This window comes from Marmota monax, unplaced genomic scaffold (genome assembly GCF_021218885.2).
Source record: "Marmota monax isolate L192 unplaced genomic scaffold, Marmota_monax_Labrador192_F-V1.1 WCK01_AAM20220418_F8-fsc00041, whole genome shotgun sequence".
Classification (NCBI taxonomy): Eukaryota; Metazoa; Chordata; class Mammalia; order Rodentia; family Sciuridae; genus Marmota; species Marmota monax.
This window is the reverse complement of record NW_026695238.1, coordinates 11,687,330-11,759,418: the sequence shown is the minus strand read 5'-3', so window position 1 is coordinate 11,759,418 and position 72,089 is coordinate 11,687,330.

Here is a 72,089-nt window from a genome sequence, read left to right as displayed (position 1 = left end):
TAAAATATGTTATATTGAAGTTACATGCATGGTTTTTACTTTGAATAAATATGATTTTAAAGGCTATGTAATATGTATTAATTATTCATAAAACAAACACTTTCATCTAAATGAGAAGATACTAAACAGTTTTCCCAAGAGCTCTTACACATTCAGAGGTAATTATTTATAGAAACGGAACCCCTACACTTTACCCATGGCTTTTCCAATTTTATGGCATGAGTAGGAATCAAGAACCTAAGTATGCTGAGCAGGATTCTAACCACTGTGGCCACAGCCCAGTTCTAATCAAGTGATACTTTCCCCCAACACTGAATTTCCTAACACACAGACAATGCCAGCTGCTTGAAGTTCCACAATATACAATGCCCTCCCTCTCCTTGTATTTCTATGTGCTTGAAACAACTGTTTTCCATTGCTATGCCATTATTTTTGTTTCTTTCAAGGGTCTACCTAATCAAAGCCCCATTTATGGAAGTTTCCCTTCTCTGTCTTAGGCATAGTGAGCACTTCCTCCAGCTGACGGTACTTACAGGGTTTGCCTCATTCATTATGAGCTCTGGCTTCCTCTCAGTACTGTGGCCTTAGAATTCAGGGTCTACGTGGTTTGTAATTCCAAGAAACAGACACATTACACGTTTGTTAACCGCTTATTGGATGAATGGGTGATTGGCAAAAGAAAAGAAAAGCTGGGGTCAGACCCTACTGGAGAAAAAGACACACTCATACACTGCTGGTGGGACTGCAAATTGGTGCAGCCAATATGGAAAGCAGTATGGAGATTCCTTGGAAAACCTGGAATGGAACCACCATTTGACCCAGCTGTCCCACTCCTTGATTTATACCCAAAGGACTTAAAAACATCATATTACAGAGACACAGCCATATCAATTTTTATAGCAGCACAATTCACAATAGCTGAACTGTGGAACCAACCCCAATGCCCTTCAGTAGATGAATGAATAGAGAAATTTTGATATATACGTATATACACACATACACAAAATGGAACATTATTCAGCATTAAAAGAGAATAAAATCATGGCATTTGCAGGTAAATGGATGGAGTTGGAGAAGATAATGCTAAGTGAAGTAAGCCAATCCCAGAAAACCAAAGGCCGAATATTTCCTTTGATATGAGGATGCTGACTCACAATGGCGATGGAGGGGGAGCATGGGAGGAATGGAGGAACTTTAGATAGAGTAAAGGGCAGGGAGGGGAAGGGAGGTGGTAAGGGGGTAGGAATGGTGATGGAATGAGTTTGACATCATTACCCTAAGTAAACGTATGAAGACGCGAATGGTGTGCAAATACTATGTGTAAATCAGTGGCTTGAAAAAATGTGCTCTATATGTGTAATATGAAATGAATTGCATTCTGCCATTGTGTATAACAAGTTAGAATAAATAAACACTAAAAAAAAAATCAAACAACCATATATTCTAACATGATAAGGGTGATGTGTTTATTTTAGGCTGTGATCCGTGCTTCCCTATGCAGGCATATATAAAATTACCAATAGAAGAGTTTAATCTAATATCAAATTTATTAACTTCCTTCCCTCCCCGCACCATGGGCCTGACATGTTTCAGGCAGATTTCTAATGACTACAACTATGATCATTTGACTTATTGCCAAACATATAATTTAGGGAATGGTGAGCTCTGAAAGATGAGCAATTACTTAAAGCTTCTTTTGGATTTTAGGGTTTAAACTCATCTGATCAGAGTTCCTTTCTAAATGTAGGTTCAGCACAAATGTTAAAGATGGCCCTCCTGCAGTTACATTCACTTTCTACTGAACCTGATCCTGCAACTGTCTGAAATGGTGAGAATCAAATGAAATCCATGGCCTCCCTTTTAAAGCTTCACTAGCAGAGAACGTGACAAATAGACCTCCTCAGAGATCATGACGCTCTTGATACATATAAACTGTTTTAGATTGCTTTCCTGCTTGAGAGTAATCAAGACCAACCTGCTAAAATTTATTGTGAAATTAGGAGTCAGTCAATAACTTCAAGGCCAAATTCACCTCAATTCATTTAATTGCTTTTCTTATAACTAGTTTAATGCTGTAAGGCATTTTAAGTAGTTTGGAAATTTAAGTGTTTCCACCAGAATATATTAACTAGAAATATTTCCCCTTGCTACCTTCCTTGTCAAGTCACAGACATCACATAAACATCTCACTAGAATTAAAACAATTGTATCAAGCACATTGTGCATTTGAGTGAGTCGGAGCACCCTGGTGCACATGGCTACCTCCTGCTGAACATGAAGCCCCTTTGCATTTTCCCTGAGTAAACCTTTGACTCCCTGGGAAGTGGCATGTGATATACTGTTCTTGTTGTATCCATGATACCTAGAACAGAGACAGGAACTTAATACATTATTTCATATGCAAGGAATATTATAAAATACCTATTTTAGCCAGACATAGTAGTGCATGCCTATAACCGCAACTATTTGGGAATAGAAAGGACTGGATTTGTAGCTCAGTAGAGTTCCACTGGATTCACTCCCCAGTACAGCAAAAATAAATAAATAAACAATAAAACATACTTTTGAGATAAAAAACCAAACATACAAAAAACCAAAGTCAAAGAAATTAAGTGACTTGTACAGTATCAAATACTGAAGGCACCCAGAAATCTGACTACAAATCTTCTTAACTATATTTTCTAATATATTCTTCTCCAGCAATGAAATTTGTTTTATTTACCCAAAAGCCTATATCTGGCAATTCTACAATCTTCTGGGGTCCTTTTCATAGCTCTTTGAGGAAGTAGGTATCATCCTAGGATAGTCTCTTTATTTTAAAGGAATGTATATTTTTATCATTTGGATAGAGAGAAGAGATGGCATTTACCTAAACCAAAGTGCCAACAAGTCAGCATGAGTGCACTCATTACTCAAAGTGACCATGGACAGTCTTGACACCCAGCGAAGACCAGAATCCACTCCTTCATATCCAGTGGTCTCTCCTCTGCTGCCCCCTCCCCTGTACTGGGAGTTCTTCCGGATGTGCCTCCTGTTCACTAATCCTTGAAAATGCTTTGCTGTTGTTATCTAATAATTCTGATCATACATTGATTTCCCCTAACTGAGAACCATACAATGTTGAATATTTGGAGTTTAATAAGCAAAACTCCTCAAATTACAAAATATAGGATTTCCTATTAGGAAAAAAAGAGACATGTAAACATTCTGATCCTTTTAACTTCACCCATTGAAACACTGAAGTTTGAAGGCAAGGTGATCCATTTGAGGCTAATAGGTATATTATGTAGTGTATGAAATATGTTATAGGAATTAACGAGTGTGTATTACATTAGGAGTTAATAAGATGGTAGTGTTTAAGAGAAGAGGAAGGACACTGGAAGATACAACTTGGGTAAAAACTTGAAAGTGAGGTGAAGCAATGCAGGCAGAGTTAGTTCAGGCAAGAGTAAGCCTAATGCTTTTTAGGAACAGCTAGGAGCACTATGTAGCCAAGAAGAGAATGTAAAATCCAATGTGGTGGAGGTCAGAAAAGTGGGAGTGGTGTGGTGAGAAGATCCCTAGAGCTTAAAAGCTTTAGGAGTTGGAAAGAACAAAGAACACATTCTAAGAGCCTGCAAGAAAGTATATAATAAATGTCAGGGAAAATCCATAAAAATGGGGGAGGGGAGGGGGGATAGTAGAGGATAGGAAAGGCAGCAGAATACAACAGACACTAGTATGGCAATATGTAAATCAGTGGATGTGTAACCAAAGTGATTCTGCAATCTGTATATGGGGTAAAAATGGGAGTTCATAACCCACTTGAATCAAAGTGTGAAATATGATTTGTCAAGAACTATGTAATGTTTTGAACAACCAACAATAAAATTTTTTTAAAAAAGTAAAAAAAAAGAAAATCCATAAAAATGGAAATTGAGAAGAATTAGGCAGGTCAACAATATTCAAAATTGATTCCTTTAACAGATTACCAATAATCAAACTTCTGGCCAAATTGATAATAAATAAAGGAAGAAATTACAGGTATGTAATATTTGAATAAAGCATAGTGATATGGATAAAGTTGGAATGTAAACAATAAGAAGAGGATGTCATCAACAATTTTTTACCAGTGAATATCTAACACAGACAGAATAGGTGAATTCAAAAAGAATACATGTTTTCAAAATGGGTACAATAAGAAATAGAAAGCCTAAATAATTTTATGAATATTAAAATAATTTAAACAATAGTATGGTATATCAAAATAAATACCAGACCTATATAGCTGGCTTTAGAGTTTTTGTATGGGCAGTTCCAAGTTCAGATGATTCTCCTCTGGAGGAGAAAAGAAGGAATTCTCCATTCCCCTTTTTCAGAATGACCTTGAATTGAAAGCCAGAGAGTGGAGACTGGCAATAGGAAATTTCAGCTTGCATAACTCAGAAATAAATATAAAATTCTTAAACAAAACATTAGCAAATTAAATCAAGCAATATACAAAAAATATAATCTCCTTAATCAAATCAGATATGAATCAGGAAAGCAAGAACAGTTTATAGAAAATCTAAAATTTCCATTTATCATATTAAAAAAAATCAGAAGAGAAAAATTCCTGGCTACATGTGAATAACTAAAAAATAAGAATTTGGTGCAGTTCACCATAAATATATGGGACAAAAACTGTCATTAAATTAAGCATAAAATCAAATTTGACTTGATAAATCAAATGAAGGCTATCAAAAATCACCTCCATGAGCTGCTTCCTACCTGGGGAAGCAGTAGGAGCATTCTGTTTGAAATCAGGACCACAAAACTGTCTTGAATCAAGGATTTTATGCACCTGACGAAAAGCAAAAACAATTCACCAAAGGAAATTCTGACACTGGGAATTCAGAGAGCACTGGATGGTGGATGCCTTTCAAAGCCAGTGCAGAGGCAGGAAATACGTTGCAAAGTAAACACAATCTTATTTTCAATTTGGTAAAGACCCAGTTACAGCTGCTTTACTAAAGTAATGATGTCTCTTTCCGTCTTCTCTCACTGCTGGGCTTTCAGAACCAAGCAATGATTTAGATGGTGGTTCTCTCCTCTGACACTGTGCAAACTCTAATTTCACAGAAGATGAATGTAGAATCAATGGACATGGGAATTAGCTTTAGATGTTATGCTCTCTTTAGATTTCCTTGAAGAGACTCCAAAATAGAAAGAAATGGGAGGGTGGATAGGAAGGATGAAGGGCCATTTAGCAGATCACATTCCAAGGGAAAAAAAGTGGGCAGTAGGTGGTACAAAATTAATGGTTAAATTAAGAAATATTAACCAGTTATCTTTCTTCCCTTAATGGACTACCCACTACTATCCTTCTTCCACATTGAATTTATGATGAAAAACTCTTTTATAGGGGTGGGACCCTGACAAGTTACTCAGGCTGTCAGTTTCCTGGGCTGCTTAATGAATTCCCATAAACTGGATGACTTATAACAACATAAATTTATTTTTTCAAGGTTCTGGGGGCCAGAAGACCAAATTCAATATCCCTGGACCAAAGGCAAAGTCTTGTTGGGGCCCCCTCCCTTCCTAATCTTTAGGGGAAAGTGTCTCTCTCCCAGGCTCTGGTGTCTGCAGTGATTCTTGGCTGAGGGTCCACCACATCAAAGCCAGGATCTCCAGATCTCTCCCTGCCCAATCTTCATGTGACACTCCCCTCTATATGTGGTCAGATCTCCCTCTGCCTCCCTCCTGTAAGGATACATGTGATTGCATTTGGGGCCCATCTAGTTAATCCAGGATAATCTTCATACCTGGAGATCCTGAACTTTGCATACCCAAGGTAACATTCATAGGTTCCAGGGATTAGGATATGGTATCTTTGGGGCCCCCACTCAGGTCCCCTCTGAGCTCCTCCAAGTTTCAGTTTTGTTACCTGTAATGCAAAGCCAAACACTGAGGTGAGGTGTTCTAGGGTTAAGTGGGAGATACATTGATCTGTACTCACACAAACATAAACACAATTTCAGCACACTCAACAACTGGAGCTTAAAAGACCATCATTGGGCTAGGCTTACTGCTTGGTGGTAGAGTATTTGCTTAGCATGCACAAGGCCCTGGATTCTGTCCCCAGCACCACAAAAACAGAAAATAATAACAGCAAAAAGGTCAGGATTGAGCTCCATAAAGCTTTGTGAACAATGGACATTTCTTAACTCTGTGACACTGAAGCTCTCACAGATATGACTAATTTTACATTCTGTTTCATTTCTATCTCAGTAATATCTCCTTTCAACTTCTTTTCCTGGTTGTTTGTGCCCAAATTCCAAGACAAGGACACAGTGGTGCATTGCACATTGCCTTTGCATGTAGAGTGTTCATTTAAGAGGAGACAGATAAGGTGATGGACATGACGTTATTTAATTAGTGAAGTGTGATGGGAGAACAGAGAAAGAGCATCCTTCCTACCTACATTTCCTGCAAATCATGCTTTGCCCATCTTTGCGAGGTGCACTACCAGGGAATTTTTATTCATATTGATATCATCTTTTCAAATTTTTACCTGAGTACAAAAGGCAGAAATAGTTGGAGTTGACGTCTCTCTCATGTGCTAGTTTCTTTGTTTGCTTTTACTTCCGCTGGTTTGATTGCACAGATCATATCTCCTGCTATACTGTTTTCTGCTTAGGACAGGAACAGCGGATGAGGCCTTTTTTACTTTGAGATAAGTGTAATTCAACCTCACCAAACAGGAGGTAAAAAAGCAAGAGTATATCTCCAGCATACAGGATTAATTCAATTTGTTAAGACTCTGCAAGATGACCCAAAATGTGCCCATGTGGAGAGCAGGCAGGTGCAGAGACTCATGGGCTGGTAACAGATGAAAGTACTACTAGGTCCCTCAAAAACTGAGCATTTGATCTCCCAGTTCAACCTCTTCTTCCCTATCTAAGTATTTTCCATTCTATGCTTCATGACCTTAGGATAAAGGAACACAGACACCCTGGATTATTCAATGGCTGACAAATGTGACCCTGCATCCTTCATTAACATCTCCCTGAGCCTCACTTTATCATGGAGTCCCTGAAATAGTGAGCAAAACTATTCTTCAGCCACCTATTTGTGTTGTAGGATTTGCAATCTGAATTCTATTGGTTTTACCAAAAGCAAAACCACTTCAAATAAATCACCCAATTAAATGACATCTCATGAATCCCTCGTCTTCAGTGTTCACCTATCTGTTAGGTTTTGTAAGGTTTTCTGCCCCTGACTTGGTCCCCCTACATTTCCCCATTCCTCGCTTCTATCTTCCAACACTACTCCAAGTCTATTCTAAGCTCTCTCACTTTTTAATTTTTTTCTTCCTTGTTCTAGAATGCTCCTTATGTTGTGACTTTAGTATTTCCTTCTTTTTACTCTTTACATTCTATCTTTCACATCTGCTCTGTTTCAGCCATGGAAGGCCTTTGGTAAAAGAGGAAATGGTAAGAAGACAGAAGTATTTTCTCCAGCATGGATCTCTTCCTCTAACTTCAGATGCCTCCTGCTCATCTTTACCTGCCTGCACATCTCCAGCTCAACAGGCTTAAAGCAAAGCTGGTTATCTTGACCTTCAAACCAACTCCTCCCCTTTTTCCATGTCTATTAATATCATCCTTTACTAACCTCTCAATAAACCCGACTTAATACCATCCATGCATTTGTAACTTCTCCTTCTACCTCCAGTCAGGAAATTCTGCAAAATCTTCTCCATTTGGTCACTGGCCAAGTGGCCAAATGTACTTCCCAGCTTTCTTTTCAGCAGCTTAAAGACAAAAACTAACATTCTTGAGTCTTATAATACTGAAGGGCATATGTTACTTGATTTATTCCTCTTAAAAAAAAAATTGAACTGAAACTTCTATTATCCTGAATTTTCAACTGTGCTAACATGCTAAGTAATTTGCCAAATGCCACTTCTGCTATGTGGTGAGACCAGGAGGGGACCCAGGTCATATCAAGCCAAGCACCTTGTTTTGTACACTGCAGCTTGACACTTTCTGGAAGTTTGCTAAGCTGGAGCCACAATTCTTAATGTTCCCTTACCAAGTTCTTACAAATAAACCTCCTAGTAAAAGCAAATAACATCTTAAAGTTTTCTGGGAATTGTTTGTACAGCCAATTATTTCCACAAAAATTTTTCTCATCCCCAGATCCCAGGTGAATTGACAACTGCGTCAGGCAGGACTTTCTCACTAGAAGAATCACTTCCTGCTGGATATCTGAGTCTTTGTGTTTGTGCTGCTTCCTAGACACAGAGGTCATCTGGCACCCAGAGTGTTCACGTGCAAATTTTGTGTCTCTTCATTTCCCGAAGAAATGTCAATCACAGAGCCTTAACCACAGCAGATGCACAATATGTCTTTGCAGAATAAATCATTAACCAATAGGCTTTGGTTTCTTATGTAAATAGTTTAAAAGTTTTTGATTCTTTAGAAATATTTTGGACATGTCCAGGGTGTGAAATGGTTCAGTTCATATCCCTTGACACCCAATTCAGCTTACAAAGACAATGCCAAACAGTTTCTCCCATATCTTTACTCTCCCACCCAAGCCCTCCTTCTGAATTTCATGTACCTCGTTCTCCTTCATTCAGGTTTAAGTTTATTTTTGAGTATGAACTAATCCCGGGATATTCTTCAAGCATGCCCCGCAGTGCAAGCAACTGCAGCAGGAGGCAGAATTGATATGGTGCTTATCAGAGCCTCTCCTAGACCTGCAGATGGGCTCCTTCAGGACTGCTGGAGTAACGTTCATTTGGAGCATGAAGTTAATAATTATTTTTAGTCTACAAAAACATATATGGTCAGCATCTCGGTTCCCAAGAGAAAAACACAGGAACATTTCTGTGACACCAACTGTTTCATTGAGCCTGAGAAGACTCAGCTAGACCTCCTTGTTCCTGTTTCTCACTGACATATTTTTATCCAGAAATGGAATATGTATCGTAATTTCCTCTCTAAGAGACATTCAGCCTGCTATGGAATAGCTTGGAAAAAAAAATTTTTCCCTTGCTTCTTTCAGGCAGTTTTTAAAATATGGGACATCAGGGGCAAGAAGTCCTGGTGTACTGTTGCACATAGGGGTATTGTAGGTGACAATAATGTACTGTATATTTTTAAAAGGTAGAAGAACCGACTTCCAGTGTTTTCAACACAAAGAAATGATAAATGTTTGAGGAGAAAGATTTGTTTGCTTAACCTGATTTGAACAAAGCATGATGTATGCATGTATCAAAACATGATAAGGTGTCCAGTACAATTTCTGTATTTCTAAGTACCAGTTTAAAAATAAATTTAACTAAAAAAAAATTGTAAACATCTTCCCTGGATCTTAAGACATTATTTATAACATAACTATGGTTATATTAAGATTTTTGTACTATAAATAATATGAGACAATTTACCTAATATAATATACACTCTTTAATAATATATTATAATATATAATATAATGTAATAAGAATTTCATATTTTGATATTTTTGTTATGTAATTGTGTATGGGTATGCATAATACTTTAAATATTTTTGTTATTTTTAAAAAATATATTTTATAAAGAAAAATAATACCTATGAACATACCACCCACTTAAGAAATAGTTACTAATAAAGCACATCAAATTATGATCTCCCTCTACATAAGGTCTCTGTCCTTATTCCCTGAGTTTTTTTCATTTGACTTCTGTAGTTTATTCCAAAATACTGCATTGTGATGTTTTGCTTATTTGAGGTTTTATATAGTAATGCTATGTACTATAGGAGGTCATCTACAACTTTCTTTTGTGACTAAATATTAAATACTGAAGCAGGTAGCCATAGTTCAATTTTTTTGATCTATAATATTTCATTTTTATGTAATAATTTATTGACTTATTTTATTGTCTGATTATTTTGATATAATAAAAGTTTTGATATATTATTTTGATATAATAAAAGTCACAGTTTTGATGCAACAGTTAATAAATAAAAATTCTTCTGTGTATGTTACCAAGTACACATGTATAAGTTTCTCATGAAAATGCAATGGAGCTAAGTTACTGGCTGTTAAAGTACACAAACATTTAAATCAATGAGACAATGTGTTGTATTCTACAGAAGTTGTACCATGTCATAACCTCAGCTGAAGTTTATGTGCTTTATTGATCTACACTGTCAACAATGCTTGGTATTACTAAATGTCTTGACAAGCTAATGAATGCAAATTAGTAGTTCAGCATGAACTAAACTTACAATTTCATGATTGCTGAGAATATAAGCCATAACTTCATTTATTTTTGAGAAATTCTTATTTCCTTTCCTGGGAAATATTTGTTCATTTCAGTTGATACTTTTTCTTCTAGATTGCCTGTTTTTTTTTTCCTCAGGGATTTGTAGGGATTCATTGTTTTGGTCAATACTTTAGCGAGGTTAAGGTGTTATGGGTTGCTTTTCCCACTCTTTACATTGTCATTTCACCTGTCTTTGGATGAATGGAAATTCTTAATCCTGATATAATAAAAATTTCCAAGTTGTGATTTAATGAATATGAAATCACCCATATCTCCTGTATTTTCTTCTAAGAGTTTTGACATTTCTCTTGTATTTCTAAGCATATATTCAGAATTATTATTATCTGTAGAGCAAGAATAATGCCATTTTCTATCTTCTATATTAATAACCAATGTTCCAGCAAAGTATACTGAATTTATTTTTTTCATTATTCTCTGGTGCTACTTCAGTTATATATCAGCTTTATATAATTTACTGATCCTGTGGTCCATCTCCTACATTTCTGACCTCTACTACAACTCCCAGCTAGATTTCTATTTGATATTTTTTTCCATAAATGAGGTTGATATTCCCTGTGTTTCTGTTCTTGGATTTGCTTTTTTGGTTGAGCCATAAAACACTGTTGGTACTTGGCTTGGCTACTTTTGACCCACAGAAATAAAAATATTACATTGTTCAAACTAAAATTGAATCTCTGAAACTTCTATTCTAATACCTCCAGCTGTAATATCAGTACTGCTCCATGAAATTCTCCCCTAATATCCCTCTGTGGCTTTAAACCTAAAATTTTTGTCTTTTTGCTAGAGGCTACCTTTGAGTGTCCTGCCAGCACCTCAAGCCCAATACGTTCAGACTTTAACTCCCCTCTCCTTGATCTGTCCTTCAGGCTTAGCCAGGAACCTGTTTACTTTTGAACACCCTTAAACCAAGCAACGTGAGCATTTGCTTTTTCACTGTGCAAACTACTAGCTTCAAGAGCATCTCTTAGTATTTCCACATTATATTTTGCCTCATCCAATTAATTCTGTATTCTTACGGTATTTCAAATTCATCCATTTTTGTGTTCCTTTTAAAATTGTTCCACTTTAATCCTTTCTCTCTTATCATGATTATTGCTACCTCTTAATATATGGTTCCAATTTTGTGCTACTCAATAGTACGGAAAGATAGAGGAGCTAAGCAGATGGAGATCAAAGTGTCAGTTGTTGTAAGGAGTTTTCTTTTCATATGGCCAATTAAGTTCTCATCTGACTGACCTTACCACAGACAGCAACCACCAACCAAAAAATAGGAACAGAAGGTCTAGTTAAAGACAATAGGGAGTGCCAGAAGAGTAGGCAACATGCAGAGGGAATCCATTATTTGAAAGAAGGGCATGGTATGGAATGTGTTTCCCATTTTATGGCTTTTTACTAGCATAAAGTCAGACCACAATCAGTGACAGATGGAGGTAAAAACGAAAAAAAAAAATTCTGAAAAAGCTAACATGTTTCCATCCCCCCAAACCAGAAGACATTTCAGAGTAGCAACAGATATTGGTCAGGGGCTAGGGTTGTAGCTCAGAGGTAGAGCACTTGCCTAGTACTTATGGGGCAACTGGGTTTGATCCTTAGCATTACATAAAAATAAATAAAACAAAGTTATTGTATCTATCTACAAGCTTAAAAAATTAAAATAGAGATATTGGTTGGTATAGTAGGAACATGACTAAGAAGCAAGCTAGACAGAGTCTCAAATGTGGTAGGGTATCCCTAGCAAAATTTGTTGGTGAAGTCTGAATCCCACAGGCATAGAGAAGACTCAAAGCAGCACAGTCACAAATGAAAGAATAGAACTGAGATTACTACTTAACCAAATGCCACATAGTTTTCATTTGATTCAAACAAAGCGATTTTCCTGGTAAGATAGACAAAATAAAAATCAACACTCTCTGGGCCATAACAGAATTAAATGGCTGGATAACATCCAAAAATCATATAATATGATTTGGATCTTATGATCTAAACCAAAATCATGTGCTATATGAACCAAGAAGATGTAAAACAATTTCAAAGAGATTCATCTGTTGGTATTAATATTCAAACATTTTACAGCAGTTATTAAAATTATGCTCAGTGAACTAAAAGAAATATGTTCATCGTGAATAAAAGCAAAATATCAATCAAGAAAAAAAATGGAAATTGGAAATTCTAGAAGAGAAAAATAACATTTGTTATAAAGACCCCTGGATAGGCTTATCAGTAGAATGGAGTCAAATAAGGAAAGATAAAATGAACCCAAAGTTGAGTCAACAGAAATGATCAAGTCATAGCTGCTCTGGTTTGGATAATTGTCCTGTAGAGGCCCACGTGTTAAGACTTGGTCCCCAGAGTGGAAGGAGGTGGTGAGGATGAGCCTTTATGAAGCGGGCCTTGTTGGAGATACTGAGGTAACTGGATCCTGTCCTCCAAGGGTCTCCCTCTTTTCCTTTCCTTTTGGCTTCACTTCCTAGCTAAGGAGGTGAATAGTTTGTGCTGCACAAATCCCTGCCATTGCTATTGGGCAACGCCAGCAAAGATCCAAAGCAATGGATCCACCCAGTGTTGGACTGAAACTTTCAAAAAGCCAAAATAAATCCTTCTCTTCTTAAGTTAATTGTCTCAAATATTTAGTTATAGTAATGTGAGGCTCATACAACAACAAGAAAGGAAAAATGAAAAAAAAAAAAGCTGCTAGATCTCCACAGATCCCTGGGACCATAGCAAGGTTTAACACACATGTATTATTGGAGTTCTAGACAGCATGATGCATAAAAGTTAAAATATAAAAGCAAAAAGGTTTCTCATACTTGGTGAAAGTAATAAATCTACAGAATCAAGAAACTCAAAAAACATTAAGCAAGATAAGGTGAAGAAAACCATGCCTAATCACACCATATTCGAATTTGAAAACACCAGAGATAAAATACTGAAAGAAGCCATAGGAAAATGATGCAGTGCTTACAAAGAAATAGTTTTAAATAAAGGCTGACTTTGCACAAAAAGTCAATACCTAATAGTGTGGACTTTTAAGTGCTGAAAGAACAAACTACCAACACAGATATTCTTTATTAAGCAAAAATGTCATTAAGAATGATGAATTAAAAACACTTTTATATAAAAAAGCTAAATGAAATATTCTTCAGATGACATTCACTATAAGAGACATGAAGGAAGTTCTTCAGACTGAAGGGAAATGACGCTAAATAGATAATGGATAAGCAGGAAGATTGGGTAGCATCTAAACTGGGGAAGTGTGGTGTGGACTATGCATATTTTAACAATTTTTTTGAAGCACATGATTGTTTTAAAGTAAAAATTATAATGCTGTCATACAGAATTTATATGGTATATATTTTAGTACACATAACAAATATAGCATAAGGTACATGGAGATACATGAGCTTTAACTGTTGCAAGAATTCTGCTTCAACGTGAAGTGATGTAGTAGTAAGTGTAAGCAGTTTATGCAAAGTAAAAGATTACACATCAAAAATAATGCAAAGGAGTATAACTGAAATGCAAGCAGATTAGTGTAGAATTCTAAAAGTGTTCATGGTGCTTAAACAGGAAAATCTATGAAAGGAGAGAAGATCAAGAAATGGAGAAATAAAGCAGAAAACAACATAGTGAAAGGCCTATATTCAATCATGTCAAAAATGACATGAATTGTTATGGGCAAAATATTCTAATTAAAAGGCCAAAGAGGCAGGAGTTGTCAGAACTATATGCTGCTTATACAAACACCTGTGTTTAAAGATAAACACAAAAATAAATGGGTGGCAAAAAAATGTAATATGCAAACAAATTAAGAAGGCTGCAAAGGCCCTATGAATATAAGATAAAAAAGACCCGAAGACAAAGCTTATTTCCAGAGACGAAGTGGCTTTCTTCACAGTGATAGAAAAAATTATTTTGGAACATATAATAATCATCGACATGTATGAATCTAATGACATTGTTCCAAAAGAATCTGAAGCAAAAGCTGACAGATTGTATGGAGAAATGGACAATATCACAAGAGACTTCAACTCCCCTAAGTTGGTAATCGACGGAACAAATGGAACCTGTCAGGAAAAAAAATAAGTAATCTGAATAATGCTACCAACCATCTTGCCCTTGGTATTTATAGAACATTACACCATTAAATGCAATAAATGGTATATATTTATATTTATGTAACTGTGTAAGACATGTTCACCAACATAGACCATATGCTCAACCATAACCATGCATATATTTGAGAATAACTGAAATCACACACTCTCAGAGTATCCCTTAGCAAGATGAAAGTATATAACAAATACATGTTAATAAGATATTTAGGAAACAACAATATGTATAAGCTCAATAATACATATAGGGTCATAGAAGAAATCAGAAGGGAAGTTAAAAATATTTATAACTGAATGATAGTGGACATGAATTTAAACATTTGGGGAAACCATTCAGATAGTGAGAAGATTTTATTTTTTTTTAAAAAGAAGAAAATAAAATCATTGATGAAAATTTGTCTTTAAAAGTTCATAAAAAATACATTAAAAAATAGACTAAAAGCACAGAAAGGGGAGGAAACGATACAACAATCATGATAGCAAAAGCTAGTGAAATAGAAAAGAGACCACAGAATAAGAAATCCAAGAAAAAGATTGTTTCTCTAAAATTAAAAAAAAAAGTTAAAATATAGAGATTGATCAGTTCCTAACCACACAAGGAAAAAAAGAATCACCCTTTCACTGAAGGAAGTCACAGGAGTGTGGAACAGGATTCCACAAAAACACTGAAGTTTTCAGTTATCACAGGAAACCAAAGCCATCCTTGATGATTTCTGTTTTTTTTGTTGTTGTTGTTGTTGTTTGTTTGTTTGTTTTGTTTTGTTTTTGAGACTACTCGCATCTGTATGGACACAGTGGCCTGAGCTCACCTACAATAAACCCCCACTGACTGGGGTCTTCACTGTTATGTGTGCACATCTTGAGTTCTCATTGCACATGAACCACACAGTTGAACACATGCACAAGCACACATGCTCACATGCCCCGTGGCATAGACTCTCAAAGTCCGTAGGCTCTTCAAATGCACAGCATAAGGTGTGTGGTTCTCAGGTTAAGAAAATGCTTTAAGTGAGTAGGTTCATGCTGCATTCCTGAGTGGCTCGTATTCACCCCAAATGAACCACCAATCTTGAATAGATCACAGAAAACTGATTTTTATCAAATAGGCTCTAGGTGGATATAGAATTAAAATTCAGCTATGTGGTAAATGTCCTATGATTGGAAACCCAGGAGAGTACATTTTTAGTAATAGAGTGATTATACCAAAATGAGGCCCCAGGGGATGCTTATTATTAGGTGCAATACGATGCGAATTAAGCCAGGCTATATGGGCAATGAGCAAACAGACTCTATTTTACCCTGAGACTCCATGTCATGTAAGAAATGCTTCTCCCATGGGAAAGCCCCGCCTCTATACCCACTAATAGTTACCTAGCAGAGCATCCTTAGCAACAGAAAATAGCAATTGCTGTGGTAAAACTACCTGATTGCTTGTAACAGTTACCCCCTTGCTGGAGTAGCAAGAGTGGAGTCACTATGGCTATACAAGCAAGCAGGTGTGGCCATAGGGACTCCATCTCAACTGTTCTAGACTCCACCTAAATTTTCCTGTTACTGCTCCCATGAAGAGACAGCTGCAGGACCCATTTCTGAGAAAATGAAATGAAAGCTGTTTTCTGCTAAATCAAAAAAAATACATATATATATATATATATATATATATATATATATATATATATATATATATATATATATACACACACACACACACACACACACACACACACACATACACACAAACACATTCCTCTGTACTTTGTACCTCACAAAATGTACTCAACCCAGGATGTGGTGGTCTTGGTGACCTAGATGACTTTGAAGTAGATTCTTGCCCCCACTGACCATCGGCTCAATGGTTGTCTAGCACCTGCTTGGGCCCAAGATGTGGTGACTGAGTTGTTCTGCTAACAGCTTTTTGAGCTTCTGTACCTGCTTGCTTGCAGCTACGTCAACCTGGATGTGGTTTTTGCAGTTTTTGCCTTTAAATATTCGAAAATGCTCAGGCTCCGAGCTGTTCCTTGCAGAGACAGTTATGGGTCCCACAGGGAGCAGTCACCTTCCAGCCGGCTAAATAAAGACTCTTCAATTTGGACAAAACTAGGACTTGGTGTGTTTTCTGAGCAATCTGCCCCACAACAGTGAACAGATTTAAGAACAAGGAGAAGCAAAGAGAATGTCAAATCAGAAAAGGTAGGGGAGATTTAGATCTACACGGGAGGAGAGAGAGATCATGAGAAAGGGTAGAGCAACTCCCTGGCTCAGGTCGGGAGGTGGGTCGGGCTCCTGGTCATTCCCACTTTCTGGCATGACAAACACCAAAGCAGAGTATAAAAGGAGGCTGGTGGAACACAGGAAGGCAGATGTCCATTCCCTGGGGGTTTTGCCCCATCAAGAAGGCCTGGCTCCTTTCCCAAGTACCCAATGGTGTCCTGCAGCTGCCCCACAGAGAGTGAGCAAACACAATTTTTACAAGGAAAATAACCTCCCATCACCATGAAGGAACTTTCTATTGAAAAATATTACACCAAGTTACCTTGTAATGGCCAGCCTACACAGGCTGGCCTCTTGTGAGAGGAAACCTCGGGGACTCCATGGGACTCCTCAGCCTGCTCAGGTTGAAGCAAGGGAGATGGGTCCCGCACCGTTTCAGCAAGTTGCCTTGAAAAAGAAATCAGCCCACACCTAATGTCTATTTATTGCAGCTGCCAAAAAGCATTACAGTAAATAATGGGAGCAGTAAGCTGCATTATATGTGAATCCCTTTCCTGGAAAGTGACACCCAGCACGGCCTGCCCAGAGACCTGCAGAGCCTTCCGGATGCCAAAGGAGGAATGACGAAGAGCAGGGGCCGTAAGTCCCATGTGAAGTAAGATCGCAGCAACTGTGTAGTTAACCTGAATCCACCCGGGACCTTGAATCTCGCAAACATGCCTAAGCAACTGAAATGTAGACTTTGGGGCTAAGATGTACGTATGCATACCTAGGTGCGTGGAGAATTGATGCTAATAAAAACAGAAGGCAGACAAAATGAATTCTGGAATAGAACCCATAAGAAAATTGAAGTCTGCAAACTTACTGAAGGGTTATTGCTATGATTTGGATCTTGAACATCCAGCAAAGATCCATATGCTAAAGGCTTGGTTGCCAGCCCTTGGTGACCTTTAAAAGATAGGCCTAGTGGAAGGAATTTAGGCCGCTGGGGGCAAACCCTTGAAGGAGATATTGGGACTATGTCTCTTTTCTCTGTCTCTTTCTGTCTCTCTCCCTTTTCAGGCTACCATGGCGGTAAGCTCATGCCATATGCTCTATGCTGCCATGGGCCCAAAGCAATGGTGCCATGCAACCATGCACTGGAGCCTCTGAAATCATGGGCCAAAATAAATCTTTCCTCCTTATAAGTTGATTAGCTCGGATCGTTTGTCACAGTTTTGGAAAGTTGACACATTGGTGTTGTGACAAATAGTGAACCAAAAAAATCAAAATTGAAGGAGGAAGAAGTAGAAGAAAAGAGCATGAATTGGTCTGAAATAAGGAATTTACTAGAGATGATTACAAACCTGCAAAATGCATACTGCTGGGTGAAAGAAGTCGGTCTAAAAAGGCAGCACAGTGTAGGATTCACATTCTGTGGCATTCTAGGAAATGAAAAAACCATAGAGACAGGAAAAAATATCAGTGGTTGCCAGGGGCTGGTCCTGAGAATGAATAGATGAAAGATGGAGAAGTTTTGGGACAGTAAGACTGTTCTGTACATCTCCATAACAGAGAATGCAGAACATTTTGCCTTTGGCAAAACACATAGACTTGCACAACAATGTGTCCAGGGCAAACTCTGGACATTAATACACCAACACCCGCTCATCAGTTCAAGGTGCTCAAGATAGACAAACAGAGGAGAACGGGAAGATATGACATCTCTACAGATTCTGCTCAGGTTTTTCTATAAATCTATGACTGTTTTTAAAGAGAGCATTTAAAAAAATTTCCTTAAAAAAAGGGTGGTAAGAGAAAAAGATTGGCTGGTGTCCAAATGTCAAAATATACTCCAATTTCAGGATTCATTTTAAAGTTATTGAATAGGTTGCCTCTAAATATCTGAATTCCTATGAATAGATGTCGAGTTGCTTTACATTATGAACAAAGAACAAAGAGAAACGATCCTAATATAAATTTCCATTTTTCTCTATTCACTGAAGACAGTGTGCGCATGCCTTTAAGTCCTGGACAGATGGCTCGGTGACGGGTGGTGGGTATTCATATGTGCAGGATGAATCTCATTACACTCTAACAAGAAGATCATAATGGAGACAATCAAAACCAACCCAGCTAATCATATGCAGGAGACACTATTTTTTTTTTTAACTGAGGGCAGGGACATTTTCATGCAATCTGAAAAATTTGATGATGAATGTTACTTTCATTGTCTTTTATCTCCTTTGTTCCTTGAAAAGCTAAGCCAAGCAGTGCAATTCCAAACAAATTTCCAATTTATATTATAGTTATTTGTATTATTATGTTTCTCCAATATTGCTCTGAATTAGCCATCTCTTTTTCTTGCTTACTGCTCTTATTATTTTTTGAGATGTTCTTAAAATGTTTAAGACACTTTCTGCTGCTTAAGATATGTGGGATCAATTTTTTAAAAGATCTTTCAGCACGAGCCACCAGTATTATCATCAACAACCCACCAAATTTCAATATGCAGCAAATACACAGGTATCTGTCTTAATTTATAACATAAAGTACATGATTTGGTCAGACTTCAACTAAGTACTTTAAAAAGAATAATGATCTCATATATTTTGTGGAATTCACTTAATTAAAACTGTGCCCAAGCAAGCAATTCATTTCTGGGAAAAGCAATGAAATGTTTTTTCCCCCCAAATTATTAAAACTTTCAAAAATCCATTCCTATTTTAAAATGACCAATCTGTAATCTATAATCATTCTGTGGCAGGTGAGATTTTGAGAAACTCTTTCATGCATAAAAATAAACAAGCTTGATAAACTGAAAATGCTAATTCTCAAGTGTTGTGAATACAAGTGAAAGAAATTGAGTTAATAAGCCATGAAAAGCTAAAAGATGATGAATGTCCCTCAGTGGGACTGAAGGCTCCATCCAGCAGGAGATGAAGGGCTGATGGAGTAGCCATGCTGGCTCGACCTTGCAATCAAAATGCTGTTGAGTATCTGTTATTCACAGTATGTTGAGGTGGGGTGGAGAACAATGGGGGAAACTAGAAACTAGAAAACAGACTAATATGAAAAGTATCTTGATTTTTCTACAAATGTGTAGAAGTTATCAGGTAAATTAATATAAACAATATTTTCAATACCAAGAAAGAAAGGAAACATCTTTGTAGCAGAAATAGCTACACAGTAAACCATGTGGACTATAGTACACATTTTCTGGATGTATGCCAGGGAGGGCAATAGTCAAACCAGGGAATTGGTCAGCCATCAACTCTTTGTGCAACCAAAAATGGAGGTCTTTCACCTGGAGGAACCAGGTAATGATGTTGCAAGCATTTACCCTCAAGGAAACAACTGTCTTAACACACTCATTCACCCACATAAAAGAGGCATAAGGCAACTTTGTATACCCTTTGCTGGATCTGGGGGGAAAATACTCCTCTAGCAAATTTGAGCCCCAACTCTGTCCATTGCAGTGATGTAGAGTAGGGAAGTTTCACTATTTTGTGATTCAGAAGCAAAAAAATGCTAGCATTTACATAAAACAGATTTCTTAGGCCTATGGAAACACTACTGGGCATTTGGCAAAGGAAGAGGCAAAATTACCTTGGATGGAAGCTTTCAGGATTCCCAGGTAGAGCCCTGCTTAGGTTAGACTCAAGAGGACAATGAATCGTAAGTTAGAGATGGTACACAGAGAAGAGCAGGAGAACCTCAAGGATTGCTGATGGCATAAACATCCAATAGAAGCTGTAAAACAAACAATGTCAAAATGACTAAATGCTTGGACAAAGGTGTTGAGCATATAAGAAAATGGCACTATAATAAAAGAGAAAGATTCTCAAATATTAAAACACATGTCCTTTCTATGTTTTAAAGAAAAACATAGCCATTAAAATTAAAATCTCAATGATTGGGTAAAAATTTTGATTAGATACAGCTGAAGAGAAACTTGGTCAGAAGGAAGATTAAGTCAAACTGTTTTTCCCAATTTGGGCTTCATTTTAGAATATCCTGGGGATTTTGATAAACCCCACTGCCCAGGCTGCACTTAGATCCCATAGATCAAACTCTCAGAGTCAGGGATCTCAAGGTTCTGTGGATGATTCCAGTGTGTGGCTGAGTTCTCAATAGTTGCCTCAAAATGGAGCTCAGGAAACCAAGTAGTGGAAATATCATGATCCAGAAAAACGAAACAAAACACATATGCAGACACTATGTCTTTTTATTTCTGTGTTTATTGGGTGCCTTTTCTGTGCCAGGCACCCTGCCAGGCAGGAAAAACAAAAAGATAAATGAGATTTAAAAAAAAAAAAACAACTAAGACTTAAAAGGTACATCTTTAAGTAAAATTACCACAAAATCCAAATCTACTCATGTGCTGCTTTTCATAGCAAATCATATATTAGCTGAAAGTTAGTTGCCATTGGGAATAGCATTGCAGTAGAGGTATATGCACAAACCTCAGCACAGGGTGTGCATGCAAAACTGTTCAGTGTTTTTACTGATGGTGTCACTCCAGTGTGCTAGACTGAAATCTCAGGGTCTTAATCTCCCACGGTCTCTGCACCTTCTGCCTGGTGGTCCTGCTTCGCAATTGAACCTCCAGCCTGAACTTTGGACTTGCTCAAGTCTTTGAAAGTGTCCTTTTTGCCTCTCCTTGCCTGACGGACACTTTTTTCATGTTCCCATTGGGACAGACTGAAACCATCTCCCTGTGAACACTGAATTCACTACATTATTCCGGTCCCCCACCCTCCTGATCTCCAGGCCTGGAGGGAAAGCGTGGCTAGTGGCTGGTATTAGGGCTAGGCTGTAGTCTATCAGGAACTCTCTGGGGAGTCGATGGGTCCTAATTATGAAGATTCCAGGATTTGAGAATGTGTTACCCTTGCTTTCGACCACCACCCACTTCACTCTGGAAACCCTGGGGACAGCCTTTTCTACTTGCCAGATCCTTTCCCTCCAAATTCACAACGAATAATACCTACTTTTAAAATCATAAGCATTGTCTTTGACTACCATGAAAATATTTCTCACTATTCTTGTAAAATACTTGAAATGTTGAGAAAGCCCAACATTCCAGAGTTATTTCTTGGGATGAATTTCACCACAAAATTCATAATGTTGATCTTCTTAACAACGAGAAAGTGATATCAAGATTTTTCAACGCCGTAGTTTATTATGATTTATGTTGATTAAATAATTAATTTTTTCTGACGTGTCCAGGCAGGGCACATACTGTAGCCATAAAGTCCTGATTGCTGCCATTTCCTGCATTCTACTGGCACCTGGTGGTTCCTTTGTGGTAAACTATCTATGGTGCCTGCCTCTATCTTCATTGTTTGAAAGAAAAAAACTCAGATATTAGCATGTGTCCACTGTTATTAACCTTATTCATCTATCTTCACAAAACTCATAAACTTATTGTTTAAATCACAATGAAAAAGAAAATTTCAGAATTTTTATTGATCGTTTTGCATTAATAAAACTAAACACTCTGATATGTGAAAAACATTTTTCTAAAAAAAAAAATTGTAGAATCAGAAAGGTACAGGTCTCCCCAGGAGAAATCTGTTTCAATCTCACTTATCACAGGGGAAATCTGAGGCTTAGAAAGAATGTGTTATCATCATTTGTTGAAGGTTCCAAATTAGCTGGTGGATGCAGATTCCACCCCAGGAATCGTGACTCACAGATGGGCTCTTCCTGTCCTTGGTTCTATGTTTTAGGAAGCTGTTTCACTAATGTATTGGAGAAACAGCAGTAGTCACAGAAGTAATTAGCAAGATGAGATTACTATATCATCTTTCTGTGGAATGAAATTAAGGAAAATTGTGTGTATACAGTGAAGTTTACTGCCCCCAAACAGAAGGAAATCTTGGGGGACTTGGACTCAGGGTAGGGCTTTGGCTCCAAGAGAATGTCATCACTGTCATATTACTTAATAAAGATGTATTTACTTTATTAAGGTAAAGACAGATCCTTGTTATATTTTTTTAAAGAAAATATGCTATAAACCTAGGTATTATGTAGGAAAAAATGGAACAAGTTTGGGTTCTCTTGGCTCTTAAAATCTGACCTTGCCTGGAAAGGAAAGAAACAGCCAAGATCAGTTTTTGCCTTTTTTTTCCCCAAATCTTTGTGTCCATTTCTATACCACAATTTCTCCATAGAAACATATATTGGTTACAGTTTCTTGAGGTTTTAAAAAGTATTGTTTAGTGCCAAATCATGCGTGAAATTAAAAATTCCAAGCTGTATTAAATGTATGATGTGAGTACTCATTTTACTGAAATAATTGAGAAAATATTACTGCAGTTATTACTTTAACCTGTTTGGAAAATCCCAAATTGGAAAAAATGCAATGGTTATTTTTTAAAAAATGATCAAATATACAATTGTGTGGAATGGATCTTATTACAAATTCCAAATATGTGATTTTAGAAAGATGGCTATTTCCTGCTTTTTATATATGATAACTGAACAGACTAGAAGGAGGCTACAGAAAGTGTGGTTCTGATCATGAAATTAGGATTTAAAAATGAGAAACTCTTCATTAGAAACAAGCTGCCCAAAGATGAAGAGGGAAGAAAGTTCATGTTTCCCCCGAGAATTGGTAGGAAACATAAAGGATCAAGTTCCGCCATGAACCTCTTGAGTTGGAATCCTCAGACAGACATCTATGTTTAAACAATCCTGGGAAACTGATTCCCTTGCTTGCTGAAGTTTTAGAAGCAATGATCGGGCACCAAGATTGACCTGCTCTCTCCTCTGTCTTCAGGTGGTGTATTTCTAAAGGGCATATCCTCACTCCAATACCAACTTGCTACAGGCCTCTCACTCCCTCCTTCACCCTCCAGTGCCCTATTCTGCAGTAGTTGAGATGGGCCATGCCCATAGTTCTTTCTGCCAGCTGGTATAGTATGGCTGGTGCAGGTTGCACACCTTGGAGGAAAACCATTGAACAGATTTCTCTCCCTGTTTGTTGAGCTCCTTCCACCAGGCTCCACCATGCAGTTTCTGCCATGGCCAGCTCCTGCAGGGCAGGTTGCCCAGCCTTCTCCACACGAAGCACCTCCTCATGCATCACCTCCTTATAATATTTGATACATGTTAAATTATACAAAATAAAGAGTAATTTTAGTACAACCAAAATATTGTACGGGATATACTCATACTAAAAAGTTACTCATGGATGATCTGAAATTCAATGTTTTTTGGGGGGTGTGATTAGTGGGGATTGAACTCGGGAGCACTTGACCACTGAGCCACATCCCCAGCCCAATTTTTGTATTTTATTTAGAGACAGCGTCTCAACTGAGTTGCTTAGCACCTCGCTTTTGCTGAGGCTGGCTTTGAACTCGCAATCCTCCTGTCTCAGCCTCCTGAGCTGCTGGGATTACAGGTGTGTGCCACTGTGCCTGGCTTGAAAGTTTAACTGGGCACCTGAGTTCCCTCTCTTCAGAGACTCCTCTTCTCCACCTAGGGGCTGATGGAAATGTCCTCAGAGCCAGGACGCTCGTGCTGTTGCTGTTTCTTTGTCTGTCTTCCTTTGCCCCCTGTGTCCTAGAAAAGTTCATGACATTTTGTAGGAAATTGACAGGTTTTCCTGCCAAAATGGTGAACCTGCTTCCTAACCCAAGTCCATTCTTAAAGTACTGTGGAAGGGCAGAGATTTGGTGAGTGGTGGGCTCACGTGCAGTCTGTCCTACCTCATCCCCTCCAGCCTCCCCCAGCCCCTGGGTAGGATGGGTCACACGCTGGGAGAAGGTCTGACTCTAGCTGTGCACAGGAACGGGGTGACCAGGGAAGACCCTGAGGAGTGCTCCCTACACAGGAGTGAGCACAGGGACTACACCTGCCTGGGGGCTCTTCCCACAGAGCTTGGGCTTCCCTCTGTCTGCTCACACTCCATTGGCCAGAAGAGCTGTTGTCCCCACTGCAGAATGTGAGCTCACAAGCCAAGAGAACTCCAGAGCTGAGCAGTAGCAGTCCAAAGGGAAGGCTACATACCAGCTGGGCATGCCTGCGAATCTGCCGTAGACTCACGGCAACGTGCTTCTCAGGATTGTAAAACAGGCCTTGTCAACACTTCTGAATAGATGAGGATGGAATTGTCCATCAGAAGCAATGGTGGCAAGTTATTAGAAAGAATGCAGCAGAACCTATAGGTATTAGAAGATGTGAAATTGAGAGCACAAAAGGTGTCCTAAACAATACTGCTGAGAGGTGAATGGCTCAGCTGAAGGACAGACCGGGGAACCCAGAAGCCAGCAGAACTGCAGAAATGGGAAAGATATGTGTAGACATGGAGGAGAGAAGGAGGAAAAGCATGAGCTCAAATGGGCCGAGAGGAAAGGAAAAAAGAAACACGCAGGAAAAGTATTTGAATAAATAAATATAATCTCTGTAGAAACAAAGAAAATGGAAAGATCTTATATTGAAAACATAACAGAATGTCAAACGAGAGAAAAAGTAAACTCACCTGGACGCGCTTTACGGTGAAACTTAATAACAAGAGAAAGGACTGTGATTTTAAAAAATAAAAGGAATCAGATTAATATCAGATTTATCAATGGCAACACCAGATGCAAGAAGAAGTTAAAATGATTTCTTAAAGGCATTGAAGGAGAAGAATTGACCTTACAAATGTGTAACCTATTGTGTTGTCTTGGGTTATAAGATTGTCATTAACATGTAGTAAGAAGTGTTTACAAGCAGACAGAATTCACAGGTTTGACAAAGACCCACAGTTAAAATATCCCTTCAACACATACAAGAAAAGAGACGAAGGAGGAAGAGGTCATAGAAGGTGGTGTTAGTAAGACAAACCAGTCCTGCAGTAAAGAGAAAGGAGATTATTCCTAGAACACAGTCTCCTGAGAGCAGGGACAGGCAGATGTTCCTCAGCTCCACGTCCTCCTTCCCTGGAGCCCACTTGGGTCTCTGTGACCCTCATCATGGGCTCCAGGGATGTTCTGTACCCACTAGGGGGCCAAATGGCCATTTGTAAGGGACCTGAGTCCTTGTGATGATTGCTATGATGATTGCTTAAGATCCTATTAGCTTTTACACTAGTATGATTAAGGGGTACTCCAGAGCATTCCTTCCCATTTCCCTTCTGTAGCATAACCCTACTTCTCTTTCCCATTGCCCCATAGCACATAGCATGCCCCCTTTATGGTGGCCCATGGGAAGGTGGTGGCATTAACTCTGGCTCAGTGGAAGTGGGATTCTGCCCCACCATGGGTGAGTGAAAATGCTCCCCATGCGCCCACCACTGCTCTTGCCTGGGGCTATGGGAAGGGCCAGAGCCCTTGGAGCTCCTCTCTAATTGTGGCCAGGCTTGTCCATGAGGCTCCCAATTCTTGGGACTGGTGGTCCCAAAAGGGAAGCATGGTCCTCTGGTGGAGGAGCAAGGTGGGTGGGCACCCTAGGTGTGTGTGGGGGAGGCACATGTGGCCCCCTGTGGGGTCTCCCCTCTAGGACACCCAGATGAAGACTGAAGAGGCCAGACCCTTGCAGGTGAGGCTCACCTTCCTGTCACGAGTCACATTTCCTGTGGCCTTGCCGCATGCCAGGTAGCTCATAAGGCACTTCACTCTTCATAAGCCTGATAGCCACATTCTCAGGCAATGTTGTGCCCTCCTGTCCTAAGGAGAAAACAGAGACATAAGGTCATCTTCCAAGATCCCATGGACTGCAAGAGAGAGATTCAAATCCAGGCCCGCCCAAGGCCGGCCTCTGTAGGCCTCCATTTCCATCAGATGTGTCTGATGACCTCCACAGCAGCAGCTCTCAGTCAGGGGCATCCGCTCCCCAGGGGACATCTAGTGACGCTGGAGGTATTTTTGGTTGTTGTAACTTGGGAGTGCTACTGGCAAGGAGCAGGTTGTGGCCAGGGTGCTGTTACTCACCCCACGGCAGCCCCAGCAACTGAGCATCCATTACCCAGTCAACGTCCATGGGGTAGAGGTCGAGAAGCCATGTTCTAGAGGGTTCTGTGTCCCTCCTTCACTGACCCCCACTCCTGCCTGGTGCTGGCCACCACCATCTCTCATTAAGCAGGTGCTAGGAGCTCCTCCCCTGTTCTCCCCTGTACTCAGCCCCCTGCCAATCTCTTCTCCACCCACCAATTAACACGATTTTTACAAAACACAGACTAGATCTTATCCTTCCCAACTTAAAATACCAAAGCATTTTCTTTCCCATCCAAATAAATGTGCTCTTTATCTGGGCACATGGCTTCAGCACTATGTTGTCTCTATGACCCCTGCGGCCTCCTTTCTTATCAATGCCTTTTCTATTTTCCGCTTCGGCACACTTGAGCGTGGGACAGTCCAGTGAGCGCTCCCTGTCTTTCCCCTCCAATCCTTGATCACATGACCTCTGTTGTTTAGTCTGTTCTTCCTCAGTTCCTTAGGGAATCCTGCTGTCTCTCTTCCCAGACCACTCCTCCTTCACCCCCAGCACAGTGGGTTGCCCTGGCTAAGCTTGTTAACTCGATAGCCAGTTCCACCACTGAGCGGCTTGGTGAGCTTAGGGGCAGCACTGAATCTTTGTGCCTCACTTTTTCCATGTGACAAATGGGGAAAGTGAGATTGTCCCCTTGCTGGGGATTTTGAGAGAGTGCAGAGAGATCATGGGGAGCGAACGCCCATAGAGAGCAGGTGCCTGGTGTATTCTGTGAACTAGGCAAAAGTAGCAATAAGTTGTTCTAAATGTGGTTAATATTATTCTGAATCTATGAATATATGCACTCAGAGGAGGGCTGTAGGACAATTTTGTTATTTGACATAAATGTCAAACCATAAATCAGCAGCCTTCCTCATTAAGGTTTGCAGGGGCCTGGGAAGAGGCAGGGATGAGCAAGATAAATGGGCTTAGTTCTCTCTCTAGTGGTGGAAATAGGAAAGTAACGCAGGAAAGAGCCATTGTTCTCGCTCACCTACAAAAAGCACCCCACACATGCTCCACCCCAAGCCAGTATCTCCAAGAAGCCTCTAGATTAAAATAATAAACATTATAATAATAGCGAAATATAGTTATAGAATTCCTATTGTGTCAGCTAAAGTCTCCAAGCTTCTTCCTAATTCCCTTCTGACCATTATTTGCTCATTTGTTTAAAACTGAGTTACAAGTCTTAAAGGAAGGGGTGTGCTTTCTTCCCTGCTTTCCCAAGCTGAATTTCGTACACCTCCTCTATGTTCCCAAAGACAGTAGGTTTGCAACTATTAAAACTGCATGTTTACAGAGTCCTGCCCCCGTTGGAGGTTTTGCCCAAGGCTCTGGAGAAGAGCACCATCCTGTAGGACTCAGTTGAGGAGGGCGAGAGACACATTAAGAGCCAGTGGGTCCTCAGGCTGTGACAGGTAGATCCAGGATGTTTGAGGAGCCAGAGATGTCATCAGGACATCCACATGGTGAGAGTGCAGAGGTCAGGAAGGTCTTTGCTGAAGGTGTGAAATCTGACAGGAGATCTGCAAGCTGAGGAGCTGGTAAGTCAAAAGGAGTTTACAGTGCAAGTGGATTCAGAGAGAGAGGGAGGGAGAGAGATGCAGGGGAAGGGGTGCCCCAGGAGACCTGAGAGGAAGCATATGGGTTTGCCAGGCAATGGAGATGACAGTCATGGGGGAGTTTGTTCAACAACTGTCCAGAAACTAAGGAATTGAGTTGAGCATCTGGCTCTGAATCTATGTTTTTGTTTTTTTTTTTTTTTTCTGTAACAATAGGCTTTACCCAAAGTGACCTCTGAGTGCCTCTTTTTTGGAAATTCCTTCCTTCCTTCCCTTCCTCTTTCCCTCTCTTCCTCCCTTCTTCCAGAGCTACTCATGAGTACAGTCATTCCAGGCAGAGGGTAAAACAAAGACAAATCCCCAAGTTGGGAGCATGCTGGGCTTGTTGAAGAAACAGCAAGGGAGCCACATGGCGGGTGAAGAGATTTTTTAATCATACACAGAAAAGCTTATTTGGGGGTCTCTTAACTCCCTCTCCATTGCTGTTTCTAGGATACCAATGAAATCTATGAAGAGGATGCAAGACAGATGAGTCACATTCTTACGGTCACATTCTTAGGCACATTCTTACGGTTGCAACAGGAACTCTTAGGAAAGAGTTGGTTGTAGTAATGATGAGAACATTTGTGAAGGGAAGGTGCTCTTGTCTGCTTGCTTGCTTTAATGATGGTGTTCATTTCTCCAGGTCTCTGTAACTCCAGGCACCAGATCACTGCTAATGCACTGTGTCTGTGGAAGCTCGGTGTGCAGGTGATTTCAAGGGCAGGTGTCAAAGATGGCTGAACCCTCCAGAAACATTTTTACCTCTGTAGACAATGCATCAGGTCTGGTGTTTTGACCCACCCTGACTCTCCCTTCTCACAGGTGCATTTACACCCCTCATGCTGGAACAATCTCCTGCATCACTGGGTTGACAGCTCCTTGTGCCTTACTGCTCTCTGCCCGATGCCCTCGTCCTTTGCCCTGATATTTGCTTTCCACCTTTCTCTGTCTTTTCTGGTTTAATTAAGCACTTTTAATGACTCCATTTTCTCTCCTTTCTTACCATATCAGTTATACTGCTCTTTGAACATTTTCTATATGCTAACCTATAAGTATATATATATATATATATATATATATATATATATATATTCAGGATCTATTCATAAGTATGCATTATTGAATTTATTGTGGCTACTATTATTTTGAATAATCTGTTGTCTATTAGACCAAAAAGAATAAGCAAAATTAAAGTTTTTATTTTACCTTCATTTATTCCTTCTTCAATTTTCTTCCTTTCTTTATGTAGAGAGTCTTTGGTCCTTGATAGATACAGTATTTTTATAAAACCTCCGACTTCTTTGAGGACATTATCGTTAGTTTTCTATAGATTGAAAATCATATGCCTAGGTGTTTTTTTTTTTTTTTGTTATTACTACTTATTTACCTTGCTTGGTATTCTCTGAGCTTCCTGGATGTGTGGTTTGGTGTCTGACATGAATTTGGGAAAATTCTCATTCATTATCGTTCCAAGCATCTCTTCTCCTCCCCCTTCCAGTTATGCCCGTTGTGCATCAGGTACACCTTTTATTGTAGGCCCAGTTCTTGGATATCAAACTCTTTTTAATTTTCTGTTTGCTTTTCAGTTTAGAGCTTTCTCTTGATATATTCTCATAAATTCTGAGAGATTCTTCCCCCAGCTTTGGAAAGCCTACCTTTCCAGTGTCCTGTCTACTAATAAGCCCATCAAAGGCGTTCTTCATTTCCGTTACAGTGTTTCTGATCTCTGACATTTCTTATTGGTTCTTTCTTAGCCTTTCCATCTCTCCACTTACATTTCCCATCTGTTCTTACATGTTCTCTACTTTTTTCAACAAGGTCCTTACCATATTAATCATAATTGTTTTAAATTCCCAATTTGATAATTCCAACAGCCCTGCACGCCATATCTGGGCTCTTGTTCTGATGTTTGCTTCATCTTTAAAACAGTGTGTATGTTATTTTGTTTTATTTGCCTTTTATTGCGTACTGCAGCTTTTTCTTAATAGCTGAACATAGTGACTTGGGTAAAAGGGACTTGGGTAGGCAGGCTTTCAACAGAGTAGTGGGAGGGCATGGCAGGGGAGATTTCTATAGTCCTAAGATGCAGCTCCAGGCTTTTGGTATCCTGGGTCTCTGGGCTTCTTAGGGCAGATCTGCAACTTGCAGCTTCTTACATCTTGCTATGTCCAGTGTCCACCACGGTGTCCAGCACATAAATAGGTTCAATAAACTAGAACTGGATTTAACTGACTTGAAGCAAAAAGGACCTTATTCATCCAAGATGAGGTAGATAATGGGGCCATGGCCAAAAGCTGCAGCTGGAAATGGAGACCTGGATTTCCTGACCTACCAGTTCTCGCCCACAGCCTCACAGCCCTGATGGGTTCAACGCCCAGCCTGTTCCAAATTGTTCCTGCCTCAAGCACACAGGGATTGCTTGGTTTGGTGTTAAATGAAATTGGTTTCTTAGCTTTCTTTTCCTCCCTTCTTCCTTCCCTCCCACAGGAAACCTAAGAGTATAATTAAGTATTGGAGAAAACAAGTGCCTGCAAACTGCATGCTGATCTCCAGTCTCTGGTCTGAATTATCAGAGAAGAATATGTGGCAATGAATGAGTTATATACAGAAAATGGAACCCTTTGCTGGTGTGGTTATTGAAAGTGCCAGATCTAGGTCGTGTCCTTGCTCCTGGAAAGGCAGCAAATGTCACCACATGGATGACATTTGTTTCGTCACAGAGCCATTGCATCTCACTTGCTCCCCCTGGTGCCCATGCTCTGCTGCTGCTGCCCATACCCGGGGGAGAGAGAGGCTGGGCCCACCTCTCAGGTTCTGTCTTGCTGTGTGCTGCTCACTAACCACGAGTAGGCAACAGACCTCCCCGTGCTCAAGTTCCTTGTGATACGAAGGGTCCATGTGGACATAGGAAAACTTATAAAAATCAAAATCAAAGTTTTAAAATTCATGGGATGTTATGCAATTATCAAGGCTTTCTACCTTGTTTCTAGATTTGTGTGTATGTGTGTGTGTCCTTGTTTAAAAAAAAATCATATTTTTAACATTACTTAGCACTCCAGTGCCTAACCCCAAAACCCACAAAACAAAAGAAGAATAAATTTTTCGGGGGCTAAAATTTATATGTTCAGTAAATTTGAAAGATTTAAGCCACTAAAATCAAGTTTAAATCACTTAATTTTTCTGGCCTTCAGCTTCCCAGTGTGGACAGGGAGGTTTGGATTAGGGACATTGGCGGTCTCTTCTAACACTAATAGCTCCTGGTTCTGTAAAGGAGCAGATTTTGTATCTTACCCATCACAATTATGGACAGAACATGCTCAGTGGGAAGCTTTGACCAGTATTCCCCAAACACAAGCACAAGCATCATCGTAGCTCTTTATGGTACAGATTCCTAGGCTTCAGACAAGAAGGGTCAAATCTCAGCCATGGGGCTTGAGAACTGGGGACTTTGAACTGTACTGCAGCTGTTCTCAATGGTCTGCAGGTTTCAGACATGGTGTTATAATCCAGAGCCACAAAGTGAGCAGGTAGGTTTCTGAGGACAGTTGAGAGCCTGCCAAATGCCCATCCCCATAGACCTTGTCATGAATAGTTCAAGCTGATTTCAAACTTCGCCTCCCTAAGTTCCTTCTGCTCAGATTTCCATTCTTCTTGTTTCTCCTTGTTATTTATTATTTATTTTTAAAGTGTCTGTGGGTGTCTTTGCTAAAAAGGACTTGGAATATGATCAAGTGAGATGGTCCAGGAATTTAGAAATATTTCCTGATTTTAAGGCCTTTAAATCATAACCGTGGCCCACTCCTTGTAGCTAGCCTTCTTGGAATCCTTCCCTCCTTATTTCACCAGATGGGGAAAGCACTCATCACTGTAGGAATTACAAGCATTAAAACCCAAACTTTCAGTATTTCCTCATTTTGTATGCTAAGAAATTGTAGCAGGTAACTTTGTGTGATTTTGTGTTTCCCAAGGGGCTTTTGCAATCTCGTCTGTGCAGTTAACGGGTCCACAGTCAGAGGGGAGGAAAGGGCATCCTTTGTCATTTACTTACCATGTGACTTGGAGCAATTTACTTAAATTCCATAAGCCTCAGTTTTATCCTGAGTAAAAAATGAGGATTATTTTTGCTAAGAATCATTCCCTCATGTCTCAAGGATTATATGAGATAAAGATGTTTATTAGGTATGAACTACTTTACTGAATTCATTTCACGGTAATTTTTCACTTTTAAGAACATATTAATTTGAGGTTGTATTTAGAACCCCTGGTTTAAGTTATGGCATTAAGGATAAAGCTGGATTTTCTCTAGACGACTTCCTTTCTTCCTCTTGATCCTCTACTAGGATTTAAGTAAAATATCACCTAATCTTACAGTCCAGGGACCAAGATTAGCAAGAAAGCACTGAGAGCATTTCCCCCCTATTTTCTCTAGGCTGGAACTTGTGGGGGTGCTAGCTCTAGGAAGATGGCAGAGCACTCTTTTCTGTCACAATACCTTCTAAGTGTCCCCTCCACTAAAAGGACTTGGGAAGGCCCTTCACATGGTTCCCAAGCTCCCTACCTGAGTGGCCAGCACTCACCCCACACACTTTCTCTTCCTTGGTCTTGTTATCTTGAGATTAGAGCTAGCCCAAGTTTTGGGTCTTTGCTTCTATGGAAACTCCCAACCTAATGTCTCAGGCTACTGCAGAGCAACTACCACCTTCGTCACCCCCCAACCAAAGATATACAGTCCCAAACCAAGTTTCTTTGCCCTCGATCCCACTGTGTGAAGCAGAACACATTAAACTACATTTTCAAGCACAGGTATCCTATGATGCCAGATCGCTTCCTATTTCAAATCTTAATATCAAAACGCAGAATTCAGATAGATTTAGATGAAAGTTTAGATACGTCTCTTGCATCTAAACTAGCTCTTCTTACTATTAAGAAGGTAGAAACCAATCAAATCAAGCTAAAATAATATTCCTCACTGAAATGCTCATGAATGGAATAGATTTGACAGTGACACCTACTCATGTTTGTGATTTTTGCACACATCTTTGAGGGCCTTGATCATTTCCTCAGGTGTACAGGTGCATTGCAAAATAAACATCTGAGTGCAGGAAGGATGAACTCCCTGCATACTCTTCTCCCACCATTCCTCACCCCTCCCCCAACCTTTTCTCATGTGACCAGGAAGCCTTGGTTGCACTGCCTCTTTTTCCACCCCCCCCCCACCCACGTTTCTCTACTGCATTGATTTGTTGTTTTTCGTGTTGAGTGTCAACTGACTGGGCCTTGGTAGATCCATTTGAATGCATTCGCCATCTTGATAGATACTAATAGACATAGGGGTGGAGGTCGGGGTGCATGGCTTCAGAACACATTCAGTGAACATCTACCTGGAGCTATCGCCTTTATGGTCAAGTCTTCTCACTGTGACTACATGCCAGCTACGGGCGGGGGCTATTTTGTTTGCTTCAGAATCTGATGTTGTTTAAAAATATCCTTTTCATCTCACTCCACCGATATCTTAATTAGGAAATGTTCCCTCTAGAATTTAACATATGGTCTTATTCTTCTCTTCTTCTTCTAATACTGCCAGTATTTGTTTTCTTCTTATTTTTAATTTTTTAAATTCTTCTGGGTGAGCTACAAAGGAAGCTTAGAAGATTCAGGTCAGGTATATTTACTCTGCCATCATGCCAGTCCCAAATCCTAGTCTCCACAAAACTGGGCTGGGAATGTTTTCTATCGTGACCTTAGAAATGATTTGGCCTCTCTCATTATCCAATTGGATTTAATTTCCTAGATCAGATGTGTAAAATGAGATGACAGGATTCACTGCCAAGGGATACCCGCCAACCACAGATCAGAACTGACTTTGTGTGGTGTGGAGGTCAAAATGCAGATGGAGCTTCCACACAGCTGCGGAAAAGGGAGTGCAAGCCAGCTGGCCTGTCTGGGGGACCTAGACAAAGGCCAATTGTCCTCTCCCATTTTCTACAAGAAAAGGGCCAATTGGAATGTCCCTAGAAAATAGGGCTAGGTGAAAAGAGGAGTCAAACAGTTAGATCCCAAAGAGGATAGATAGAGTCTCACCAAAGAAGAGTCTGAGTCCTTTGGAAGGTCATCCTGGTGACCTCTGTCATCACAGAATGGGGTTCTTGAGATACATCCAGGTCCTGAAGCATAAGAGCCATTCAGGCAGAAAGACGAGCTGGGAAAGCCAAAAGGCTTTTATGTGGGTAAACACACATTTTAGGAGTGTTGAGTGGAACTCATTACCACGCTTTTCCAACAGCCGTGACAGTGGAATGAGGCAGATCTGCACAGCTCCTTAGTGGCCTGTTGTCGGATCACATCACGACATTTGGGAAAGTTTGGGCCACCTGCGCCTTCCAAGACACCTTGCAATACAGTGAGAAGCCGGGTCACAAGAGAGCCTCAGAATAGAAGGGAAACCAAAGGGCACAGAGGGGGATTTATGTGGTTAGAAATGATTCTGAGAAGTTGTTGGCTCTCAGAGGACAGTCTAAAGGGGTCAGGCCTGCATTCAGAAGGTTCAGAATGTGCCAGTTGGGCTGTATCAAATTCACCCGAGGAGATCAATAAATGGATGTGTAACTGATGTGATTCTGCAATCTGTATATGGGGTAAAAATGGGAGCTCATAACCCACTTGAATCAAATTGTGAAATATGATATATCAAGAACTATGTAATGTTTTGAACAGCCAACAATAAAAAATTAAAAAAAAAAAAAGAAGTATAGGCTTATTGATTGCACCTAAGCTAACTCAATCAGAGTGGTCTGAGTTTGTGGCCTTGTGCTATAATTAAAAAAAAAAAAGTGTAAAGTATGATGAGTCTAATTGATAATACTGTGTTATGTACAACAAATTTGCTAAGAAAGTGGATGGCAGGTGTTGCCTGTGTGTCTGTAAAGTTCAGGGTTCAGTTTATAGCCAGGAGTGGGCATCTCTGATACAGGATGTGAGCATATCCAAGGAAATCTCTAATGTGGGAGGTCATGTTTTCCTGATGCATTTCAATAGAAGAATTTTGAATTTTAAATTAAATTTTAACAATGAGGTCAGACGTTGGGACAGTTCTTTGTATTTTTTCCACCATTTTCAAACCTATCTTCTTAAATTATTGCTTTCACACTATGATACCCCTTAAAGGCTTATTACAATGGTTCAATTTCAGACCACAATGCAGTGAAGTGGACCAGACTTATGCTTTGCCACAAACAACTAGAAAACAGGATGCAATGTATAAAATAACTGTTCATGTTGAATTGAGAGGACAGAACTCAGTGTTTAGCAAAGTTGAGGTGACCAGAAATTGTGGACCAGAGATGAAGACAACTAGAGGGAACTTAGGCCTAAAAATTAGTTCCAAAAAAGTCTTCAGTGTCCCCCTGGAGTCTTTGGCTGAATGTTGAGCCACACATGCCTACGGTGAAATTTCATAAGTCAAGAGAGACTAAGAAGGATCAAGATGCTACAAGGAAACAGCAACAACAAAAACAATGCCTAGAGTCACACAGGATGGGTATATACTTGAACTCTAACAAAAGTGTACAGAACTTAAAAATCTCTGGAGCATTCAGTAGAGACTAGACAGGTCACATCTTAGCAGCACAGTTGAACTATCCCTAGATGGCAGTTCACCTTGTATGAGCCTCAAAAAGTTAAAGCTATTAAGAAACAACTATCTTTAGCTTTAGAAAACATGATTCAACATTCTACTAAAAATAAAAAGTCTAAACCCTCAAACACATAATATTTGGAATGCTCAGCAAGTAATACAAAAATTACCAGCCATACCAACAAAAATAAGAAAATGTGAACCATAACCAGGAGAAAACTCAGGCAATAAACATGAACCCCAAATGAGAGAGATGATGAATTAGCAAAGACCTTAAAAGGTTCTTATAAACAAGCTAAATATAGTCTGTCAGGAACCACTCTGGACAGAAGCTATGTGCTTTAAGTCCTGAGTAAAGGGGTACTGAACATTTATTGCAGCCACAATCCATTGGGCTTTACCCAATGGATAAGGAAGATGTGGCCTCAGGATGGGAATCAACAAAGGGGTTGAATTACACCTACCTGTTCCTTTGTAATCCTACCTCTTTGCCCATTTTGTGATAGAATGTTCCATGGAATCTCCCCTTGTGTGTGTGTGCCCTATATAGGAATAAAGAATTCCAGTGGTGCCCTCTCTTTCCACAGACCCCTAAGGTCACAGAACTGTCCCCAAATTCTGAAAAGGTACTTCTGTGTGTTTGCTTGCTTTCTTCACCATTTTCTTAAGTTATTGGAATAGTCAGATTTTGTGAACCCAGCATAGGTCACCAGCTCAGATAGATGGCGATAATAATCAATGATTTAAAAGGAAATATGAATATAGTAATGAGAGAAATGAAAGAGAAAAAATTAAATGAAACTTCTGAAGATGAAAAATATAATACCTAAACTGAAATATCCACAGGTTCTTTAACAGAAAATTAGGCACTGTGGGAGTAAAGCCCAGTGAACCTGAACATAGCCACAGCAACTATCCAAATTAAAGGGAAGCGAGGAAAAGAAATGGAAAAAAAAGAAAGAAAGAAAACACAACAAGAAAAAAAACCCTAAGCCCAAACAGACTTCTGAAAGGTACTGTGATTCCTCATCCCAATAAAATAATTATAACTGGTGAAATAAGAAAAAATACATAACCAATGTCACTGAAAGTTACCCTAAGTGCAAACAGAAAATGGGAAAGGACTTATTTAAGACAATCTCAACATAAATAAGGGCTGTGAGAGTCTGTGGCATTTGACCCATGGCCCAGCTCTTGTCCCCAGGTAGTGTGACAATGAAGAAGTGTGTCTAGGCATGAGCAAAGGGAACCCTGGACCCCAGCCCCATTCAGAACCACAGCAACCAACCATTGTGATGCTGGCGTGGGAACAGATGTGTACACCCATGAAATACAGCTGTGAATCCAGAAATAAACCTCACATTTATGATCACTTGATTTGACAAGGGTGTGAAGACAACTCAGTGGGAAATATTAGCCTTTGCTACCAAAGGTGCTTGGACAACCAGATGGCCACATGATAAAGAATTTAGCTGGACTCCTTCTTCACACCATACACAAACATACCTCAACAGGGATCTTAAATGTAAAAGATAAAATTACAAACATCTTAGGAAAGCATGGAGGAATCAGTCTTGACCTTGAGTTAGGCAATGGTTTTTTTAGAATAACCAAAAATGACAAAAGAAGCAATGGATAGATTGATCTTCATAAAAATAAAAAAAAAAATTGTGCTACAAACAATATCTCAAGAAGATGAAAAAACAACTGATACTCTGTAATTTTCTCTTAGGATTTCTTCAATTTTTTACAGCACTTTTGATATGTTGCTGTAATGATTTCTAATATTATATAATTTCTAATTCTTTCTTGATTAGAGAATTTAATTCTTTTAAAGAAAAGTTTCTGTTATTGTTCATCTCAATCATTTTTTTTCTTATTTAACTAATTTCTACTCTTTTTTTCCCATTGTTTATTCTTACTCTGTTCTTCTCCTCATTAATTTGAATTTTAGGTTCATATACTTTTAACCAGGAAAGGTAAATAAAGGCTTGAGCATATCGAAATTTTTAGGCCAGCATATTTGAAAGACACCAGAATTTCAGTTCTTTGGGGTTTCAAATATCCATGATATTTCTTGAATTTTCTTTTGCTGACCTTACTTTTTGTGGGTATATGTGCAAATCTTTAAACAAACAACACAAATATTTATTTTCAGGTCTGGACAGAAATAAGCTATACATCTGTCTATGATTCTGTTTCTTTTGTAATAGAAAATAAAATATTGCTATAGCATTTTTCTCCAACCTGTATTTTCTTCTGCTATACAGGCATGCAAAGATATTTTTTCAACTTAAAAAAAATGTTATTTTGCAGGAAATGGTATTTCCAACCCATCTGATAATTGAATAAGATGGTTTGGGTGTGCTTAGAAAATTCTTTTCCAAAAGTATTCAGAATAATTAAAATAATCACTCTTTATTTGGCTAGAACATCTTTCAAAATAGCTTGGAATAAGTTCTGATCCTTGAAAAGCATTAGGATTTCTGAACAATCAAAACATCATGTTTTGATAGTTGGCATAACTTAGTCATCTTTGGTCTAGCTGCTGGTAGAATGCAGGGAGAAGAAAAAGGAAGGCATACATTTAGTGGGTGTGTGAATCCACTCTGTGGAAAGCTCACCAGTTGTTCGGAAGCTGCTTCACATTCTAAATATTTTGGAAAGGGCTGATTGCTAAATTAGAAAGAAAACTAATCTCATCCAAGAAGACAGGGACAGCTAGGATTTACTCTCAAGACTCAAATTTACCAACATATAAATGGGGTTCTGGCCCAAATCCCCACTCACTAGCTGTTTAAACAAGAAGGTTAACATTTTTATCTTGCACTGCTAGTCTCGGAACCTGATTACTATTGATAATGTTATGAAATGCTTTAAATGAAGCTGATAAATTGCATGGTTCTGATCTTAAAATTCTGAATTATCTATAAGAAAATAAAATAGTGCATGTGGAATTCCACGTAAAACTGCATGGTGTATTAAGATCAGTGACTCTTAAGGCATCTAGGTAACTGGTATTTTTACCGCTGTCAGGCTGTGACCTTCTAGTGTTTCAGCTTGCTCATTTCTAAAATGGAAATAACATTTAACAAATTGTTTCATACTCTGATTTGCAAATGTCATGCAAATGTTGACTTAGGGACAAAAATAATTTTCCAAAGCATATTATTCTTCAATAGTACATATTTTGATTTAGGTTATCCTGAGGATTTCAAAGATAAAAATCTCAGAAAGGACCTCCTTTTTCTATTCTAATGTGTCAATAAACTAATTTCCATGCAAGAAAATTCTCTTTTATTGTTCTTCACCCTTTCTCCCTCTTAAAATCTTTTTGTGTTATGCAGAGTTCCTTAGTACAGCCTTTGTGCCTTAATAAGGAACTCTGGGAACATCAGTCAAGGATATTTCAGCCATTAGACCTAAGACCAAACAAAGACAAACACTCATCTCTCTAAGGAAAATTTCTGCTTGTCCACCTCCCTCCCCGTCATTCTTCTCAAGAAGCACACTTGTGATTGAGATTTGTCTTCATATTCAATTCAAATAGCATGTGGCAAACCTATATATTCAGCTTATAGGCCAGCGAGGTCAGATCAGTACTGTGGTGCTTTGCCTGCCTCAGATACTCATCCAGCAGGCAGAATAAACTTAAATTGCTTTCTAATTGAAGCAGCTGCACCAATTGATATTATGATCTTTCCAGGTTTAATACTCTATATTATCTTCTGTGCATTTTTTAAAAATATACGTTGTAAAGAAATAAACAAAATATATTGAGATACAGAGACAGCTAGGTCCCCCCCCCCCCCCGGCCCCCCGCCTCCAAAGCATTCCATACCTTATGGCTTTAACAAATATTTAGGAAAAAAATAGATAAGGCCACTTTCCCAACTTTTCTTCCATACCTAATTTTAATTTAAATTCCAATTTTAAGGCTATAGGTATCTTCTTTTTAAAGGACTAGAAATGATGTACTTTTAACCTTGAAGCAGTCTCTCAAAGTCAGGACTGGGTGAACCTGTAATGCTTCATTGCCATGAAAGGAGCTGATTTTATTCTGTTTCAAAGAGTAATAAAGATTGTTTAGTCAATGCCTGAACATTACGGCTTACAGTCTTATTACTCAAAGTATGATCCAAAGTCCAACAGCATCAGCATCAACTGGGAACTTGTCAGAAATGCTGATTCTGGGAATCCACCTGGACATACTGAGTCAGAACCTGTCTTATTACACGAATCCCAAGACTCGTTTAACTCTAAGACCTGCTGGCTTATAGGATTTATTTGCTAGTGAGAAACCACAGAAAGTCTTAGAATTTGATGGTAAAATGGATATGTTGGAAGAGACCAAAGTTCTGAAATAGCTGGTGATGCAGAACCAATAAAATATGTTATTTCAGTTATGACTAAATTTTAAAGGCAACTGCTCAGACTTTGTATTTTTGATTGTGAGAACAACCATGGATTGATTATGCCATTAAGATACCTCCTAACTCATAACATGGGCAATTTACCTCCTCTTTTAAAGAGAAATAGTGATAAAACAAAAATAGTAATATTATAATATTAGAATTTGATTATAATTTCACTAGCAAAACTTACTGAGTATGCCAGATACAGTCTTAGGCACTGAAGTAAAAAAAGTGAATAGAATATGACCTTGTCTATATAAAACTTGTAATCTAGTTAGGAGGTCAGAAATATAAGCCTGAGCCTGTAATTAAAATATAACATCGTAAGTTCTCTTCCAGAAAGAACACTGCTTTGCCTGCCTCAGATACTCATCCAGTAGGCAGAAAAGGAACACTGCACTTTCAATAAAAGTCGGCCTAGAGAAGCAAAGCATATTTACTACATATTGAATTTGGACCAGGTCACAGAAATCTTTTATAAGTCTTTGTTTTGCGCATTGTAAAGCAGGGTGATCATTCTCTAGGCAAAGAGAACACTTTGGTGAAAGGCAAGAGGTTTGCAAGACTGTTCATTCATTAAATCAATACAATATGTTTTGAATGAGCTCTAACTGTACATAAGATACTGACAATAGTAAGCAAAATAGTACCTCTGCTTTAATGAGGCCTGTATCGCAGTAGGGAAGATATGCAATACATTTGCAAGTGTATAACATGGTAGTGGGCTGTGCTGCTGTGGAATGTTTAATAGTCCAAGTAAACAGAGGGCTGTGGAAGTATCAGCACTATTTTATAAATGGAGTACGTGCAAACCTCCAGGGAAAAAGGACTGCGAGAAGCCCAGATGGAGAGCTTGGCAGGTGGGAATGGGCCTTAAATATCTGGCGTATTTTGACGAGGTCTGGAGTGGAACAACCCAGGTGGGATGGTCTAGATGAAAGCAGAGACACAGCTGGGAGAGGGCTTACGATGGGATCCCAAAAGGCCTGGTCGTTTGTACTAAAGACTTTGAATTTTACTGTGAGAGACTGGAAACTTTAAGTGGTTTTGAACTAAAAGAGTGACAATGATCCGTGTTATAATCTAAAAGGAACACTCTGGTTGCTCTGTGGAGAACACATTGTTCCAGGACACAGACACCAGCCAGACCCAGTGTGGTACGAAGTGGGCATGGACTTCTGTATGCATCCCTGACGTCACAGCACAAATGCAAATAACGGTCTAGAGGATGCTTTGTGGGTAGGAGAGTCTGGAGCTCCTGGTGCTGGTCCTCTCACGATCCCACAGGGAGACCTGCTAGAGACGAATGCATCTTCATATATCATGGAATCAGCTATGTTGCTTTACATATTTATAGGGTAAGGGTGTAATGTCGTCAGCTGTGGATTGGTAAGAGTTTCCTAGAAAATGAAATCGCCTGCTAGCAAAGAAGACTTTCTAGAGCTCCGTCTCCGCAGTCACTTTTTCTTGTTTTTAATTGAGTTCACTCAGAATTGCTAAAAAATGGAAGAAGAAATTGTAGGAGGAGTAGGGAGAGAACAGAAAGGGGCAGAAGGGAGGAGGGAAAGAGGAAGACCTGGGAGGTTGTCTACATGTGTCTCTCGTCAAGGAGACCATTGCAATGGCCCAGTCAGAAGGAAACAGTATAAAGTGTTAGAATCAGTGAAAGTGGGGAGCCTGACAGGGAGATTCAGGGAAGGGGGGCTGGGATCAGGTCACAGAGAGCTCACTTCTCACCCCGAGAAGTTTGGGATACATTATTCAGACTCATCACCCACTTCAGCTGGACACAACCACAGTCCCCAGCATCCTGGGCAGCAGAGCACCCATCTGCAGAGGGGCTGATGGCTCTGAATCCTGAAGACACTCAAGATGCCTCAATGGTGAATTGCTATTCAAGTGTGAGGGACAATGAGAGGTGTGACAAGATTTTATTTTCTCAGGGTCCTATGAGTCTAAAAATTGCTTGCTATTCCTCAGTGACATTTTTAGCTTAAAGATAGCCTGGAAAGATATGGTATGTTGAATCAGAAAGGCTGGTGAAGGAACAGATAGAGGAATATATGGACATATTTGCTGACCAGCAGGCACACCATGGGTGAGAGCAAGCCCAAAGGCAGCATTTCAAGCTCCATGTAAACCTGGAAATCAGAAAGCCCAGGTACTAACCTGCCCTTGAACTCTGAGTGGTGGGAATAAACTTAAAAGGCTTCCAGAAGCCGGGCACAATGGTGTGCACCTGTAATCCCAGCAGCTCGGGAGGCTGAGGCAGGAGGATCTCGAGTTCAAGGCCAGCTTCAGCAAAAGTGAGGTATTAAGAAACTCAGTGAGTGAGCCGCCCCCCACCCCCTGAGCCTGCCAGGTAGGCGGAACTGTGACCACCGACAGAAAAAGCCCAGTGGCCTGCGGAGGGGCAGAGCTTCCAATCACTCCTGCAAGGTAGGCGGGCCTGCGACCCACCGGCAGAACAGGAGCAGCGGCCTGCTGAGAGGCAGAGCCGCCCCCTCCCCCTGCGCCTGCAAGGTAGACGGAACTGTGACCACCCACAGAACAGGCCAGACCTGCAACCGACAGACAGAACAGGCCCAGTGGCCTGAGGAAGGGTAGAGCCGCCCCCCCCCCGCCCCCCGCGCCTGCAAGGTAGGCGGACCTGTGACCCACCGGCAGAACAGCCCCAGAGGCCTGCAGAGGGGCAGTGCCACTGCCTGCGCCTGCAGAGTAGGCAGAACTGTGACCACCGACAGAACAAGCCTAGCGGCCCGCAGAGGGACAGAGCCGCCGCCCGTGCCTGCAAGGTAGGCGGACCTGCTACCGACCGGCAGAGCAGGCCCAGCGGCCTGCCGGCGTGGTAGGCACATTGCCCCAATTGGAGGAGGGGCAGAGCCGCCGCCCGCACCTGCGAGGGAGACTTTGCAACTATACAAGACCAATATAAATATATAGGGGGAAAATTCAATAGCACAACAGTTTCACCAAGTAGAAAGGAACACGAACAGTATGAAGAGACAAGGAAAGAAAGGACCACAAGCAATGCAGGTCAACTCAACGTTAGAAGAGGTAATAGCTGCAGCAGATGGAATATCAGATAAAGAATTCAGGATATACATGCTTCAGATGATCTGGAGTCTCAAGGAAGACATCAGACAGCAAAATCAGACAATGAAAGATCACTTCAACAATGAATTACATAAACAAATCCAAGAAGCAAAAGATCAACTATACAGGGAGATAGAGGTTATAAAAAACAAACAAACAGAAATCCTAGAAATGCAGGAAGCAATAAACCAACTTAAAAACTCAATTGAGAATACTACCAGCAGAGTAGAGCACTTAGAAGATACAACATCAGACAATGAAGATAAAGTATTTCAACTTGAAAAGAACATAGACAGCTCAGCAAGACTGTTAAGAAACCATGAGCAGAATATCCAAGAAATATGGGATAACATCAAGAGACCAAATTTAAGAGTCATTGGGATACAGGAAGGGACAGAGTTTCAAACCAAAGGAATGAGCAATCTATTCAATGAAATAATACGAGAAAACTTCCCAGACATGAAGAATGAGACAGAATCCCAAATCCTAGAAGCCTACACGACGCCGAATGTGCAAAATCATAAGAGACCCACACCTAGACACATTATAATGAAGATGCCCAACATACAGAATAAGGAGATAATTTTAAAAGCTACAAGAGAAAGGAAGCAGATTACATTTAGGGGCAAGCCAATCAGGATAACAGCTGATCTTTCAACACAGACTCTGAAAGCTAGAAGATCCTGGAATAACATATTTCAAACACTGAAAGAAAATGGGTTCCAACCAAGAATTGTGTTTCCAGCGAAATTAAGCTTCAGGATGGAAGATGAAATTAAAACCTTCCATGATAAACAAAAGTTAAAAGAATTTGCAGCTAGAATACCATCTCTTCAAAACATTCTTGGCAAAACATTACAGGAAGAGGAAATGGAAAATAACAATGAAAACCAACAGTGGGAGGTAGGACAGTAAAGGGGGGGGAATAATCAAAGAGGAAAACAAACCATGTTCAGTAACATAAATAAACAAATATGGCTGGAAGAACAACCCATATCTCAATAATAACCCTAAATGTTAATGGCTTAAACTCACCAATTAAGAGACACAGGCTAGTAGAATGGATCACAAAACAAGACCCAACAATATGCTGCCTACAGGAGACACATTTGATAGGAAAAGACATACATAGGCTGAAGGTGAAAGGTTGGGAAAAATCATATCACTCATATGGACTTCGGAAACAAGCAGGTGTGTCCATACTCATATCAAATAAAATAGATTTCAAGCCCAAGTTAATCAAAAGGGATAAAGAGGGACACTACATACTGCTCAAGGGAACCATACACCAACAAGATATAACTATCATAAATATATATGCCCCTAACAATGGTGCAGCTATGTTCATCAAACAAACTCTTCTCAAGTTCAAGAGTCTAATAGACCACCTTACAATAATCATGGGAGACTTCAACACACCTCTCTCACCAATGGACAGATCTTCCAAACAAAAGTTGAATAAGGAAACTATAGAACTCAATAACACAATTAATAACCTAGACTTAATTGACATATATAGAATATACTACCCAACATCAAGCAGTTACACTTTTTTCTCAGCAGCACATGGATCCTTCTCAAAAATAGATCATATATTATGTCACAGGGCAACTCTTAGACAATATAAAGGAGTAGAGATAATACCATGCATCTTATCTGATCATAATGGAATGAAACTGAAAATCAATGATAAAAGAAGGAAGGAAAAAGCATACATCACTTGGAGAATGAACAATAGGTTACTGAATGATCAATGGGTTATAGAAGACATCAAGGAGGAAATTAAAAAATTCTTAGAGATAAATGAAAACACAGACACAACATATCGGAATCTATGGGACACATTGAAAGCAGTTCTAAGAGGAAAATTCATTGCTTGGAGTTCATTCCTTAAAAAAAGAAAAAACCAACAAATAAATGATCTCATACTTCATCTCAAAATCCTAGAAAAAGAAGAGCAAAACAACAGCAAAAGAAGTAGAAGGCAAGAAATAATGAAAATCAGAGCTGAAATTAATGAAATCGAAACAAAAGAAACAATTGAAAAAATTGACAAAACTAAAAGTTGGTTCTTTGAAAAAATAAACAAAATTGACAGACCCTTAGCCATGCTAGCAAAGAGAAGAAGAGAGAGAACTCAAATTACTAACATACGGGATGAAAAAGGCAATATCACAACAGACACTTCAGAAATACAGAAGATAATCAAAAATTATTTTGAATCCTTATACTCCAATACATTAGAAGATAGTGAAGGCATCGATAAATTTCTTAAGTCATATGATCTGCCCAGATTGAGTCAGGAGGATATAGACAACCTGAACAGACCAATATCAATTGAGGAAATAGAAGAAACCATCAAAAGACTACCAACTAAGAAAAGCCCAGGACCGGATGGGTATACAGCAGAGTTTTACAAAACCTTTAAAGAGGAACTAATACCAATACTTTTCAAGCTACTTCAGGAAATAGAAAAAGAGGGAGAACTTCCAAATTCATTCTATGAGGCCAACATCACCCTGATACCTAAACCAGACAAAGACACTTCAAAGAAAGAAAACTACAGACCAATATCTCTAATGAACCTAGATGCAAAAATCCTCAATAAAATTCTGGCGAATTGGATACAAAAACATATCAAAAAAATTGTGCACCATGATCAAGTAGGATTCATCCCTGGGATGCAAGGCTGGTTCAATATACGGAAATCAATAAATGTTATTCACCACATCAATAGACTTAAAAATAAGAACCATATGATCATCTCGATAGATGCGGAAAAAGCATTCGACAAAGTACAGCATCCCTTTATGTTCAAAACTCTAGAAAAACTAGGGATAACAGGAACATACCTCAATATTGTAAAAGCAATCTATGCTAAGCCTCAGGCTAGCATCATTCTGAATGGAGAAAAATTGAAGGCATTCCCTCTAAAATCTGGAACAAGACAGGGATGCCCTCTCTCACCACTTCTGTTCAACATAGTTCTCAAAACACTGGCCAGAGCAATTAGACAGACGAAAGAAATTAAAGGCATCAAAATAGGAAAAGAAGAACTTAAATTATCACTATTTGCAGATGACATGATTCTATACCTAGCAGACCCAAAAGGGTCTACAAAGAAACTATTAGACCTAATAAATGAATTCAGCAAAGTGGCAGGATATAAAATCAACACGCATAAATCAAAGGCATTCCTGTATATCAGCGACAAATCCTCTGAAATGGAAATGAGGACAACCACTCCATTCACAATATCTTCAAAAAAAAATAAAATACTTGGGAATCAACCTAACAAAAGAGGTGAAAGACTTATACAATGAAAACTACAGAACCCTAAAGAGAGAAATAGAAGAAGATCTTAGAGGATGGAAAAATATACCCTGTTCATGGAGAGGCAGAACTAACATCATCAAAATGGCGATATTACCAAAAGTTCTCTATAGGTTTAATGCAATGCCAATCAAAATCCCAACAGCATTTCTTGTAGAAATAGAGAAAGCAATCATGAAATTCATATGGAATAATAAAAGACCCAGAATAGCAAAAACAATGCTAAGCAGGAAGTGTGAATCAGGCGGTATAGCGATACCAGACTTCAAACTATACTACAGAGCAATAGTAACAAAAACAGCATGGTACTGGTACCAAAACAGACGGGTGGACCAATGGTACAGAATAGAGGACACAGAAACCAATCCACAAAACTACAACTATCTTATATTTGATAAAGGGGCTAAAAGCATGCAATGGAGGAAGGATAGCATCTTCAACAAATGGTGTTGGGAAAACTGGAAATCCATATGCAACAAAATGAAACTGAATCCCTTTCTCTCGCCATGCACAAAAGTGAATTCAAAATGGATCAAGGAGCTTGATATCAAATCAGAGACACGCCGTCTGATGGAAGAAAAATTTGGCTACGATCTACATACTGTGGGGTCGGGCTCCAAATTCCTCAATAGGACACCCATAGCACAAAAGTTAATAACTAGAATCAACAAATGGGACTTACGCAAACTAAAAAGTTTTTTTCTCAGCAAAAGAAACAATAAGAGAGGTAAATAGAGAGCCTACATCCTGGGAACAAATCTTTACTCCTCACACTTCAGATAGAGCCCTAATATCCAGAGTATACAAAGAACTCCAAAAATTAGACAATAAGAGAACAAACAACCCAATCAACAAATGGGCCAAGGACCTGAACAGACACTTCTCAGAGGAGGACATACAATCAATCAACAAGTACATGAAAAAATGCTCACCATCTCTAGCAGTCAGAGAAATGCAAATCAAAACCACCCTAAGATATCATCTCACTCCAGTTAGATTGGCAGCCATTATGAAGTCAAACAACAACAAGTGCTGGAGAGGATGTGGGGAAAAGGGTACACTTGTACATTGCTGGTGGGACTGCAAATTGGTGCAGCCAATTTGGAAAGCAGTATGGAGATTTCTTGGAAAGCTGGGAATGGAGCCACCATTTGACCCAGCTATTCCCCTTCTCGGTCTATTCCCTAAAGACCTAAAAAGAGCATGCTACAGGGACACTGCTACATCAATGTTCATAGCAGCACAATTCACAATAGCAAGACTGTGGAACCAACCTAGATGCCCTTCAATAGATGAATGGATAAAAAAATGTGGCATTTATACACAATGGAGTATTACTCTGCATTAAAAAATGACAAAATCATAGAATTTACAGGGAAATGGATGGCATTAGAGCAGATTATGCTAAGTGAAGCTAGCCAATCCCTAAAAAACAAATGCCAAATGTCTTCTTTGATATAAGGAGAGTAACTAAGAACAGAGTAGGGTCGAAGAGCATGAGAAGAAGATTAACATTAAACAGGGATGAGAGGTGGGAGGGAAAGGGAGAGAGAAGGGAAATTGCATGGAAATGGAAGGAGACCCTCAGAGTTATACAAAAGTACATACAAGAGGAAGTGAGGGGAAAGGGAAAAATAATACAAGGGGGACAAATGAATGTCAGTAGAGGGGACAGAGAGAGAAGAGGGGTGGGGAGGGGAGGGGAGGGGGGATAGTAGAGGATAGGAAAGGCAGCAGAATACAACAGACACTAGTATGGCAATATGTAAATCAATGGATGTGTAACTGATGTGATTCTGCAATCTGTATATGGGGTAAAAATGGGAGCTCATAACCCACTTGAATCAAAGTGTGAAATATGATATATCAAGAACTATGTAATGTTTTGAACAACCAACAATAAAAAATTAAAAAAAAAAAGAAACTCAGTGAGACCCTGTATCTAAGTAAAAAAATACAAAATAGGGATGGGGATGTGGCTCAGTGGTCGAGTGCCCCTGAGTTTCAATCCCTGGTAGCTCCCCCAACCCCTGCTCCTCGGTGGGGGGGGGGAAGGCTTCCAGGGAGGGAAAAGGGTGGAGGGAGGGAGCTGAATGTTGTAGGGTTGCTGTCAGCAATCCCCCTCTGGCTGCTCCAAAGTTTATAGACAGTTTCTTGAAGTAAGTCCATTCCCAAAGTTCTATGATTTCTTGGTGACATCTTGGTCCTGATTGAAAGGAAAGTGACCACAACACTTGGAGCGACCAAGAGATCTTTATTACAGTAGTGAGAAAGAGGCAGTGTCTCTGGGTTTGCAAGCTGCCTTGTTGGTCTAAAGGGGGTTAAGTGTTCAGTCTTAAGTGGGGAGTTGAGTGTTCAGCCCTGAGCAGGGAGGGGCGAAGCCTTCAGCCTTGGCAGGGGTTGGGGGTGGCCGGTTGAGTGTTCCGACTTGAGGCAAACAGGCGATAAAGAACCAGAGCAGATGGGGGGTTGATGTCCAGGTTATCCTACAGCTAACATTGGTTCAGCCTGCCCTGCCCCTAATGCTGACTGCCTCTTTCCTGGACTTCTGCTTCTTTGTGTGAGTGTTTGTCCTGACATACCAAGTCTAGAAGGAAACTCACCCCTTTACAAATTCCCCCCAGGGCTCACGTGCACTCTTTCCCAGGCATTTATGAATCACACAGTTAACTGTGGCTGCGAGGCTTCTGTGAGGAGTCATTTCTGCATTAGACATTAAAACAAACTTAAAAGCCGGTTCTGGTTTCCCATTGCTAAGGAAAAACTACCCCAAAACCTAATGGCTTAAAAGAACCTTTTCTTTACTTGACAATTTTGCAGAGCAAGTGTTTGGGAAAGGGTAGGCTAGGTGGTTCATATCTCTTGCACAGAACATCTTTTCCCCATTGAGTTACCTTGGCAAATTTGCAGAAAAAAAATAACAGACAATAGATGTGTGAATTTACTTCTTTTCAGTTGACCTATATGCCTATCCTATTGCCAATAACATTGTCTTAACTACTATAGATGTAAACTACATAACGGAAGTCATCAACTCTTTTATTTTCAAAAATTGTTTTGTCCACTTTAGGTATTTTCCAATTTCAAGAAATTCCTTTGCATGAGGACAATAGGAAATATACCTTGAGTGCACCTCAGGAATTGTCCAGACCCCATCTATCATGAGTTCAAGGTATAAAAATGTGAAATCTAGAAAGATTTGGCTTTGAAAAGAGAGGGCCAGGGCACCCTGTTTCCACAGGGCTATCCGGGAAGTTGTTTGCCCAGGATTCCTTTTACTATGTTTAGCTACCTAAGCAAACAAAGGCCACTTCAGCCATCGTCTAAGAGGCTCAGCTACGGGTCTCACTGACAGTAGAAGTGACAGTGACACCAAGTTCACATGACGATGATTTTGAAAAAATTCAGAATATTGGAGTTATAGGATCAGGAAATTTCCATCTAGATTTCAAAGGAAGGCTTGAGAGGCTAGACAGCATGTGATTGACAGGCAGCCCCAGAGGGTGATGCAGGAAGTTGTGATGTAGATCCCAGGAAGTTACAGATGCCAGAAATATGAAAAGTATGTTGAGGAAAGCCACTGGCAGTGAGCAGAGCCAGCCCAGAGGGAGGCCATATGGACGGCAGCCAGCAAGCTACAGGGGCAGGGCTGCTCAGTTCCTCTTCCACTCACATCTCACCACCGCATGCCCCACAAGCTGGACATGGAAGTAGAGGATTTAATGTTTCTCTGCTGGGTTTGGTCTTGTTTTGTCCCATCCCTACTACTTATGTCCCCATTCCTTCCTTATATAATAGGAATGCTTACCCTGTGCCTATCCCACCACTGTGTGTTGAAAATTGTAACTTGAAATTTTATTTTAACAAAGACTTTCAGCTAAGAGTTTGCCTGGAGTCTCAGAGGAGACTTTGGACTTATTCTTTTGAGAACTAGAGAAATGACTGAGACTTTGGGGATTTTTAGTGAAGGACTAAATGCATTTTGCATTGTGAGAGAGACCATGAGCCTTTGGGAGCCATGGGTAGAATTTTATTCTGGATTCATGTGCTGAAGGCTTGTTCCCCAATGCAGCGATGTTTGGAGTTAGAGATTTGGGAAAGTGTTTGGATCATAATGGCAATGACCTCATCAATGGATTAATACCTCTAGGGATTCATAGCTGAATGGATTAGTGGGGGAGTGGAAATCATAGGAGGCAGAACCTTGTTGGAAGGAGTGGGTCCTTGGGGTGTATGCTGCTTGTCCTAACCGCTCTTCTTGTTCCCCAGCTGCCAAGAGGTAAGCAGCTTTGATTCTTGATCTACTGCCTTGGCACAGGCACGGAAACCATGGGGCCATCTAACAGTGGACTGAAACCTCTGAAACAGCGAGCCAAAACACGTCTTTCCTGCTCTAAGTTGATCTTCCCAGGTATTTTGCTCCAGCAACAGAAAACTGACTTACACATAATCTAACAGAAATGAATATGGAAAATTACAAAATACTTGAAATAAATAACATAGTTCTAATGAACCTAAGCATCCAAGAAAAAAGATATTAAAATAAAACAGTGATATGAGTTAAAAAATAAAATGCATCACGATTTTCTGAGATGAATGGCAGAAGTGATTACTGACAAAATGAAAGCTCTACCACTATTAGAAACAAAGAAGTGCTTAGAATAAATGACCTCAGCCTTCAGCTAAGAATGTAGAAAAAGAAAAGCAAACAAAACTCAATGTAACAAGATAAAACACAAATGGAAAATAATACAAATATGTTTAATGAAACATGGGACACACAACAATGGAGAAAATAAATAAAATAAAATATTTGATTTTAGAAAAGGCTAAAAAAACCAATCAATGCCAACTAGGTTGATCAAGAAGTAGAAAATGGAAATTATGAGAATCAGTAACAAAATGCAAAGCAGAACATAATACACAGTTGTTAAAATGACGTAAACATCATTTTAGGCAACATCCCTGAAAAAACAGAAATTAACAAAACTGATATACATGGAAATAGGAAATCTGAAAAGGCTGAAACAAATTAATGAATTTACATCTGTAATTAAAAATCTCCCCCAAGGAACACTCCATGCCCACATGGCTTTACCTATGAATTCTACCAAACATTTAGGAAAGTTGTAACAACAGTCTCACATCCCAAGGTAGAGGATGCAAAAACCATGTATTTGTTTGACTTCATCGAAATTAAAATACTCTTCAAAGAATACAAAGAATAAAATGAACAAGTGAACTACAAGCTGCAAAATACTCTCATATATAAATATTCAAGCATCATGAATGTGTAAAGAACTTTTGCAAAATGTTTGTAGAATTCACCTGACTCAGAATTTTCCTTGTAGCAAGTTCTATAGCAGTTTCTTAAAAAGTTAAACATATACTTACCAAATGACTGAGAAATTCCACTTCCATTTATTTACCCAAGTAAGATGAAAATATATAGCTACCAATTGTTGAAAAGAATGTTCATACCAACCTTTTCCTTAATAGTCCCAAACTGAGAACAATCTAAATGTCCAGAAAAAGAAGAATAGGAAAATAAATTGTGGCTATTTTAGTCAGCTTTTCACTGCTATGATGAAAAGACATGACGAGAATAAGCAGAGGAAAATGGGGTTCACAGTTTCAGAGATCTCAGTTTAGAGATGGTTGACTCTATTCTTTGGGGCCCAAGTGAAGTAGAACATCATTGCAGAAGAGTACAGTGGAGGAAAGTGGCTCAGGACATAGCACCAGAAAACAGAGGGGGTGGGGAGCTCCCTTAGCCATAGACAAAATATTAACACCAATGGCATATCCTCTGTGACCACCTCCCCTAGCCACACCCTACACACCTGCAGCTACCACCCAGTTAATTCCTCTCATGTGGCACTATCACCACATGGTTTTTCTGTCTGTAAACAACACAAAGCATTGATTAATGCATTGATTAGGTTAAGGTTCTCATAACACAGTCATTCCCCCCCCAAAAAAAAATTTCTCGCATTGTCTCACATGAGCTTTTGGGGGACACCTATTATTAAAATCATAACAGTGGCCTATTTATAGCATGAAAATACTGCTCAGTAATAAAATGAATTAGTGATACATTATAGATGTATCTATAGAATGAATCATAAAAACATTACATTGATCCAAACAAACCTGATATACAAAGATTCTATGCACTTGAGGCCAAGAACAGACAAAAATAACCACCAGTGCTAAAAATCAGTTCAATGATAGCCCATGACAAGGCAAAGATTAAGGAGAGGGGTTACAGGGAACTCTAGAGGTTGATGGAAATATCCTCCATCTCGTGTTGAATGGTAGCTACTTGTTTTTATACACTTATCAAAAGTTTGATATTGAGTGTAATCAATTTAGCTGCATGTGGGGACATGTGCCTATAATCCCAGCTATACAGGGAGTGAAGGAGGGGGATCTCAAGTTCAAGGTCAGTCTGGACAAATCAGTGAGATTCTGTTTCAAAATAGAATAAAAAGGGTTGAGGATGTAGTTCAGTGGTAGAGTCATTGCTTAAGAATGTGCAAGGCCCTGGATTCAACCCAAGTACCCACCTGCCCCATACATACAAATTAAATCCCAACAAGAAAACTTTCCCCTTGTCATCTATGTAACCTTTCTCTAACAGCCCACCTCCCCCATTCTCTAACAGAATTACATAATAAATAAATGATAACAACAAAAACATTCTCTTGGCCAACCATGGTGTAATCAGTGCTGGGAATATAAAGTTGCCATTCTTCTGCATTGTTAGGGCACCTAATAGATTCTGAGGTCTTAAAAGTTGTACAGTCTTCATGCACAGGAACAGAAAGTGTTAGCAGTCCTGAAATAATAGAGACTGCCAAAGACAACCTCTGAGCTGGCTCTGGGATGGCACTAGGTGAGGTTTTTCCTCACTCCCTCAAGTGGCACATGGAAAACCACAAGCAGAACATTTATAGGAGTTTTACCTGGCAGATTCTGTTCCTCAGTGTGGACGCTAGTTAGAACCTAGGTTTGAGGTGGCCAGTTCAGATTCTGGAAGGTTACATATGTCAACCTTTACTTGGGACCTGCAGGAAGAAGGGCCAAGTGTTGCTTTGCAAAGGTTAGGAGGAAATGAGTGTTCTTCTCAACCCTTCCCCATTTCCCCACTTGAAATACTATCACCAAACCTCAAGGTGGCGCTATCACCACATGGTTTTTCTGTCTGCAAACAACACAAAGCTTTGCAGTTTTGGTATTTCTTCTCTGCTCTATATATTAGACCTATTATTGCACAGATCCTAAGGTGCACTGATCTTCAATTTACACCAAACGTTTTCTCCTATGCTCAGTTACTTCTTTCCTCTTCTCATATGGAAACTTTTTGAAATAACTGCTGCTGATGCTTTTTGGGAGAAACTGATATTATTTATGCCAGTTGAGTTTGTTTTTTCTTCTTAAGTGGAGACATGAGACTCTAAACTGTTTTCAGAGCCGGTTAATATGTTTCAATCCACAGTTCGAAAAACATACTCTAAGGCTGTGGTATCCAATATCAGACCCAGTGTCAAACCTGTCTACTTATTTAAATGAATTCACATTAATTAAAACTTCAGCAGTAGAGCCACAATGTGTGGATTCCTGTACTCAGTAGTGCCCCTCTAGTATTTGATGGCTAGTGGCTCCCACACTGGAGAGCACAGGCCTGGCGCGTTCCTCCCATCACAGTAACTCCCCTAGCAGGGTGATTTTCAAAGGCAACTATAGTTCTTACAACTTTTGGAGGATAAAATAGGGTCTGTTGATTATAAGGATACTTCTGGCAGAAAATGAAGTCCCCAGCCAGAAACTCTTTCCTTAATAGTTGAACTTACTTAACACTAAACTTTTAGGATCCTCTCAGCCTTGGAGGCCTCCCTTTTATTTTCTATGTTGATATAAATTTATGAATGTAACTGGATGGACTTTCTGAGCAGCAGAGGCCAGAAACCTGATGAGAGAAACTCTCCTTTGTGCTTCCATAAGTTACAACGCAGGCCCAGTAAGCTCAGTTAATGATAAAACAACATCGGAATAAATGCAGTAATTCTTCAATAATTATTCAGGACAAAACCCGGATTCCTACATTGGTTGTTGTTTCTAAAGTAGTGTGGCCCGCAGAATCTATTTTTATACAAGCTCCAGATAATCCTTAAATGCCCTCCAGAGTTGCCACCACTGATAGGATTATTTATATGTCAGAGAGTGTATAAACGTAATTTGAAAACAAAAAAGAGTTTTGTGCAGCTGTTCCTGTTGGAGAAGGCTCCTCCTCAGTTCCTCACATCCCCTTAAAGGGGGGAAACTTCTTTTTTCCCTTAGAGGGTAATAAAAGGGAGAAACACTTCTTGTCTTTATCTTTTTACTTTCTTTCTATCTCTCCCTGTGAGAGGAGGAATGCGTTTTCAAACTGGTGAACAAGTCGGGAGTGGGGTGGGGTGGGGGAGATCAGCATTTATGTCTCAGCCCCATACAGATTCTCTGTCACCTTGTGAGAGGCTGATCTTCAAGAACACAGCTGTTTTCTGATGACCAGTCCATTTGCTCAGGACATGTCAGGCTCCTATTCAGGCTTAAGAGCATTAGGGACAAGAGTTTGCTTCTCACTTATTAGTTCCAAACTCAGGAGCTTGACCTTCGCAAGCCCTGACATGTGGTGTAGTACCCAGGAGCCAAACCTTGGTCCCCTCTTGGAGGACAGTGTGCTCAGCTGTGTATATTGTCTATTTTATAGCTCCTTGCCCCCCCCCCCCCCCCCGCCCACACTGTACCATGGCATCCCACAACAAACCGTGTTCCTCCCTTGGCTCTCCCTTCCAATGGAGCAATGCTCCTGAGGATGAAGTGTGCTGCTCAGAGGGGAGGGAGAGGCCATGCCTCGGATAAGGCACTGCTGTGCCATAGAAGCAGGGAAGGGATCCTCCTCACAGACCCCTGGGTGGACCCTCAGTTCACAGAGCAAGGAGAATGTCGCTTGTCTCATATCAACTCTCAAGTGACAGGTGGGTTTGCCATGTTGCTTTTTAGAGTTTTTCCTATTTATCTGTAGAAGATGCAGAAGGAATGGAAAATATGGGTGGAGCTATTGGCTCATGGCTGCAAATGCCAAATGTTGTCTTGGCATCCTTTGGGACTAAATGGCATCTGAAGGCACTGTGGCTAATGCTCTTTGTTCAGATGTATGCTGATTGTTATAAGAGGTGTATTGATTGTTGTGATCAGGATGAGGTAGCCCCAGAGAAGTGAGAGGAAAGGAGAGAGCTTTGGGAACGGTAAGAATTAGAGCAAGTGCAGGTAGGACTGAGAGTCCGTTAGTCACCCAGGATACTTATGGAGGACAGCAGCTGGGTAGCAGATGACAGATAACCAGCATTCTTAAGACAACAGCCGACTCTTCAGCCTCAGTTTCTGAGTTCTGAAGATCAATTTTCTGGATGCATTTGCCAGTTACAAAGTGCTGTTAATGAGTTGCAATGCAGCAAGGGGTAAAATAAGGAGGGCCATCCTACGGCCAGGGTGAGATGGACAAGGGAACAGAGAGGGAGGCCTCCACAAGAAGGGGGAAGGGCAGGAGAGGGGCACCTGCAGATTGTGTGTTAACTACACACCCCTTGCTCTGATTGCAAGTAGGAAAAAAATTGGTATGGGTGAAAAAAAGCCTCCTTCCTTCTGTAGGGTAAATGTAACTTCTGCTGAACTATGAGCACAAAGTTTGTGTGAAAGAGTCTCAGATGTCCCCCGCCCTTCATGGGACCTGATATTGCCACTCTGTACTACTTACTGCTTTCAGAAATGGGTGTCACTTTTAAAGGGCCAAACTTTCCGATTCCCAGGAGCACGTCTGTACTGAAGGACTGAGACCAGGCCAGCAACATATAGCTCTGATCTGAAACCCACATTGAAGCAATTTACAAACATAATGGAGTTTAGTCAGAAGAAGGCAAGAAGGATGGAGAGGGATTTCAAGGTCATGTTCTCTGAAGATATTTTATGCAAGGATCTTGATGCCTTTCACCTGAAGACAAGCCTCCAGAAGGACCGAAGTATTGTCGTTAAGTATTTGAAAAATTGTCAAATGGAAAGAGAATCTAAATTTGTGCTCTGTGGTCTTGGCAGACGACCTCATGCCTGTGGTGGAAATTACATGGAAGAAAACTTCAGCACAGTATTAGTAAAAATGCTCTAGAAGCAAGCACTGGACCCTAAATATGAGACCCTCCTTGAAGAGGGTCGCAAAGGAAACTTACAGCAAGATCTGGTGCTAAGCGGATAGATGTCTAGTGTTTGGCAGAGAAATCTCGAGTGTTTTGGAAAGCCAGAGCCTTCTTTCTTCCTCTCCTCTCTCTGGAGTGATGGTCCTCGAAGCCGAGACCTTAAACAACCTTTCAGTTAAAAGCCTGAATCCAGGACAGCATTTTAATAAAAGGTTAACATTGAGTAATTGTTAAAACCACATTTATTAAAGTTCTTCCTGAGAATGAAAATGTAGTTTCAAATGTTAATTAATTCAACTCCTTATGAATCCTGACAGAAAAAATAGCCAGCACTCCACATCACCCCCTCCTTGGAAGGTATTCCTGTAGGAGATGCTGAAAAGGGTCCGTTTTATGGTTGGCAGACTGGTCGGGCGCTGTTCATACTGTGTACATTTTTAACAATAGCAGAGCCTGGAGGCTCTCTGGACAGCACAGCAAGCCTGCAGCCAGGAGGTAAACGCGCCTCTCGCCTCCAGTGCCCTTAGGCCTATCGAGGTTGTCAGGTGACAGCCAAAGACCTGGAAGGCAGCCCTCTGCTCTTTTCCTTCAGCAAAGAAAATCTTAGTCTACAGTGGCAGAAAGTCCTACAGAGTTCACCTGATTTCTCATTCTGAGATCCAGTACCATAGCCTCTTCTTATCTGTGGTTTTGGCTCTCTTTTCAGTTGCCCATGGTCAATGGAGGTCTGGATATAGTCAATGGAAAATTTCAGAAATAAACAATTCATAGATTTAATTTTTTAATATTTTTACTTGTAAATCATAAATTTGAAGTTACACACTCTTCTGAGCAGTGTGATGAAGTCTCATGCTGTCTCTCCCCATCCTGCCCTGGACATGGCATCTCTTTGCCTGGCATATCTGGGCTGCGTGCCTCCCTTCTTATTCATCACTTGGCCGCCATCTTGGACATCCAATGGCCTCAGGCCTGAGGTGCTTACAGTCAGGTCACCCTTTTTTAGAAGCCTAATACTGCATTGATGAGTGTCACTCAGCTCACATAGTCTCACTCATGGGTATTATGTCTTCCCATGTCATCATAAGAAGAATGAATACACTACAGTATTTAGAGCACACCCACATGACTTTTATTATAGTATATAACACATTGCTATAACTGTTTTTCTTTATTGTTATTAGTTGTTGTTAATATCATATCGTGCCTAATTTATAAATTAATTTTATCATAGGTATGTATGTATAGGAGAAAACATTGTACAGTAATCCTACTTTATCCGTGAGAGCTAGGTCCTCAGATACCCAGCAGACGTAAAAGCCAGGGATAGCTCTGACCCTCTATATACTTTTCCCACATATAAACATCTATGACAAAAGTAATTTATAAATTATGTACTGTAAGATTAACAACAACGGTCATAAAATAGAACAATTAAATCAACATACTACAATAAAAACCATTTAAAACTCATGAATTGTTTGCTTCTGGAATTTTCCATTTAATATTTTGGGATCATGGTTCACTGTGTGTCTTTAAAATTGCATATAAGGGGAGCCTACTTTGTTAATAAAAAAGAAAGAAAAAAATGAGGGTATCAATCATCCTGTTCTGAAGAAAGTCATTATAGAACACTGAGAAAAAGAAATGCTGAATGCAGATATTGGAGTTAAAAAATAACCAAAAGCTTTTGCTGGGAACTGTACAACATGAGCATAACATGAGTGGAACATGTAGTTAGTTTAGACACAGTTTGATAGGTATGTGCAATATCAAAATAACATATATATAAGGCACACATACCTTTTACATGTCCTATTTATTCAGAGGCCTTATAAACTGGGTAGTTTTGAGCCCAATTTTCAAAAAAATGCTCATCCTGAGTTTTTTTCCCACTTTTCAATCTCATGCATTCATCAATATCCTTTCTATCACCTGAAACTTACTCCATCCCTACATAAAAATAAAAATAATATCTAACTGGAAGAGATTTTATAAGGATTATATGAAACAAAGTTGTAAAATACCTATTTAGATTGAGTAACTTCCAATATATTGTAGCTATGCAGCAATTGTATATTCTTAGATATTATCAGATGGCAAAGAAATATATAGTAGGCCACCTGGATATAAAGGAATATTTTCTGTTCAAAAATGTCTCTGTGGAGCTGAAGTTGTGGCTCAGTGATAGAGTGCTTGCCTAGCATGCATGAGGCACTGGGTTCAATTCTCAGCACCACATGTAAATAAATAAATAAAGGTTCACCTACAACTAAAATTATATATATAAAGTCTTTGTAGCTTAGCTTCTGAAAAAGTCTCCTAAAGCTTTTCACTTGTATTATATAAGCCAAAATTCTGCTGTAGTTTCATGATTTATGATAACAATTTGCTCTGTTATTATATAATGTCTTCTTGTACTAATGACCTCATAATTCAATAATAGTTTATCAGTTACTTTTTAAAATATCTGAGCTAAAACTATGAGCTTAAAATTTAGGAAAGTTCAAATTTGATGAATGAAGGTGGGCACAGTTTTTAGTCACCTCTAATATAGACCTGAGACATTTTGTTCTAAAGCCTATTTGGTTTCATATTAAAAGTAATTTCTTTTCATTTCCACTAACATTATGGATTTTAAAAATTTACACAGTAGTTGAAAATTGCCTTTCCTGATTTTAAAACATCAATAAAATTCATGAATATCAAATAGAGTCATAGCTCAAAGAATATCTAACAAATACAGGTCAAGGCTTTCTGCTATTGGATCAGAGAGGTAGGCTCCAACCACCAACATAAATCAATATTAAACCATGATTCTAATAAGGCTTGTTCTAAAGGAAGCCATGAGATACAGAAAGATCTATTCAATACCCTCAGGGTCTGTGTTTTTCTCCAGTTCAGAGGACTATTCTCATCCAAGTTTCCACTCTTGCAGCTACTAAGTCTGCTCTTAGTGAAGCATCCATAGTAAAATCCTTTCTACTGAGCATTCCAGGGGTTAATGACTCTGAATTTTAAAAGATTTAGCTTCAAATCCTGGAATTTCCACTTGCTAAGTTTTTCACATACATCTTCAGATTATTGAAAAAACTCAAAATATGAAAGATTGTAATAAAGGAAACGGATACAGTACAACAAATGTGACTCACTTTTAATACTGGGCATAACACCTTATCACACCTTTATTTAAATTGTGCAAGCCATCCATCCCATCCTTTGTCAGCCCCACCCATCTTTCTGATGAGCAGGTAAATGATAAGTTCATTGTCTACAAGGGGTTGAGTCACCGAATGTCATCTGCAGAAGATGAGTTCTGAAATCAGATTGCATTTAAGGAGGAGGCTCAATTGGAGCAATACTCTCTGCTTTCATTTTTATGATGTTTAATATATTTGCTATTATTACAGGGAATGCCATTCTAATCAGGAGTAACATCTATTTCAATAAAGCTCATTGGCATCTTCTGGAACCATGGGCAGTTAACTAGTGCAATCTCCTGGCCACCTATGGGCAGTTCTGTGTCCTCAAGACTCGCATCTCAGTGTCTAGCCATAGCTATTTCCAGAGACTAGGGGAAGGCTCCACCTGTGGACTTCAGGTTCCTTTAAAATATGTGGGGGAATATTTTTCTGGTAAGCATAAATATTTTCCGCTTAATTTCTCCTTATCCATATCTATAATGTTTTCTGTAATATAGTATAAGAGCATGGGCATGTAATATACAAAAGCTTATTTTCAGAACGTACTAGTATTCTTTGTATATTAGTGCTTCTGTGGCCCAGTAATTATCACAATCCCTTCCTCCTCCTCATCCTTCTCTTCCTCACTGTATGTAGTTCTTCCACTACTCTTACAACTTATAGTATTCTTCACTGGGCAGCTCTGTCTTTTCCTTTTTCAGTGTGATTGTGGCCACTTGGAGCATAGCTGACTTCCAGGTCCAGTGCTGACCCTCTCTACTCATGAGTGGCTCTCTGAAAACCACACTGACTTTTTTTCTTTTAATCCTCTGATAGTTGGCCGAAGGAAGGTGTCCACTCACCTGTCAGGATAGGTGAATCAAGGGATTTAGAGTAGGATATAAAAACGATCACTGCTTACACATGGAATCGATACTTATATAGCTTCTGCTGCCAAATGTTCCCATTTAAGGAGGGAATATTTTTCTATACTGCTCTGTTTTTTTGTGGGGGGCCGCGGGGGAAGAATTCCTCTGCAAAACCCATGACTAGATGAATATTCCAAGTCTCAAAAAAATTTATGTCTTCATGTAAAAACTTCAGTTTCACTCAAGGCCCAAGAAGAAGCCAAAACTGTTAGTTAAAGAGATTATACAAGGCAAACACCTTTGGCAAACTTGTAGTTTCACATCCTACTGGTGACTGCTGGGTGATAGTCCAGGACTTACTAGCAGGCATATGGGGGAGTTGCCCCTGCCACCAAGGTCATCTAAGCATGTGGTTAAGTCCTCAGTGTGCTTGATTAAGAAATGGCTCCTCAGGGTTCCCATAAACACTGTTGTTGTTCAGAACTTCAAATAATTAGCTTTTTCTCTGGTGACTTTATGGCTAGGCTTAGCAGAATATTAAATATGAGAAGTGATAGGAGCCAAATTCTTATTTCAGACTTGGACCTAGGAGGTAAAACACTTTAATTTTGATTGGATGAATGTTCCTAGTTTCTCTCATTGAGTTATTAATAGAAATTTCTTTATTTGTCCTGGGACTTTTTTCTTTTAAGCAGGATTAATCATTCACTCCCCAGTGGTGGCCATAAAGTAAAGCAGAATATTGTTCAGTTTCAGCTGTGTTTTTGAACTTAGACATTATATCATATGTTGATTATATCATCAATATAATGATAAGCAATGCTTTCCAAATTGCACTGGATGTAAATTTCTTCTCACTAAGTTTTACAAGGAAAAAAAATGGAAAATTTAAATAATAATGCAGAAAATACATATATCTGTGGTATTCCCACTTAATGAAAATGGATAATGACTTATTTTTCAAAATGGAAATTTAAAGAGATAATTAGCTAAAGTTAATCATCTAATAACATTTTATCTGAGCTCATTGCAGGGCTGAATTGTTAACTCCTATTTGGTGTAGCTGATGCTACAGGAAGCACCACCTTGTAGAGTTCTTTATGATCCGCTTTGAACCCCAAGACCCATCAGTTTCTTCCAGGTCATGTGAGAATATTAAACACAAAATTTGTAGACACCTAGCATGTCTGCCACTAAGACTGAAGTCGCCAGGTACCTCCATGTATGCCATGTTTCAAATACTGCTTGCATTGTTTTAAGTAGTTCCCAGTAGCATATTTAATTAAAACCTGAACCCAAATAGATTTTCAAGCACTCCCTTTCCCTACAGCTTGGGTAAAGGAAGAAATCTCAGTCATCGCATTCTAACCCATGATGCATTCAAGAAGTGGTGGTGCAATTCTCACATATAACACCTTTTCACAAACATTCCTTCAGAGATACAATGTTGCTTTTACATTTTCCAGAGACATATCATTGAATTTCTCTAACTTAATCATATTGAGTTTTAATTTTCATTGTAAGATTTACTGGATGATAGTGCATTATGCACCACCATCCAGCTAACACCATAAACACCCATGAACACTCTGCCAAGAGATCTTGAAACCCTTTACTTCATCCCACCCAGCTTTAAAGGGACCATGGCCTTGTTCTGTGTATTTTCTTATTTCTTTAATACACTGAGAGTGGGAAGATGAAGTGGCCATACCACAGCCCAGCAGTACCTGGCGAGGCCACCAAACTTCGGTCTTGGCGCATCAGCTCCTTGGAAGGCACTTTCTCCATATACCCAGTTTTCATGACTTCTTTAAGCTTCTAAAATATTTCCTTCAATTGACTCTCTTTCTCTTTAAAATGTGCTATTTTCATTCTTCTGAATAACTCAAGTCTTTTGTACATACATAGTTCTATTTTAGTAACTAAACGATAAGACCATGACCACTTCCTTCATGTAATTTTTTTCCTCTCAAAGCAAGGTTACATTTGGAGTTCACAAAGCACCTGAGGAGCTCACTTTTATTATGGTACCATTAGCTAATTCCATGTACCTCATATTAGCAGCGTATTAACAACCTCAGTGGGGTATTTTGTTTTGTAATCAAAGTGAGGATGAGAGGAAACTTCTTTTGATGCTCAAGTTTGCATGAATTTCTTGTTTAATCCAGGCTTAATAATGAGGGGAAGATTTAGGGTACTTTGCACATGCATAGTGGCAAAGATAGATACTAAGGCCTTATAGATTCAATTATGATTTTTCCTTCAGGTTTCTTGAATTCATCAAGGCTAGGACAATCTGGAATGAAACACCCCCTTATAATGGAAAACACTGATATGTAAAAACTATTGCCATTAGATTTTCTTTTAGGGCTGTTATATTTGTTCACAAAATTAATTTCTTGATAGGATATCCCTTCATTTCTGCAGTCTACTGCTTGAGAATTTCCACTTGAGATTATTTTAGTGTTAGTGGGTTAAAGAGGCCCTTGACATTTTTCAATCTATACTTGGGTCTATTTCCACATTCTTAATCTATGCAATAATCAGTTTCAACTTAATTCTGTGCTTGGGATTTCTCTGTAACCAATTTCATATTTACTAGCTACCTTGTTTCTCATCCAATGCACTACCCTCCTCCCCATCTGCTCTGGATCCATGACCTCTGAATTCCATTGAGAAGCCTTTCCAGTTAGTGACCTCAGAGTTCCCATGACACCAGACCAGGGTCAGCTCAGCAGCCAGAGCCTGGTACTACAGGATCTTTATTCTTTTCCCATCTTCTTTCCTCCTGAACAAAGTGCTAACCACTTCATTTGAATCTGGGCCATTTCAACAATTTTGCTATGTCAACTGTACCAAGTATGAAATTTTGAACTATTGAAAAACCTCATAAACTCCACCAAATATACCAACACAAGGCTTAAATAAAGGTAAAGAATACCATCACCAGGAGAAAATCATCATATCAATTAATGGGAAGTCTAAGACTCATAGGTATAATTTCCAGATTTCTTTCTTAAGTCACAAAGAATATGCTTTGTCACTGGACAGTGAACTGCCACAGTACACACAAAATTCTTTAATCTCAGGAAAGCCAAGATTCATCCAAGGAGTTTTTTGGGGGTTTGTTTGTTTGTTTAAATATATTTTTCTAGACACATAGCCCACATAGGCTACTTGACCAGGTTCTCCAATACTAAATTGGGATTCTGCAAGAGAAAGTTGGCATAAATCATTTCAGTATGTTTTTCAAAGACAAGGCTGACCAACTCCTACAGGCTGCCTCCTTTGCATGTTTCAGAGCTGTAGCATGGAAACATGTCAATCATTTGACAGGGCATTTCATTCTAGTGTGGGCAAGGGTGCCACTAGGTTCTAGGTGTCCCTGGAGATAAGTACAGATTGAAAATAGACAAGCTACAATTAACAGTGTAATTGCACACTAGCTTTGTGACCTATGCTGAATTTCCCAGGTTTGTTGTGACTGAATTTTCTCATATATAAAATAATGCAAATAATACCTTAAAAATAATTATATGATCATGATATGTTTAAATGCAGTGAAGCAAGCAAACTGTCAAATAGTAAGCAAATTTAAAGACTAATAGCAGTGTTTCAATATGTATTGTGCATTTGCTATGATCAATGTACAATCTTAGGACTGTGATGTCACACTGATACCTAAACCTGGCACAAGGACTCATTCTAGCTCCTAATGGAATATCCAGAATAGTGACATTTACCTACTTGTTCTCTCAAATTCCTTCCTTTTCCTTTTCTTGTTTTCCTTATTTTGATTTTATTCATTGTTGAATTTAATTTCTTAGGTACACAAAACTGTTTGCAATAAGGGCTGGAGTTCTGTGGAGAGGAAAGATATGTGGGTACATGGGTGTTTCTATTAAAAACAGTCAATTTAGATGAAAATAATACAGGCATTTTCTTATTAGGAAATAAGGGGCACTATCCAAGACCTGTTTTCAAAAGGTAATCAAGAGCTGGGGTTGCAGCTCAGTGGTGGAGTACTTGCCTAGAACATGTGAGGCACTGGGTTTGATCCTCAGCACCATATAAAAACAAATAAATTAAACAAAGGTATTGTGTCCATCTACAACTAAAAAAAATTTAAGAAATAGTAATCAAATGGTTTTATAAGACATACATAAGCAAAGACATTTTTTAGTACCCACCCCAATCATTTGTTTATTAGGTTTGATTCTGTAACCATGAATGGTCTGGTTCTGTTGCCCCCTGATGAAGCCAATAACGAGAGAGACAAAGTGCTGGGAAGAAAGATCTTTATTGTCAACAAGCCAGCAAGTTATAAGATGGGGACTTTCATCATAAAGAGCCATCTTGCATAAGGATTTTTTTTGGGGGGTTAGTTTAGTCTCAGGTGGCGGACCAGGGAGGTCATATATTTCTCAGTGGTCTGATTTCCTGACACATATGCTGCTGTTATCTGAAGGTCACCAAATGTCCTGATTTCTATAATTCTAAAAAGAATTTCTGATTAGAAATTTCTTTTTTCCAGAAATTGGTAAGTTTGTGGTTGATCATTGAGATGCCAAGGTCCTTTATTCATGGTATCTTTGTCTAGTATGAGAGAACTATATATTTATGTGGGTTTTTCTCTGACTTCTATTCTGTTCAATTGGTCTTCAATTTTATTTTTGTTCCAAAACCAGGCCATTTTCCTTATTATAGCTCTGTAGTATAATTTAAGGTATGGTATTGTGATACCTCCTGCTTCACTTTTCTCGCTAAGGATTGCTTTGGCTGTTCTGGGTCTCCTATTTTTACAAATAAATTTCATGATTGCTCTTTCTATTTCTATGAAGAATGTCATTGGAATTTTAATGGGAATTGCATAAAGTTTGTATAAGTGCTTTTGATAGTATGACCATGTTGACAATATTAATTCTGCCTATCCAAGAACATGGGAGGTCTTTTCATTTTCTAAGGTCTTCTTCAATTTCTTTCTTTAGAGTTCTGTAGTTTTATTGTAGAGGTCTTTCACCTCTTTTATTAGATTGATTCACAAGTATTTTATTTTATTTTTTTGAGGCTATTGTGAGTGATATAGTTTTCCTGCTTTTTCTTTCAGCTGATTCATCATTGGTGTGTAGGAATGCAATTGATTTATGGGTGTTAATTTTATATCCTGCTACTTTGTTAAATTTGTTTATGAGTTCAAGAAACTTTTTGGTGTTTTTTTTTGGGGGGGACTTCTAAATATAGAATCATGTTTCTGGCAAATAGGGCTAATTTGAGCTTAAGAGGCCTTCTTAACATTTTATATTTTTGGAAAAAAATATTGATTTTTCAATCTGTTGCAGATTCAATTTGTCAAGTAATTGAAAAACAAACTACTTTTAAAATTAAATAATAAAATATCTGTAATGTAAAATATTTGAGCCAATGCACAGAAAATCATTCTATAAAGTTTTTCTTAAGAGTTAGTTTTAATTGCTGCTACACTTATGTCATTTGTCTACTGGTAGGAATGTATGGAGACTGGCACTGGCCCAGGGGCCATGCTTTATGTGGCATTGATATAGAGCATCTAGGCCTTTAGCACTACGACACAGGCCTGTGCCTAGGCCCATCTGGGAGAACACACAACCAACCGTGTTCTTTAAACACTGATCATTGTCTTTCATTTTACCTAGAAATGCCTACAGTGGCACTGTGACTGCCTTATGAAGGTATTTTATAAGAACCTCAGCCACAGGCTTCCACTGTTAAGTTATAAATAGTGAACAGGTATAAGGCACACCATGACATACACTGCTCCTTAGAAAAAAAATATAGAAATTAGAATGTGGAAACATTTAATTGGGGCTTTGCGGATGTGTTCATTCTTTATATAGAGAAACAACTTCAGCTGGGCCAAAGGTTCTTGCTTAATTAGTTGGTATACAGACAGAGTATAATAGTAACTCAGTGAGGTTTTTTTTTTTAAGCACCAGGGAACAAAATAGCAGTTAGACCCTCAATTGCAAAAATTTATTAGCTTCTGTTCTTATATTCACAGTTAATTTGGGAACATTCTTCATGGTTAGATATGACTAAGTGAAGTTAAACAAAAGCCCTTCCCCCCAAGTCCTCTGGCTTCTCTTGACTTAAAATTAGTCATTTTAAATTTCAGCTTTTGTATCTAATGAAATGTTGACTTGTGGAGAGGCTTGAATATTTTTAAAAGTAATAAATGTTGGAAAAGAAGAAGAAAAAGGTATTTGAATATTTGGCAATTTCTCTGTTTTTTTCTGTTTGAACAAGAACCTATTAAGGTAGCTTTATCTTTAGGTATGCTGGAGGAATCAAGTCTCTGAGGTTTGAAAGGGGTTTTGGAAGGAAAATCAATATTTTTTTTCCAAAAAATACAGAATGTTAAGAGGTTTGAACTCTTCCTATATTCAGATCTGTGGTCTCTTCAAGGCCTAGTCATGTTCCTCTTCTGAAAATAGGTCTTTTTTTCTTACCAAGCCAGGCTCTTCAAAATGTCTGTTCAGGAAAACAGACTTTCAATCACCATCACAGAAATTCCTAACACAAATGTAAAACTTTATCTCAACTCCTTAAGGCAGAGAAATATTTTAGACACTTGGTCAAAGTCCATGGCTATACTAAGGTCCTACTCCAAATATTATAGTTCTCTTAGAAAGCAAACATTGTGAAGTTGCACAGAATAATAACAATAATAACATTAAAATAATATTAATTATGGATTAATATTTGGGAAAAGTTTATCCTCCCATAAAACCCTAAGCAATAATCGCAACAACTGGGTTTCCCCAGAAGCACCCAGTTATAGCATGATAGACCTTAATGCTCTAACTTCATGTCTTCCAGGTATTCTGCAAACTAGCTTAGACAAAACCACCAGTATATTGTGAGACCCACTACTCCAAGTGCATAGAAATTCAAAATTAATTTTGTTTCCCTAAGTCTGTTAGGTAGTATACTATATCTCTTATGGGTCTTCTCAACTTGAATACCTCATCATTTATCTCAGGCTCAATGTATCAAAAAATAATAACATAAGAATGTTTGTTGTTCCCCTCCGTAGTCTCTGCATCGAGACCTCTGTCAGTACCACCTGTATCCATCTAGTGAAGTGACACCGAGGTGTCCAGTTATCCAAACCTAATTAATGGCCTTTCATCCACCCAGTGCAACTCAGCATCAGCTGCCATCATTTCTCTCTCCTTAATGTTCACAGTATATATACGCCATCTCAGCATGTCTTTATTTGCAGTCTTCAACTGGATTCTTTAATATGTGTTTCAACTGGAATCTTTAATATGTGTTTCATGAACCTTGTCAAATAGCTGACAAGCCACTAGTCCTGAAGGTAAGCATAAGAAGGCTTCTAATGCATATTGGGTGTTCCACATTTCTTCTGTACTCAGCTCTTAGTACACACTGTTTCTATGTTTAGAATATTTGCCTTCAATAAGTCTTTATAATACCTTCTCTGTTCTTCTGAAATTAGTACAGCTTTCCATTTCTCCAGAAGGAACCAGTTATATCATCAAGATAAACTTTTTTTTTTTTTTTTTGCTGTGGCTTATTGACATAGTACTATAGATTCTTAATGTGCATTCATCCTCTCTCAGTGAATTCATTCTCCCACCAGGTCAATAATGAAGTGTTCCCAGAGTTCAGAAGGAGAGAAAAGGCAGCATGCACTTCTGTGTAATACTCCTGATTAGCAAAGAAGACATCCTAAATGAGCAGTTTCAGAGACCTTTCAAAGGGTCTTGTCAGCCTTTCATTGCTATGACCAAGATACCTGATAAGAAAAACTTTGAGGAACAAAAGTTCCATTTGGGGAGCTTATGGTAATAGAGGTTCAGTGGTTGGCTGACTCCTTTTCTCTGGGCCTGATGGGAGGCAAAACATCATGGAAGAAGGGCGTGGTGAAGGAAATTGGCTTAGCTCATGACAGCCAGGAAGTAAAGATAAGAGATATTAAAAAAATAATAAAGAGTGGATGGAGGACAGGGACAAATATAATCTCCAAGGGAAACACTTAGTAACCTAATTCCTTCAACCATACTACCTACTTGCCTACAGTTACCAACTGGTATGGTAGTCCTTTCAAATTACTAATTCATCAAGTGGATTAATCCACTGAGTGGGTTGCATTTAATCTACTTTATCTCTGAACATTTCTGCATTATCTATCACATGAACTTATTGAGGGACTCCTCGTACCTACACAATAACAATAAGGTAAATGTTTAGCTTGATCCTGGGCCAGCAGAGTGAGCTGTGGATTTTAGAGTCTTAACCACAAATCCTCTCTCAACACACCTGCACAATATTCCTTATAATCAGCTTGTCAGACTTTACCAGAAAGTCCTCAGGCATGACAATGATCTCTGTCATCAAATAATTCTTCATTGTTGCTTTAATGATCCCATAAGCCCTTCTTCCCTTTGAGGGATTAAAGACAAAACTGTAACACTGAAATGATAGTTGATATTCATTTGGGTCTTCCTACTTGTAGGCACAGATATAAGTGCTTTACATAAGTTAACTTTATTCCAGAACAAACCTTGAAAAAGCATAAACAAAAACCAAATAAAACAAAGCATAAACATCACATTAGTCCCTAACTTTGTTGTCTTCCTAATATTTATGACCCTTTCCAGAAATCCCTGTTAGATAAGTCACCTACACTTTTATGTCACTCTAAGAGAATGCAAAGGACTTTTGGTCCCAAGACTGTTCTCAATTTTGAATTCAAAATGCCTGTCCCTACTTTAGTAATCAAAATACCAAATTTCGTTTAGTGTTTACCCTCCATCTGTTGGCTTCCAGGGGACCAGCATTGGTGCAGACCGTGTGGCCAACCCCTTCTCCCCTCCCCACCTCATATTCCCCTCCCCCCTCTTTCATCTCCCTCCACTCCAGCTTAGCCGCAGACCTAAGACTTTCTCTCTAACCTACAGTAGAGCAAGTTTGGGATGGACAATGGGTGACAGCTGCAGGGCAGGATATTTTCCATTTTCATTCACACGTGTGAGCTGGAGTTGGTACTTTCTGGTCAGGAAGAGCTTCGGTCAGGGTCTCCTCTAAATTCATCTTGTAGCCAGTTCACTGCGATGCACACACCTGATGGGAACCAGGCATGTCTGTCCTCCATTTCTGCCTTGATACTATCTGAAGTAGCTTTTTGTTCTAAATCTTTCTTAGGGATGAGTGTTTGGCCATGTTTTATTGGGTCTGCAGAGCAGGTATGGAGCACGTTGAATGGTTTCCTGGAAGTCCTTCTTGCCCTACCCACTGCACTCTTGCTTTCCAAGGCAGGCCTGGGTGGCCCAGCATCTCACATTTGCTGTTTATGTATCAGCAGGGATTCATGTGACCTGCCATAAACCTAAGGCCATATTAGAGGTGTCCTTAAGGGCTCAATGTTTATAATCAGAAATCTCATTACTTAAGAGCTACGTGACCTTTGGGACATCACTTAACCTTTCTAAGTCATTGCTTTGTTTTCTTCCCCAGCAACCAAATGCAAATGATCATAGGGTCTTTTGATAGCATTAGTGAGAATAATAAATGATATAATTTAGCTGAAACTGTTAACATAGCACCTGACGAATATCATGGCATCAATTTTAGCTGCCAATACATATCAATGCATTAGTCAGATACCTAGTCTCAGGGAGGTAGCCTGTAATCTTCAGTATTTAGCATCATATTAAAGGAGTTATTAAGCTTTTAATTAGCTGTAAGTTTCAAGCATCTGGTGACAGCTGCTGGAGCAAAATGCAGGGAATAAATGTGCAGACAGACCCTGGGTACCATGTGTCTTCCATCTACCTCCCACACACAGATAGTCACAACTTCCTTTCTGACTCAAAGAGGGCATGCAGGATGATTTTCTACCCTTAAATCTTGCCTTCAAGATAGTTCAAACAGGACAAAAATTGCTGTCTCCAAAGAGCAAAAGTTTATCTCTCTGTTTCTCCTTTTGTTTTCTAAATCTGGACCTGTTGTGACCCAACTGAGAAGTCTGGATTCCCAGAAAACACACTGCGACGATCATGTTTTCTTTGATCTATGATAACTTTTTTCACAAAATGCCTGTATAGGTCTAGGTAAATTTATATTCTCATATTCCTATAATAAATTTCTTTAACCCATTATTCAACAGTGTTCAGGAATTTACCTTTGGCTGTAGAGGAGATTTCTTATTATTTTGTATAGACAAAGCTCAAGATTTGCTTTGTATTAAAATTGCCTTTTTTCTTATGTGGTTTTGAGCTATGGATATTGTGTGGCTGACTGCAGAGGCTGAGAAATGCATTTGGTATAAACAGAAATGTATTGTCCTAAAATCTCTAAAAGTGGAAGCCTGCCTTGCAGTTCAAACCGTAAAGATTATGATGGACACGCTGCCTGACAGGGCTCAGCTCTTGGGGAAGAGATGGATTTGCTTCATTCTTCAATCACACTAACTTCATCTCCAGATGTTCTGGCTTGAGAGATCAACAGCTGAGGTCCTGGGAAGGCCACTGAATAGATAATTTTGTGATCTAAGTCATAGCAGTAAAGTTGCTGGATCAAAGTTCCCACATGGTTTTAAACCAAGATTATCTCAAACTTTTTGTGCAATAAAAATACCACCCATTTCATTTCCAGTGGACAATATTAAGATATGGTTGCATCTCCTTAGGCTTTGTGTCAGATGAAGAAAGGAAGTAAAGAATAAAGACCTGAGATTTACTCCCTAGTGAAATTAATAACTATTCATTATTAGAAACATAGCCTTTCTGATTTTCCAATTATAATTAAGTTGAGTTTAATATGGAATAAAGTAAATACTTGCAATTGAATATCCATTTAGTTGTTTCTGGGGAACATATGATTTACAATTTTCACTCATAAAATCCTAATACTGTGCACTTTCTAGGGAACTTCAGGATGCTTTCCCGTTTCCTAACTCTCAAGTGAACACACAGCTTTGCATGGGAACTAGAGTTTGTTCTCGGAAATCCTTAGGAACATCAAAATAGATAAGATGCATGAACAACACAAAAATAGATAACCCAATGATGATTCATTCAACACTCAATAAATATTTCCAATTGCTCCTATGTTCCCACAACTATCTATGTGGCACAGCTATGAGAAGGAAGATGCACTGC